At 44.6% G+C, this 72,089-nt stretch overlaps 1 protein-coding gene across 1 annotated transcript; it reads right to left on the bottom strand.

Annotated features, from left to right (window-relative positions):
• Positions 1 to 34,839: 34,839 nt before the first annotated feature.
• On the bottom strand, positions 34,840 to 65,167 carry LOC136628190 (vomeronasal type-2 receptor 26-like). Its single transcript, XM_066604310.1, has 3 exons — positions 64,385 to 65,167; positions 35,956 to 36,079; positions 34,840 to 35,741 (listed from the first exon to the last, which is right to left on the bottom strand). The coding sequence occupies exons 1-3, from the start codon at positions 65,165 to 65,167 to the stop codon at positions 34,840 to 34,842; spliced, it is 1,809 nt and encodes a 602-aa protein (XP_066460407.1).
• Between the last annotated feature and the right edge of the window lie 6,922 nt (positions 65,168 to 72,089).

The raw sequence follows: 72,089 nt of genomic DNA, 5'->3' as shown, positions 1-72,089 counted from the left end.
GTCCATACAACATGTCAAGCCGCCCACTTTTGGAAAGTGACAGATGCCACGCCCCTTCCTATGACCTTTGACCCTCCATCCCTTCGGCGCAGCAGCTGGCCGTCTGTGACTTGTATCAGGGGCCCCCATCCGCATTCCAAGCCTGTAACGCATCACGAGACACACTTTAGAATACAGTGTGTGTCATGATAATCAAGGGGCTTATTATATGTATAGCCTGACTTGATGCTATATACCAATCAAGTCGGCTTATGAGTATAAGGGTTAATATATAGAATGCATTTCAATCCACTAACAGATTTTTTCAGCATTGCTGCCCCTCATCCTAATAAGCCTGAGCAGGATATAGAGAACACAAAAGGCCTTATTATATGTATAGCCTGACTTGATGTTATCTACCATTCAAGTCATCCCCAATCAATGGCCTTATTATGTGTATAGGCTGACTTGATGTTATGTATAGCCTGACTTGATGTTATGTTCCATTCAAGTCATACGCAAATCAATGGTCTTATTATGTGTATAGGCTGACTTGATGTTATATATCAATCAAGTCAGTCTATGAGTATAAGGGAGTTAATATATAGAAAGAGCACAAAGTAGGCAAAAATGCAAAGTTTTATAAACTTTATTGAGTGCCCAGAATATATAAACGATGCGCTGTAAAAAAAAACAAAAAAAAACAGAATATAGAGTTATTACATAAAGGAATGCATAAGAATGATTACATAGATATGTATAACACTGTATAATGTTAACAGAAATATAGTTACATTTTTACAATCCTTCACAAAGTTAACCACGACATGGGAAGCAGTGGTGTCGGTCGCTTTTTAGGCAGCAGGCTCCCCTGTGTTATTCCGTGTGGGGTTGGGGAGAAAGTCAGGATTTTGTTTTTGGGGGTACCAGGTGCAAAGACGGGGTCTGAGCCTGTTTTCAAATCCTGGAGAATTTCTCTACTACTGTGGCTGCCAATGACCGTAGAAGGCATATTAACTTCGGCCAACGCTCGCATAAAAATGTCCCAGCCCAGAGGGTGATTTTTCTTGGTAGCTCTATGGCTCTGCGTAGCATGACGGATCAAGTCCAAAATGTTTGAGCCATTAACGGCTCCCCTTTATAAACAAACTCGTTGCGCAAATTCCACGATGTAATATCACCATCCTGCGACAGTCTGTTTAGCAAAAGCTCAGCATTTTTTTTAACCGTGGATTGACATGGCTTACAATTTCGTGAACAGTATTTCTATTATCAGGAGAGGTATTTGCCACATGCTGATGATCAGCTTCACCCGCGGTTACGAGGTTTAAAGTTGTTAGCTCTTTTGCGTCCTGTTTAGCGTGTACCAAGTATCTTTGTAAAACATCTGTGTATTTTTTAATTTTCACATGATCAGGAATGTCACTACGTTGTAAAATCAAGCTAATTTCATCATCAAGGCAATGAATAGTCATCTGTCGTATGCTCGGTGTCATTGTAGAGGATTGTCTTATCTTGTTAAGTTCGTGTTTAGGCACCAAGTACATTTTCTCTGCATGATCCATTATCGATTGGCAAGCAGGCTCGTAATAATAAACCGCCGGCCTGATTCACTATACGCTTCTTTTTCTTAACGGCCAGTGTTTTATCACCCAGACGCCTTATAGCACTTCGCCATTTTTTTAGTATCTTTTTCTGACGAGGTTTTAGAGGTATCCGGCCTTTTTTAAAATATTTAATACGATCTCAGCTATGGCTGTAATCAGATCGCTGCTCGCGTCGCGTAAAATAGATTTTCTTACGGTTTTGCTTTCACCAGGCTTTTTAAGAGAGCCCAATTACGACGTATTCTCTCAGACATCCTGTCGGACCAATGCGCACAGAATAAAATAAGTCGCGAAAAAGACAAACTCACTTTTTAGAAGCATTTTTCTTGGGGATATACACAGCAGGTAAAGCAGGAGGAAACAAACCCGTTCTCAAGCGGTGCTCCTCAGACGTATTGGCTCTTAAGTCAACTAGCAGATATTCGTAAGGAGTACTCGTGGCATCCTCAAAAGCTTCTAAGAAGAAGCGCGTCTGACCCGGATACATCTGTCTAGCCAACGTTACAATTTGAAGTTTATCACGTGGATTTTTAAACAGCACCATATAATTAGTATTCAGATTTATAGTGCGGCTTTTTTTACCTTGACAAAATATGTTCTGCACAAGGTACAAAATGCTCAGATTTCTGTGGTGTACATACTTGGTAAACGCTTTCTTTATTTCGTTGTTCTCGCTGGCACTCTCCATGAGATTATCAACAACGGTCAAATTTACCTTATCAGGTGGGAATAAGTCATCATCTATAAAAGTCTGAGGTAGTCGGGTGCGTGGCCTGACTGCCGACCGAGCTGGACACATCCCTGTAACCTCAGCTCGTCTAAGCCTTCTAAAAGCTACTACAATGCATTCCAGAAGAGGAAAAACACAACCCGCTGCTCCCCTTGCCGGTGGGAGTACAGTGACAGCTAAAAGAAAGATCTCCAAAGCTCCTACACAGAGAGTATCAAGTTTCTTTACAGCCCAAAGCGCTGATAGAGGAGAGACTGCTGTGCCCCGCAGCTCCCCCCCTCCCTCCTGCTCTCCTGCAGATAAGGAGACAGCAGCTGATTCTTCACACAGCAGAGAGGTTTCTCCGACAGCAGGCATTGCAGAAGACTTTATGGAAACATCCAGAGAGCAGCAGCGATCTCCTGCACTACAAGAAGGGGTAAGTGCATTCTCCATTAAGACCCCTGTGAAAAGTGCAATATGTAAAATGGCGCCCAGCCACAGCTCTCAATCAGAGGCAAGCCCTTCCCCCACTGCTAGCCCAGAGAAGCAGAGGCAGAGAGTGTCTTCTCCCTCTCCCTCAGACAATATGATAGATCTAACTGCAGACCCTATTCTAAGTCTACCTTCTACAAACCAACCAGCTTCAGAGCTATTCATTAAAAATCTAGTGGTAGCACTGAGAAACTCTATGCAAAAAGACCTGCATAAGCTGTCCTCCTCAGTAAATGTCACAATTCAAGAACTAGGCGACCGAACAGATCACGTCGAAAGTAAAATGGCGGAACTGACCTCCTCCCACAATAACTTAATCGACTCGCACTACGCCTTAGAAGAAGAAGTAGTCGCCATAAAAAATAAACTCGCCACATTAGAAGACAGAAATAGACGTAACAACGTCAAATTCCGAGGAATCCCAGAAACTGTCACTCAATCTAATTTGAAAGACTTTCTTTCTCAATTGATTCAAACAATCCTCCCAAACTCCTCAGAGCAAGAACGTCTCATAGATAGGGCACACAGACTGCCCAAACCAAGCTTTATTCATGCAGATATTCCAAGAGACGTAATTGCCAGAATTCACTTTTTTCACATTAAAGAGGCCATGATACAGTCTTCACGGAAAACCAATAATTTACCTAACCCATTTTCTGGCATCCAGCTATTCATAGACCTGTCTAAAACAACAATGCAAGCAAGACGTAATCTGACACCCATTACCACAGCTCTCCGTACTAACAAAATTCTGTACAAATGGGGATTCCCGACAAAGCTATTAATCCACAAAGATGGCTCCCTGCATATGATTACCAACCTTCAAGAAGGAGAGAAACTTCTAAAGACATGGGGAATAACTACTGCAGAAAAAGTGCACCTGACCCCAGCAGCAAAGACCAAGAAAGCATCCAAAAATGGGACCCATCCTACCCATCCGTGAAAGTAATTGACAGCTCCATCATTGGGAGACCGTTCCCTACTCTCCAGCTCTTCTGGAAATGTTTCCTTAATTCTACTTTTAAGGAAGGCTGACAAACGTCAGGCGAACTTTTTCCTCCCCCCCTTTGATAACATGCAGGTATCAAATCCTGCCTTTCTATACATCTTCTGTATATGTTTTGTTTTTCTATCTTATTTTTGCAGGCAACAGAATCGTCCCGCCACAGCTTCAACTCGAGGCGATCCTGCTATGTTCATCTCATTACGTATGTTTAACTGTTTTAATGTTATTATTTATGCAGTCACACTTCACGAACAAAACATCAATGCATCTCACTTAACTAGCCATGACACTTAAAGTCATTTCTCAGAATGCGAGGGGGTTAAACTCACCCTTTAAAAGGGCCTCAGTATGGAGAGACGCTAAACAAACAAAAGCAGACATTGTCTGCCTGCAGGAGACACACTTTTCCTCCATAGCCTGCCCAAAATTCTCTAACAAGAGATTCCCACAAATATTTATGTCTTGCGCCTCCAAGAAGCGAGCAGGGGTCTTTACTGCATTTGGAACTAATGTTAATTTTGTGCTTGAAGAACAACTCGCTGATCCTAAGGGACGATACCTCATCGTTGTAGGTGCCCTAAACGAGTGTCCCATTACAATAGCCAACATATATGCTCCGAATAAAGCCCAGATCTCCTTTCTAAACAAAGTTATAAAAAAAGTAAAAAAGATACAAAAGGGGAAATTAGTAGTCTGTGGAGATTTTAATATAACCCCAGACAGAGAAATGGACTCCACAAACACACAAAGAAAATCTCCCAATCTGTTCCCATGGCTATGTAAGGAGGCACTCTATGACTCTTTTAGGTGTCTTAACTCCACTTCTAGGGAATTCATCTTTTTTTCCCCGAGGCACAAATCCTTCTCGCGCATCGACCTATGTATAGTAGACAGATGGACCCTACCCGCAGTTAAATCATCTGAAATTCATGTAGCAACTTGGTCAGATCATGCCCCAATATCTTTAAAGCTTGATCTAGGACCCCCCAGAGGAACAACAAGAATATGGCAAAATAATATTTCCTTAATTAAATCTCCCAAAAACAAAAAAATAATAGCCGAATCCCTAAAGGAATACTTCAGTCTAAATAACAGCCCTGAAATAAACCCTTTTACCTTATGGAATGCCCACAAGGCAGTGATCAGGGGCACCATGATCAAATTAAATGCGCAATATAAAAAGAACAAACAAAAACAAATCGACGAGCTTCTAATGCAGATTCAAAAATTTGAATTAAACCTACAGAACTCCCCCTCCGGCCCTGATCTATTAGAGCTAGCAAAGACAAGAAGAACGCTCAGATCAGTTCTATTAGAGGAATTCAACAAAAATACTAAATACCTAAAAGCAAATTATTACTCCTCTTACAATAAACCCTCTAAACTAATGTCAAACCTGGCCAGACCTAAACATATTAAAGCAAAAACCCCTTTTCTACTCAAAACAAAAACCCCAAGCATAAAAGTCACCCACCCACAGGACATTGCAAACGATTTTAGCTCCTTTTATGCTAACCTCTATAACTTGAAACTAGACCCAGCAACCCCTCAACCAAATTCAACAATAATTAAGGATTTCCTACAAAAAATAGATCTACCTACAATTGACACTACAATCCATAACTTGGATAACCCTATCTCCACCGAAGAAGTTGAAAGGGCAATTAAACTCCTAAAAAATTTCAAGTCACCGGGACCTGACGGGTTTGCTAACGAATATTATAAAATATATGCCCACATTCTAACCCCTTATCTTACAAACACATTCAACGAAGCAATGTTAAAAGGAACCATGCCCCCGGAAATGCTACAGGCCACCATTATTACCATTCCCAAGCCGGGAAAGCCAACGGAATTTACAACGAGCTACAGACCGATATCGCTCCTTAATACCGATACGAAATTGTACTCCAAAATTCTAGCCATGAGATTAACTCAGATACTCCCGACCATAATCCATAATGATCAGGTTGGATTTACTAAAGGTAGACGAGTGTCTGATGGCACAAGATGAATGGTAAACCTAATGTCGGGCATGGGGTCAAGTCGAACGCCTTCTCTCCTCCTTTCTTTGGACGCGGAGAAGGCGTTCAACAGAATTCATTGGGACTTCGCATTTGAGGTTCTTAAAAAATATAGAATAAGGGGAGGCTTCTTAAGAGCAATCAAAGCCCTGTACACAGCTCCATCGGCCAGGGTTTTGGTAGATGGCGTGCTGTCCAACCCATTCCAGATAACCAATGGAACAAGGCAGGGCTGCCCCCTTTCCCCTCTGCTGTTTGTAATAATAATGGAGCCTATGGCAGAACTAATTAGAAGCTCACCGCATGTCAGAGGCTTCTCGATGGGTGGTAGACAGCACAAAATCGGACTATATGCCGATTATGTGCTCCTGACACTCACTAACCCACTAGACTCCCTAAGAGAGATATATGACATCATTTCATCTTTTAGTAGGGTTTCCTTTTACAAGCTAAACATTAATAAATCCCAAATTCTAGGTATCAACATCCCTCCTTCCCTGAAGGAAGCCATTAAAATGGAATTCAAATTTCAGTGGCACTCATCAATCCCCTACTTGGGTATGAATTTATGTTTTCCGACAGCAGAAATTATATCTGCAAACTTGGATCCACTCTACACCTCAATACAAAAAGAACTAGAAGAGTTAGGTAAAATTGAATATTCTTGGTTTGGCAGAGTCACACTATTTAAAATGCTGATTCTCCCAAAAATTTTATATACCTTCCGCAATATAGCTCTCCCAATACCTTATAATAAAATTAACGAACTTCAAAAACAACTACTACGATTTTTATGGAAAAATAAGAGACCAAGGGTCGCATCTTCTATAATCTATCTCAACCGAAAACAAGGTGGTTTGGGGGTTCCTGACCTGTGGTCATATTGCCAAGCCATAAACCTAGACTTATCTAATCCTTGGCTATCTAACTCTCTAACCACAACATGGGCTTATATAGAGAAAAATCTAAATAATAACAGAAGCCTAAGATCCTTGCTGAAAGCGACTGCAATCAGTGGAATATACCCACTTCCCATGGCCAACCTGGACGTACAGAGGCTTTCCCCCTCTATGCTGGCAACCCTGCAGGCCTGGAATCTCTACACCCAGAGACTGAAATCGAGTCCCGATGGGGGCTCAATTGACCTCCCCCTGGAAATACTAACTTATTATATTCCAGATATATCGATCACGAGGTGGCTTAGACTTGGAATCAAACGAGTGCGAGACTTGTTCGCGGGAGAGAAGATTGCTCCCTTTCAGACCTTGAGAATGTCCTTCGGTGTCTCCTCAGATGACTTTCACCTATATTGCCAAATAAGGTCATATTTAAACATGTCCCACTTGGAGAATTGTTCCCTCCCCAAGGGATTCATTGCCTTCCTTTTCAATAAAGGACCAAAGGATGTTTCACATACGAGATATTGTTATAATATCCTGACCGGGGATTTGGGTACACAAAAAAAAGTTCATCTAAATTGGGAACGCGACTTAAAAAGCACATTTCCTCAGAAACAGTTGATTCTTTCCTTTAACTGGGCAAATAAGTCCAAGCTGTCTGCAAACCTTCTCCAGACACATTACAAAGTGTTAACCAGATGGTATTACATACCTGTTAAATTAGCCAAATGCTTCCCCAACACAGACAAACTCTGCTGGAGAGGGTGCGGACAGGAAGGCACGTTAATCCACATACTTTGGGAATGTCAACTCATCCATAAATTCTGGAAGGCGGTCTTCCAAACCATACGTAAGGTCACCCATAGCGCACTCCCTCAAAGACCAGAATTGGCATTACTGCTACTGAGATGTGACGAGATCCCTCCAACGGTGCGGAAATGGACTTGCCACATGCTTATGGTAGCCAAACTAGCCCTAACCAGGAAATGGAGGTCTAATCTCCCCCCCACAATAAATGAGGTACATGATATTATGGCAGACCACTGCTCATATGAAAAAATCTATGCTCTATCCAACGAAACTATGCCTAATTTCCATCGCACATGGAACCCCTGGACACAATATTATTCTAACATAACCTCACCCCCCCCTTGCTGAGAAAGTAATCACACATAACAAAACTCAGCTATAGATGTTGTAGTGATCAAATGACTGCATTTCAGTTTTCAAGGATTTTTTCCTTAGTTTCCTATTTCTGCTAGTTATCTTTAAACTTAATTCTTAACCCACGCATCGGACTATAAATGAAAATTGTGGGAAATAGTCCGATTCACACGGACAAAGTTTTAATTGCTGGACAAAGCATGTGTACCCTGCTATTTTTCTCATGAATATACAATATGTTACACATTGTGCACATGTATTCTCATGTACTGTTTACCCATGTAATAACCCAATAAAAACTATTTGTTTAAAAAAAAAAAAGTCTGAGGTAGTCCTTCTATAAATCTAATGTTGGAAAAAGAGGTGGAAAGTTCATCATAAAGCGGTTGCCAACACGAATGAAAAAACACGATGTTGGGGATATGAGATATATGCATTGCAGAGTTAAGTAACAATTGCTTAACAAAGTAACTTTACCCAGAGTTAGACGGACCGGCTAAAATACAAGAGAAGGGATGTTGCAATCGTGTGTCCATCATGCACCCGTTAGAACCGTGATGTTATAGTGTGAATTCGTCTAATAGTCGCCTCCTCACACGATCTTGCGGATTGCATGGTGTTAATGCTGAGTCGATCCGGTAGTACGTATTCCTTACAGATCCTAGTTAGGAGAAGAAGCAGTTATCCCCGACATATAATTACGCCAACACGCCACAAAATCAAACAATATTACGGGTTTGCGTGTCTGGAAGTATTTGCATACTTTATGATCTAATAACCGTAAGGGAGAGTGGTAAAATCATCTAGTAGATACCTCTTTGTATAAACACACCTCTGTGTTTTTTGTAGCAGCCTTGTTTCGATGTTCCAATACTTTTTATTTCTCACAAAGCCAGGCTGCTCTACACTGATAGTCTTTTGTGTTTCAGGGTCGCTGTTATGAGGATAATCCAGAACCAGATCTTTCAGACTGTCAAAATTTACGACCTGAGTGGCTTACGTATTTGAAGTTATACCTTTAACTTTTAACACTGTTTTACCAGTGTTCAACTTGTACCTGTAGGTTTTGGGACCAGCAGATACAAACTCTGTTATGTGTGTATCACTAGGGATCTCGCTGGTCAATTCCCCCAGATAGTCGCCTAACGGCGGGTTCCAGTCGCCTTCACGGTGTACAAACATGACAGAGTCTGTGTCGTGATAAAGGCATCATTCCTGCAATCTATCCATAAGCGAGTAGAGCTCTAGGCGGGCGTAGGCTGTTGTAAAGCAAGCTATAAAGATGTTTGTGTTTTTGTTGACCGTGTGGTGCTCTCCGGCGTATTTCCACGTGACATTGGCTGTTTCGTCATCAATAAAATTTAGACCTGAAATTTCGTACTGAGGTAGAAACACGTACTCAAAGAGTTCATCAGGGTCAGTCACGATGTTGGTACACGGAAGGTTTGATTTCTGTGCAAACTTTCCCCACAAGCAGCTTAAGAAAAGCTTGGAGATTTGGCGTTTAGCAGGGTTTACGCCTATTTCCTCCTTACGCAATTGAACACCTTCTTTTTGAAGAAAGGAGTCAATATACTCATTTTTCTTATCATCGTCAGTGCACCAACTAGGATACCCTGAAGCCTCTTGCTTATCCCTAAGATGCAACTTGATGTAAGATGTGAATAGATTATCCGATGTTTCTGGAAAGTGCCATATTTCGTAGGTGTGTGCTATCCTGTAGCCTTTCTCTACAGCCATCTCGAGTTCTATCGTACACCATGTGCCAACAATAGACCGCTCTTCATTGGTATGACTACAACTGTCGCACTGTGAATTTAAAGCGCAAGTGTAACACAGCAGTAACATCAACTTATGATTAATTTTCACCGGTAGCACCGGGAAAAATAAATCGCGTGGCGGGTACACTTTAACTTTTGCGATACCAAAGTAATTTTTGATGTAACTAAAATTTTCTTAAATAATCGTCAGGTGCCCTATAGGGTACGTCTTTGTTTTGTTGACGAAAGGATATAGACTAGTGAAATCATAATAATTTATCGTCTCACCATCGGCCAACCTGTGATATAGCTTTATTGTGTTAGTTCGACCCCCGTAAAGAGCGTCACGCGGCTCTAGCAGTACTGGGAACTGCATTTTAAGAAGAAAAGCCTGAAGGTCTGAATTGGTCTGAACCGTTTCACGCCATTCATGCTCCGATAAGACGCGTAAAGTGTACCCCTGCTGCTGTAAATAGCGCTTTTTAGCTAAAGAAGCCTGGTATAGTTGACTGTACGTCGTTTTTGTGACATTATTTTGCGCGTTTTCGTTAAAACAGACGACACATCCATGATAGAAACATCCATGAAATTCCAAAGCGATATGCCGTCCATCAACATATGCGTAACCATCTAAATAATACTTACCGACCTGTTTTTCGCCACCTCTCAGTGCGTGCTGTATGACTATGTTTTCACTGTGAGACACGTACATCAACCACTGAATAGCTGGAGTTGAGTACCTTTTTTTGGCCTTATGATAATTATCAGAGGGCACAACAGCTATAGTGTCTTTAGGTAAGAAGTTAAACCTGTATATAGCCATGCATACAGACGCGAGAGTGAAAATAAAAAGATAAAAACAATGTATTACCTTTATTCCAATGATGCTTTGTGAAGGCCTGGAGATGATGTGGTTGGTGATGATGGAGTCCAAATTCACTAGATGAACACAGATGTTTTCTGGCTCTGTAAAGGAGATGGGTTGACTGGCGCGGAAGCTGGCTTAACTAACTTAACCCTTTTGTGACGAAGCCAAATTTTGGAAATCTGACATGTGTCACTTAAAGGGGTTGTCCCGCGCCGAAACGGGTTTTTTTTTTTTTCAACCCCCCCCCCATTCGGCGCGAGACAACCCCGATGCAGGGAGGTAAAGAAAGCTCACCGGAGCGCTTACCTGAATCCCCGCGCTCCGGTGACTTCTCTACTCACCGCTGAAGATGGCCTCTTCCTCCGTGGACCGCAGCTCTTCTGTGCGGTCCACTGCCGATTCCAGCCTCCTGATTGGCTGGAATCGGCACGTGACGGGGCGGAGCTACACGGAGCTACACGGAGCCCCATAGAAGACTGCAGAAGACCCGGACTGCGCAAGCGCGGCTAATTTGGCCATCGGAGGGCGAAAATTAGTCGGCACCATGGAGACGAGGACGCCAGCAACGGAACAGGTAAGTATAAAACTTTTTATAACTTCTGCATGGCTCATAATTAATGCACAATGTACATTACAAAGTGCATTATTATGGCCATGCAGAAGTGTACAGACCCACTTGCTGCCTCGGGACAACCCCTTTAACATATCATAACTCCGTGAAGGCTTTACATATCCAAGTGATTCTGACATTGTTTTTTGCCACATGTTGTACTTCATTTAGGTGGTAAAAATAGACCCATAGAATTTGTGTATATTTATTAAAAACCCCAAAAATGGGAAAATTTAGAAAAAATTGTCATTTTTTTCACGTTTTCAACTGTAATATCTCAAATATGTGCAAACATACTGTAGAAATTTTTGCTCAGATATATATTTCCATCTGTTCACTTTATTCTGGACACACGTTTGAAACACTTTTGTTTTTTTTAACCATTTAGGAGACGTACAAATTTAACATTACTTATCAACATTTTGAGGAACACTTTATTTTCCGGCACCAAGCCAAGATTGTAAATTCTCATAGGTGTCAGAATTATAGATAACTCCACAAATGACCCCATTTTAAAAACAACACCCCTTAGTGTATTCACTGAGGGGGGTCAGGAGTATTTTGACCCCACAGTTTCTTTTCAGGAATTAATGCAATTTAGAGTAAAAAAAATAAAATTTCATATTTTTGCAAATACGTAATTTTTAACACAGAATTTTTTTCTATAGTGCACATAAAAATGAGGATTTACACCTCAAAATGCATACCCCCGTTTGTCCCGTGTTCAGAATTATACCCATTGTGGCCTTAATCTGTCCGTATGTACAACGGGGCTAAAACCGAAAGGAGCAGCCAGTGGCTTTCAGATCAGACATTTTGCTTGAAGGCGTTTTAGGCCCCATTGGTCACTTGTAGACCCCTCGAGTGGCCAAAACGATAGAGAACCCCCACAAATGACCTCATTTTGAAAACTAGACCTCTTAGCGCATTAATCTAGGGGGTACTGCAAATTTTTACCCAACAGTTTTTGAATGAAGCAAAGCAGAAGGAAAAAATTACGATTTTTGCTTTTTTTATCGATTATGTGATTTTAAAAACATTTTTTTTGGACAGCAGACATAAATGGAGACTTTCACCCAAAAATGGATACCCCCGTTTGTCCCGTGTTCAGAAACATACCCATTGTGGGCCTAATCTTCTGTCCGTATGCACAACGGGGCCCAAACTGGAAGGAGCAGCGGGTGGTTTTCAGAATAGACATTTTGGTTGAAGGTGTTTCAGGCCCCATAGCCCACTTATAGAACCCGTGAGCGACTAAAACGACAGAGGACCCCCACAAATGACCCCATTTTAAAAACTAGACCCCTTAACGCATTCATCTAGCGGTGTACTGCGTATTTTGACCCCACCAGTTTTAAATGAATTGAAGCAAAGCAGAAGGAAAAAATTACGATTTTAGTTTTTTTGGCAATTATGTAATTTTAAAAATAGGTTTTTTTTGTACAGCATACATAGGAATGAAGACGTTCAGCCCAAAATGTATACCCCCATTTGTCCCGTGTTCAGAAACATATGCATTGTGGCCCTAATCTTCTGTCTGGATGCACAACGGGGCCCAAACTAAACGGAGCATCAAACTTTAACTGTCTTTTGACTTTTACGTGACCGCCATTATCCATTGGATAATGGCGATCACTTGACCGAAGATCGCTCACCGCGGCCCTCGTGACATCTCTAAGCTCTTGGCTACCTTTAGTAGCCAGGAGCAGGGAGATTTTAAATTTTCTCTTGCCCTCCCCAGCTTCTGCACTTGCGTCCACCATTTTGGCGACGGGCGCATGCGCCAAAACTGGGGGAGGGTCCGCGGATAAGGATCCCGTCAGGGAACCTTTCTGGGGGCCTTAATTAAGTAATTTCATCTCCCCTCACGGATCCGATCCGTGATGGGAGGTGAAAATTGAGCTTTTTTTTAACTTTTACGTGATCGCCGTTATCCATTGGATAACGGCGATCACGTGACTGGGAAACGCGTACCGTGGTCGCACATGAAATCTCCAGGCTCTTGGCTACATTTAGTAGCCAGGTGCGGGGAGATTTTAAATTACTGCGCCAATCTGCGGCTTTTCCGCCTGCGTCCGCCATTTTGGCGACGGACGCGTGCGCAAAAGTCAGGCAAGGTCCGCGGATAAATCTGGGGGCTTAAGGTACCTAATTTCATCTCCCCTCATGGATATGATCCATGAGGGGAGATGAAACAAACTTTTTATCTTCTTTTTTTACACTTTTTAAACTTTTGTTTTACTTTTACATGATCGCTGCTATCCATTGGATAGCAGCGATCATGTGACCGGGAGCCGCATACAGCGGCTCCCGGTGACAGCTCCCTGCTCTCGGCTACTCATTCTAGCCGGGAGCAGGGAGTTTTTAAATTTCCCGGGCCTCCCGGCTCTCTGCGCATGCGCGTGACGTAATTCGTCTGGCGCGCATGCGCAGACGCCGGCGGCAGTGCCGGGGAGAAGACCGAAGGATCCGGACACTGCGGAGGACCGGGGGTGAGTACTCTCAGCTCCCCTTACGGATCCAATCCATAAGGGGAGCTGAAACTTTAATTGTTTTTAACTGTGCATTGACTTTAACGCGATCGCCGGTATCCGGTCGATACCAGCGATCGCGTTACCGGGGGTGGGGTCCCGTGGCCCGGGATGACAGCTCCATGCTGTCGGCTACCTCCGGTAACCGGCAACATGGAGCTATCACGTCCTGAGCCTGCAGGGCTGTCATTCCTAGAGGATGCATAAAACTACGTCCTCTAGGAATAAAGCCCAGTCGGCCAGGGCGTAGTTTCCCGATGGGGCCGTCGTTAAGGGGTTAAGGGGCAGTTATATGCGAGGCTCTCGTTCGCCCTTCAGACAAGTCCAGACAAACTCCTCAACACGTGTTTCTAGTTATTTACAAATATCCCATCATCTCAATAGGCTCTTTTTTTCAAAGTGTAATTAAGCAGTTCTGTGACATAGCATCTTGATTTTATTGATCCTATAAGTATCAAGATGTATGAGACATCCGGTCAGAAGGTCTCAAACTTCAGCTACTGTTACGCTAGACCATGCACAGGTCAGAAGGTCTCAAACTTACTTAGCTACTGTCACGCTAAATTAGCCACATGTCTAATGACTTCAATCTGTTATAATGAACTCGTAAACAGGCATTCATTGATCCTACAGATGTTAGATCTTTTTTTGTATCCACTTAATCAGAACTGTGACATTTACAACTAGATTTTATATTATCCTAAATGGTTCATCCGGACACACAATGAACCTTTGTAAATGCTACTAAGCTGAATATAGCATTCTATGTTCTGACACATTTTAAAGCTGGATAGCGAAATCAAAATGTGATAGATACTTTATAAAAAAAAGCAGAAAGTGATTAAAATGTCCTACAGGCTTTCTACGTGCTGTAATCAAGAGATTTAAATCTACGAGTGGTAGAATCAAAGCGGTCTAGATTTATAAAAAGTTAGGAGGTAATTAAACTGCTGCATCCCCATCCTTGCTGCATAATTACCACTATGGCCGCTTCACGGGATGCACGTCAGTTACAGCGCCAATATTTTACACCATCAAGCGCCGGTTCTTATGCCGGAATTCAAAAATTGCATAAGGCACTTAAGGGGATAAACCAGCACAAAATTACAGAATGGTTGCAAAAGATTTATTGTTATAGCCTTCACAAGCCGATCAGAAAGAAATTTGCTAGAAACAAAATAATTGCTGCTGATATAGATTCGCTCTGGGAATCTGACCTCGTGTGTTTAATGCAATACTCTAAAGAAAATAATGGCATAAAATACATTTTAACGGTTATAGATGTTTTATCAAAATATGCTTGGTGCGTCGGATTATCATCTAAATCGGGATCAAGTGTCGCAAGAGCCTTCGAGCTGATATTTGAGAATAGCGATCGTGTACCTCGAAAAATATGCACCGATCGGGGGAAAGAATTCGTGAATCAACACATGAAGCGCCTGTGTAAAAGATACAACATACACCATTACTTTACGAGCAACAATGTAAAGGCTGCGGTGGTCAAACGTTTTAATCGCACTTTAAAATCACGAATGTGGCGTTATCTCACCCATCATAACACATTTCGCTATATCGATATTTTACCAGTGCTGGTATACAGTTATAACCGAACTTACCACCGTATTATCCGATGCCGACCTGTGGATGTCACGAAAAAGAACTCCTTAACAATTTGGCGAAATATCTACAGCGATATTCTGAACTCAAAGCATGAAAAGACTTCTTTAAAAATAGGCGATCATGTGAGGATTTCTCAACATAAAGGAACATTTACGAAAGGCTATGAGCAAACTTACACTGATGAAATTTTCGTCAGAGTCTATTAATACGCGATTTCAAAAACCGCTATATAAATTAAATTAATCGACCTGAGCGGCGAAGCTATAGAGGGGTAGTTTTATAAAGAGGAAATACAGCAGGTACCCGCTGACGAGAACCGCGTCTAGAAGATCGAGAAAATATTAAAGAAAAGGCGCATCCGCAGAACGGAGCATTATTTTGTGAAGTGGCTCGGGTACCCTACAAAATTTAACAGCTGGGTCGCTGAAAATCAACTGTCACCCGCACAGAGCATGGAGTCGGGCTCATTTTATATAACTCTTCCTAATAATGCATCATCCAGAATCTACCCCGAAAACTCAATTTCTACTTACACTACAAAACTAGCGAAGCCGATTCAGCTCTTGGGCGCTTACGATGTGGCGCTAACCGAAATTCAGTATCTGCACACATGGGAAACGATTGCGGCAACCGAGGGAAACTTTTTCATCGCTAAACATGGAAGTATATACCAGGAATATTTTGTCAAGTCTGGATTTTATTCCTCCCTATCAGATTTGACGCGTGCGATAAATAACAGAATTGAGGCTTTAAGGCTAACAAACGAGGTCTTTAAGCTACGCTATGATGAAGTAAAAAGAATTGTTACAGTTACCGATTCGCCAACGCTACACTTTGCTCCGGGTCATAAGTTGTCCGTTCTGCTAGGTCTGCCTGAATATAACGCCGCTTTAGCTGGGAATATCCCGGACAAGAGGTGACATTTTGCGGACATAAAAGGTGGCTTTTATACATTGTACGTGTATACGGATATTATCAATCATCAGTTTGTAGGAGATAGCTATGTGCAGCTATTAGGAACAGTAGAAATCAGCGGTAAAAACAGCGACATTGTCACAATTCAGTACAATCACCCAGATTACGTGCCGGTGTGTAAACAACATTTTGACATGATTACAATCTCGATTTTATCAGACCAGAACATGCCTGTTAAATTCAGGTACGGGAAAAGTATAGTGCGGTTACACTTTAGACCGCGTAACGATTCGCAGCATTAAAACATGTTGTCTCAGCGGGTGTACGGAGATCCTGCGCTCTACGTGAAACATTATTTGGCGCAGAGTGGAAACGGAAAAATAGATGGATTTCATGGAGATGAGTATATGATTGGCGCGGGAATTGGGGGCGTCTTCAGGTCACTCTTCTGAAGGGCCTTGCCTCTTTTCAGAAAAGGTCTAGAATTAGTAAAGCCTCATGTAAAGACGGCTGTCAAAAATATCGCTACAGACGCAGTCACTTCTGTTTCGTCGGCTGTTTTGGACAGACTCAATCAGTCGCGTCAAGAACAGCGCGGCTCCGGCCTTGTTTCTGTTGTAAAAAACCCCCGTAAAAGAAAAAGACGAATCGTAGCACGATTTCACCCGCTCCTCATGGATAAGACTCCTACACGCAAAAGACGACGCCGTCAGAAACCCGCTAGACGCGCAGCAGACGACATCTTTTAATTCTCTAACATGGCGTTCATACACGACGGTTCTGTAGAGTGCACCAAATCTGAGTTGGATATTTTCACCATACCGCCCCCGCAGACAAGTATTGAAAAATCTTTATTTGAGGAAGTCCTGCCTATCGCCGCCCTCAATGACAACACGCCGTTGGAATTCTTCATATCGGGTAGCGGCGAATATTACTACGACTTAAATAACACCCTCCTGCACTTAACCTGTCGTATAGTTAAACAAGATAACACACCCATCCCCGATGGTGCACGTGTGGGTTTTATTAATTACCCCGTAGCCACGCTTTTTAATCAAGTGGACATCACATTGGGGGATCGACTAATCTCACAATCCGATAATCTTTATAGCTATAGAGCGTTCATCGAGACAATTTTAAATTATAGCGGTCAAACGCTCGCATCCCAATTGACAGCCGGCCTGTTTAAAAAGGATTCGGCAGGTCACCACCATGAAAGGACACTCAATGGCCCAAATTTAGGCTTCGCTAAAAGAGCTGCAGCAACACAGTGCTCTAAAACTGTGGAGCTTCTGGAGCCTATTTATGGTGATATATTTAACCAACCGAAGCTTATCTTGAACGGTCTGGATTTAAAGATAAAACTGAAGGAATAAAGACTCGTTCTGCTTGATGTCAGCAGACCCTGACGGATTTAAAGTTCAAATCCTTCATGCTTCAATTTTCATTAAGAGAGTACAAGTATCCCCAGCCATCCGCATAGGCCACAGCCAGGCGCTACTAGCGACCACCGCTAAATATACTTTGGATAGGACGAGTCTCAAAGTCTTCAGCATAGCAATCGGGAGCCGTATAGCAACCCATGAAAATTTGTTCCTGGGCCAGATACCTAAAACTGTGATATTAGCCTTTGTGGACAATGAAGCCTTTAGCGGTAGCTTCCAAAAAAATCCTCTCTGTTTTCACCATTATTCCGTAAACCACGCGGCCTTGTATCTGGATGGTCAACAGATTCCGGCCAGGCCTTTTCAGCCTGATTTTGAGGCCGAATTAGCTATTAGGGAATACATGGCTCTCGTGCATCTCTCGGAAAGCAGCGAGCAGACAACTCGATTTCGATTGACAGAAATGAGTTCGTTAGCGGATACACATTTTTTGCATTCGACCTGTCGCCGGACATGGAGCCCGTCACACACTTCTCGCTCGTTAAAACTGGGAACCTGCGTGCGGAAGTACGCTTCTCAGTCCCTACCCCTCACACGGTTAACATGCTTGTCTATGCGTCAAGTCCCGCTATTCTGGAAATAAATCACAAAAGAGAAGTTCTGTACGATTACAATTAAATTATGAACACACTTCAACTCACGAATCTCCTTAAATCCGATCGTTATACTTCGCGAATTTTTGCTGGCGTATAACCGAGTGACTTCCTACCCCAATTCAATGTGGATAAAAGACCATCGGCTTATATAATTAATACTGATGATTCAACTCAGTGAGGACGACACTGGGTGTTAATTGTACTATGTGACTTGGAGAAAGCGGTCTTTTTTGATCGTTACGGCCTAGCACCGGATAGTCCCATTTTCCCCGCGGCTTTTATAGAGTTTTTAAAAAGAAACTGCGCTAGGTACATATATCAGGATAACCAAATTCAGGATACCGACACTGTATTTTGTGGGCATTACTGTGTGTTTGTATTATATTACATAGCCCGTGGATTATCTTATGAGAGTATTTTACGTTTCTTTACGCCAGATTTAAAAAAAAAATGATAATTTTGTAAATCTATATATATAAAATTGAATGTATGCGCGTCTGTGTCTGTCTGTCTATTTGCGTGTCTGTTTGTCCTTTATGCGCTACTACACCATTCATCCGATCGCCATGAAACTTTGGAAAGTTGTTGAGTACACTCCTGGGAAGATTATAGGCATAGTACAACTATCCTACGATAAATGGCGCGCGGCGAGCGTCGTCGACAGTTACGACCCCCCCACGTAGATCGTTCGATTTCCATCATTGCCACTAATTCTCTCACTTCCCGATGTTGCAGAAACATGAAATTTGGCACAAGCATTGATTATGTCATAAATAGGAAAAGCTAATGGGTCCCAACTCGATTATTCAATTGTATGCGCAAAAGAATTAGCGTCCAAATTTTACGTACGGAATCGAATTTTCTCGCTTCCCAATGTCATAGAAACTTGAAATTTGGCACGAGCATTGAATAAGTCATAAAATAGGAAAAGCTAATCGGTCCCAACTCGATTATTCAATTCTATGCGCAAAAGAATTAGCGTCCAAATTTTACGTACGGAATGTAATTTTCTCACTTTCCGGTGTCATAAAAACGTGAAATTTGGCACGAGCATTGATTATGTCATAAATAGGAAAACTTAATGGATCCCAACTCGATTATTCAATTCTAAGCGCCAAAGAATTAGCGTCCAAATTTGACATACGGAATGTAATTTTCTCACATAGAAACTTGAAATTTGGCACGGGCATTGAATATGTCATAAATAGGAAAAGCTAATGGGTCCCAACTCGATTATTCAATTCTATGCGCAAAAGAATTAGCGTCCAAATTCTACGTACGGAATGTAATTTTCTCACTTTCCGGTGTCATAGAAACGTGAAATTTGGCACGAGCATTGATTATGTCATAAATAGGAAAAGTTAATGGGTCCCAACTCGATTATTCAATTCTCTGCGCAAAAGAATTAGCGTCCAAATTTTGCGTACGGAATGTAATTTTCTCACATAGAAACTTGAAATTTGGCACGGGCATTGAATATGTCATAAATAGGAAAAGCTAATGTGTCCCAACTTGATTATTCGATTCTATGCGCCAAAGAATTAGCGTCCAAATTTTACGTATGGAATCTAATATACTCGCTTCCCAATGTCATAGAAACTTGAAATTTGGCACGAGCATTGAATATGTAATAAATAGGAAAAGCTAATCGGTCCCAACTCGATTATTCAATTCTAAGCGCAAAAGAATTAGCGTCCAAATTTTACGTACGGAATCGAATTCTCTCGCTTCCCAATGTAATAGAAACTTGAAATTTTGCACAAGCATTGATTATGTCATAAATAGGAAAAGTTAATGGGTCCCAACTCGATTATTCAATTCTAAGCGCCAAAGAATTAGCGTCCAAATTTTATGTACGGAATGTAATTTTTTCACTTTCCGGTGTCATAGAAACGTGAAATTTGGCACGAGCATTGATTATGTCATAAGTAGGAAAAGCTAATGGGAAGTTGTTGAGTACACTCCTGGGAAGATTACTGGCATAGTACAACTATCCTACGATAGGTGGGGTGCGTGTGAGCGTCGTCGACAGTTATGCCCCCCCCCAGACAAAGATTGTTTGATTTCCATCTCACGCACAAAAGCAAAAGGCATTACGAGTAACGGGATGCGTGTTCAACTACAAAATAATGCATCCGCCGAACGTTTCGCAAGAAAATTGCTGGATATTGAGAATGCTGAGGTAAAATAAAAGCTGCACTGTGATTCGTTGCTATTTTTTATATTGCTGAGGCAGAATAAAAGTTGCGCTGTGATTGGTTGTTATTTCTCTTACTGCTGACGTAACATGAAAGCTGTGCTGTGATTGGTTGTTATATATATTACCGCTGAGGTAACATGAAAGCTGCACTGTGATTGGTTGTTATATATTATACTGCTGAGGTAACATATAAGCTGCGCTGTGATTGGGTGGTATATATTATAAAGCTGAGGTAACATCAAAGCTGCGCTGTGATTGGTTATATATTATACCACTGAGGTAACCTAAAAAAACTGCGCTGTGATTGGTTGTTATCTAGATATATAAAAACGAATGTATGTCTGTCTGTCTTCGCAGCAACGCGCGACGGGTAAGCTAGTCTATATATATAAAATTGAATGTATGCGTGTCTGTGTGTCTGTCTGTCTGTCTGTGTGCGTGTCTGTTTGTCCTTTATGCGCTACGACACCATTCATCCGATCGCCATGAAACTTTGGGAAGTTGTTGAGTGCACTCCTGGGAAGATTATAGGCATAGTACAACTATCCTACAATAAATGGCGCGCATGCGTGCGTCGTCTGCAGTTACGACCCCCCCACGTAGATCGTTCGATTTCCATCATTGCCACTAATTCTCTCACTTCCCGATATCGTAGAAACATGAAATTTGGCACGAGCATTGATTATGTCATAAATAGGAAAAGCTAATGGGTCCCAACTCGATTATTCAATTCTATGTGCAAAAGAATTAGCGTCCAAATTTTACGTACGGAATGTAATTTTCTCACATAGAAACTTGAAATTTGGCACGGGCATTAAATATGTCATAAATAGGAAAAGCTAATGGGTCCCAACTCGATTATTCAATTCTATGCGCAAAAGAATTAGCGTCCAAATTTTACGTACGGAATGTAATTTTCTCACTTTCCGGTGTCATAGAAATGTGAAATTTGGCACAAGCATTGATTATGTCATAAATAGGAAAAGTGTATAGGTCCCATCTCGATTATTAAATTCTATGCGCCAAAAAGTTAGCGTCCAAATTTTGCGTACGGAATGTAATTTTCTCACATAGACACTTGAAATTTGGCATGGGTATTGAATATGTCATAAATAGGAAAAGCTAATCGGTCCCAACTCGATTATTCCATTCTATGCGCCAAAGAATTAGCGTCCAAATTTTACGTACGGAAAGTAATTTTCTCACGTAGAAACCTGAAATTTGGCACGGGCATTGAATATGTCATAAATAGGAAACACTAATGGGTCCCAACTCGATTATTCAATTCTATGCGCAAAAGAATTAGCGTCCAAATTTTACGTACGGAATCGAATTCTCTCGCTTCCCAATGTAATACAAACTTGAAATTTGACATGAGCATTGATTATGTTATAAATAGGAAAAGATAATGGTCCCAACTCGATTATTCAATTCTAGGCGCAAAAGAATTGGCGTCCAAATTTTACGTATGGAATGTAATTTTCTCACTTTCCGGTGTCATAGAAATGTGAAATTTGGCACGAGCATTGAATATGTCATAAATAGGAAAAGTTAATGGGTCCCAACTCGACTATTCAATTCTATGCGCAAAAGAATTAGCCTCCAAATTTTACGTACAGAATGTAATTTTCTCACTTTCCGGTGTCATAGAAACGTGAAATTTGGCACGAGCATTGATTATGTCATAAATAGAAAAAGCTAATGGGTCTCAACTCGATTATTCAATTCTATGCTCAAAAAAGTTAGCGTTCAAATTTTGCGTACGGAATGTAATTTTCTCACATAGAAACTTGAAATTTGGCACAGGCATTGAATATGTCATAAATAGGAAAAGCTAATGGGTCCCAACTCGATTATTCAATTCTAAGCGCCAAAGAATTAGCGTCCAAATTTTACGCACGGAATGTAAGTTTCTCACTTTCCGGTGTCATAGAAACGTGAAATTTGGCACGAGCATTGATTATGTCATAAATAGGAAAAGCTAATGGGAAGTTGTTGAGTACACTCCTGGGAAGATTACTGCCATAGTACAACTATCCTACGATAGGTGGCGCGCGTGCGAGCGTCGTCGACAGTTATGCCCCCTCCCCCAGACAAAGATCGTTTGATTTCCATCTCACGCACAAAAGCAAAAGGCATTACAAGTAACGGGATGCGTGTTCACCTACAAATTAATGCATCCGCCGAACGTTTCGCAAGAAAATTGCTGGATATTGAGAATGCTGAGGTAAAATAAAATCTGCGCTGTCATTGGTTGCTATATATTATACCGCTGAGGTAAAATCAATGCTGCACTGTGATTCGTTGCTATTTTTTAAATTGAATGTATGCGTGTCTGTGTGTCTGTCTGTCTGTCTGTGTGCGTGTCTGTTTGTCCCTTATGCGCTACTACACCATTCATCCGATCGCCATGAAACTTTGGGAAGTTGTTGAGTACACTCCTTGGAAGATTATAGGCATAGTACATTAATGCTACGCTAAATGAGGGACTGAGAAAGAAGAGAGGTGGGCTACCGTGGTTGTTGGTGAATTTGCACGAAGTCTAGGAGGCCTTACTTGAGCTCCGAAGCTCCTGGGAGTCAGAGTAGGGGCTGACATCCACGTCCCCGTCCGGCAGACCACGCCCAACTGCCCTAGGCCCTGCTGGTCTGGTGAGTTAGGATTTATTTCTCAGTACTCGCCAGGGGGACCAAATTTTTTGATATTTATGGTGGGTTCCATTTGACCAACTAACCAATTCCTCCAGGCTAGCGATAAGGTCAACCTTGTCTCTCCACTGCAGCAGCGAGGCGGAGGTTTGTTGGCGTCAAAGTAATGGGATAAGCGCTTTGGCCGCATCAATGAGGAAGGCCAGGAGTTGATGTTTGAGGGGATGGAAGGCTGAGGAAGGCTTCCACAAGAGAACCAATTCCGGGGATAGTTTCAGGGACGGGGATAGCTTTTTCAGGATTACCTCAACGTCATTCCAAAAAGGGGAGACCAACGGGCAATTCCACCACAAGTGTAGGTAGGAGCCGGTGTCCGCGTCACATCTCCAGCACCTTCCGTGCGGGGCCAGTGCGTGGTCAAACAGCCATTGAGGGGTCCTGTACCACCTCGCCAGGAGCTTATAGTGGCTCTCCTGGGAGGTGACACAGGGGGAGAGGCCAAAGGCCGTCCGCAGAATCAACTTAGTGTCACTCTGGGAGAGGGAGATGTGGAGTTCTCTCTCCCATGAGGTCAGGAAAGCCGGTTTTGAGGATGAGGGGGGGGGGGGGAGATGAAATGCTTACGTAGAAAGGCTATTTTCCTGTTAGGCTCCCTGTTCCCCAGTAAGGCTGATTCAAATTCAGATCTTGGTCTAGTGGACTTGAATTTTGAGATGAAATCCCGGAGTACTTTGGTTATGTGGAAGGACTGTAATGGGTGGGGAGTCCAGCTAGGAAGAAGCTCCCGGACAATTTCGCTAGGAGGTCTATGTGCCCGAACCTGGATATCACTATTTTTCTTATCCTTGAAAATACTCCAGACGTCGGCAGAGCACGGGTCAAGTGGAAGGTCCATGATTCTATATAAAGAACTCAGAGGGGCACAGGGGTATGGAGAAGGAGCCAGGCTCTCTCTCTTGCTGTTCCAGGCCTCGAATGGGCCTCTGAGTAAGGGGTCCCCCCTTGCCCTCCTCGAGCCTCCCCTGTCTGGGTACCACAGGTCCTCTCTGAGAGTCGGGCCGTAGGTCTTTTCAGCTAGAGAGAAAATTATGCCATCTCCGCTAGGGAGAGCTAACTCCATCCAGTATTGGAGCTGAGAGGCTAAATAGAAGTCCCGGACGCATGGCATACCGATACCACCCTCTTCGACCCTCTTAACCAGGAGGCAGTTTGCTAGTCTGGGTCTTTTCCTTTTCCAGACGTAGTCTGAGAAGATTGTACGGATGGCTTTAAAGAATCTGCTAGGGAGATGAATTGGGAGAAGGCGGATCTGGTAAAGGATCACCGGCAACACATAGGATTTTAAAACATTTTTTTCTACCCAGCCAGGAGACTAAGGGCTGGTCGTAAGCACTCAGCGGGTTTTTAACTTTGGTCAGGAGCGGGTCAAAGTTGGCGGAGAACAGGTCCTCAGACCTTTTGGTAATTTTTACGCCTAAAAAGTCAATCAGGGATTCGGACCATGCAAAGGGAGTTGAAGTTCTAATGACTCTGCTCTGGGGTAAGGGGATAGATACGTTAAGGACAATGGATTTTGTGAAGTTTGTTTTGAAGTTTGATAAGGAGCCAAACTCCTCTAGGAGCTTGACCAGGGAGGGAAGGCCCGAGACCGGGTTGGTGATCAAAAACACGATGTCGTCGGCAAAGGCAGCCAGCGACAGCGCTGCTCTATTGATTTTCAGGCCCTGGATCTCTGGGTCTTCTCTGATTTTTTGTAGGAAGGGTTCTAATGTTAGGATGAAGAGGGAGGGGGAGAGGGGACATCCCTGGCGGGTACCGTTTTTGATGTTAAAGGGGGGGGGACAGGGAGTCATTAATTTTCAGTCTGGCGATGGGCATAGCGTATAGGGAGAATATTGCTGAGACGAACCCCGGAGGAATGCCATAGTGCAGCAGGACCAATTCCATGTATCCCCAATCCACCCTATCAAATGCTTTTTCCGCATCCGTACTTACTAAAGCAATGGGGATACTATGGGTCTGGGCACACCTCGAAGCGTGTAGTAGTTTTAGACAATTGTCTTTGCCCTCCCTCCCTTTTATGAAGCCGGTTTGCTCTACGTTTATTAGGATTGGGAGGTAAGGTTCTAGTCTTTTGGCTAAGAGCTTTGCCCAGAGCTTTATGTCCAGATTCCAACGAAATTGGCCTGTAACTACCACACTTCTCAGGGTCCTTATTTTCTTTTAATACTAGGGTTATGTGGGCCTCTTGAGCCTGCTTCGGGAGAGGATTGCCCTGAAGGAGGGAATTAAAAAGCTCTGTAAGCTGGGGGATAAGAGTATGTTTGAATGCTTTGTAGTAGGTAAGAGGGAAGCCGTCAGGGCCAGGGCTCTTCCTGGGAGGGCAGAAGGACAGCAAGTCTTCTGTCTCGCGTATAGTGATTGGGGTTAATAATTCTTCAGCCTCTGCATCTCCAATTTTTGGGAGCTTCAGCTTGTTAAGAAAGGCCTTAATCCTGTCTCTGGAGGAGTCCGCAACCTCAGGGGTATTTGTATCCTTTAGATTGTATAGCTGAGAGTAAAAAGACTGAAATTCTTTTGCAATCTTTAGTGTCGAGGTTGCCTTGGATCCTGAGGGTGTGGTGATAGATTTAATAGAGTTTCTAGAGCGGGCCTTCTTGATCATGGAGGACATAAATTTACTGCCTTTGTTGCCCTGGGCATAGATTGTATGTCTAAAGTGGAGATGTTTCTTGTTAAACTTAGAATCTAGGCATAGTTTGAGGTCTTTTCTAAGGGCGATGAGTTCGTCCAGGTTATTTTTCTTTAGGGAGGACTTGGCGGATTGTTCAAGTTTAGAAATTTGTTGGAGTTTTTCGTCAATCTCCCTCTGTTGCTTTTTCTTGGCTCGTGAGCCATGAGCGATTAGTAAGCCTCTGGCGAAATTTGGCATGAGCATTGATTATCTCATAAATAGGAAAAGCTAATGGGTCCCAACTCGATTATTCAATTCTATGCACAAAAGAATGAGCGTCCAAATTTTTCGTACGGAATGTAATTCTCATTTTCCGGTGTCATAGAAACGTGAAATTTGGCACGAGCATTGATTATGTTATAAATAGGAAAAGTTAATGGGAAGTTGTTGAGTACACTCCTGGGAAGATTACTGGCATAGTACAACTATCCTACGATAGGTGGGGTGCGTGTGAGCGTCGTCGACAGTTATGCCCCCCCCAGACAAAGATCGTTTGATTTCCATCTCACGCACAAAAGCAAAAGGCATTACGAGTAACGGGATGCATGTTCAACTACAAAATAATGCATCCGCCGAACGTTTCGCAAGAAAATTGCTGGATATTGAGAATGCTGAGGTAAAATAAAAGCTGCGCTGTGATTGGTTGCTATATATTATACCGCTGAGGTAAAATCAATGGTGCACTGTGATTCGTTGCTATTTTTTATATTGCTGAGGCAGAATAAAAGTTGCGCTGTGATTGGTTGTTATTTCTCTTACTGCTGACGTAACATGAAAGCTGTGCTGTGATTGGTTGTTATATATTATACCGCTGAGGTAACATGAAAGCTGCACTGTGATTGGTTGTTATATTTTATACTGCTGAGGTAACATATAAGCTGCGCTGTGATTGGGTGTTATATATTATAAAGCTGAGGTAACATCAAAGCTGCGCTGTGATTGGTTATATATTATACCACTGAGGTAACCTAAAAAAACTGCGCTGTGATTGGTTGTTATCTAGATATATAAAAATGAATGTATGTCTGTCTGTCTTTGCAGCAACGCGCGACGGGTAAGCTAGTCAATTTATAAAAGATAAGTTTTGTGACCGTCATTACCGATGTCAGATCCCTTGTGTTTTTAATATCATCTGTGCATCTTTATATAATCGTTAGATACATGAAGTATAATAAAATAGAGAGATGGATACCTGTGTTAACAGTGTAATCTTTGATTCTAACTGTGTAATAATAGACACCATCATTCATCACTATGCTGACACCCTTCCTGAGCTTGAACTAATTAGCTACTGATTGTAAAAAGGCGTAACTAATTCAAGCCGCATCCCATTCATTGCCACACACCGGCATCCTGTGGGGCCTGGACATGAGTGATAGTCAGCTGATCACAGTAACGAGAGCTTCTTGAAGTCACCAGACCGAAATCATTAGTGGCTGCCCCCAGCTAATTCAAAGTGCCTCGTTACACTAAAGCGACCTATTGAACTCTGCGAAAGGAATCATACCAAGACTGCGCTCGTAGCTAAACCGAAGTGATAAAGACTTTAATATGGAGTCAGACTACGCTATTCCATCCGTGCATGCTGCCGAACGATCGCGTTATGAAGCTGAAATAGCTAATGTCATTCGACGCTGGGACCTTCCACGATCGTGCAAGAAAAACACGGAGCGATTGCTGGCCGCTCTACTCAATCACCGGAATATTATCACATGGAATGATAAGCACGAACTGGTATATAAAAACGTCGTAATTCATTTCCCCGCGCTGATCAGACATACGATGCAGAGTCACACCCTTGTGAGAAGAAGTATACCTTTGAAGTGGAACATTTTTATGCATGCAATAGTGGAGGCTAATGTACCTAGCGATGTCGCTGCAGACGCCAGTACTCGTGAGTTGGTGGAATCTTTGAAGATGGATTTTTTAATAAAGTCCATGATGGATCTAAAACTTTAACTCGGAAAGACTTTTGTAATGTTACTCCCCTCAAACATACGGAACTTGCTACATTATGCTAACCACAGAATGTCGCAGAATGGCGATATTACATCGGGGAATTTGCGCGACAAGTTTGTTTATAAAGGGGAGACGGTTAATGGGTCAAACATTTTGGACTTGATCCGTCATGCTACGCAGAGCCATAGCGCTACCAAGAAAAATCACCCTCTGGGCTGGGACATTTTTATGCGAGCGTTGGCCGAAGTTAATATGCCTTCTACGGTCATTGACAGCCACAGTAGTAGAGAAATTCTCCAGGATTTGAAAACAGGCTCAGACCCCGGCTTTGCACCTGGTACCCCCCAAAACAAAATCCTGACTTTCTCCCCAACCCCACACGGAATAACACAGGGGAGCCTGCTGCCTAAAAAGCGACCGACACCACTGCTTCCCATTTCGTGGTTAGCTTTGTGAAGGATTGTAAAAATGTAACTATATTTCTGTTAACATTATACAGTGTTATACATATCTATGTAATCATTCTTATGCATTCCTTTATGTTATAACTCTATATTCTGTATTTTTTTTTTACAGCGCATTGTTTATATATTTAGGGCACTCAATAAAGTTTATAAAACTTTGCATTTTTTCCTACTTTGTGCTCTTTCTATATTTTAACTCCCTTATACTCATAGACTGACTTGATTGATATATAACATCAAGTCAGCCTATACACATAATAAGACAATTGATTGGAGTATGACTTGAATGGAACATAACATCAAGTCAGGCTATACATAACATCAAGTCAGCCTATACACATAATAAGGCCATTGATTGGGGATGACTTGAATGGTAGATAACATCAAGTCAGGCTATACATATAATAAGGCCTTTTGTGTTCTCTATATCCTGCTCAGGCTTATTAGGATGAGGGGCTACAATGCTGAAAAAATCTGTTAGTGGATTGAAATGCATTCTATATATTAACCCTTATACTCATAAGCCGACTTGATTGGTATATAACATCAAGTCAGGCTATACATATAATAAGCCCCTTGATTATCATGACACACACTGTATTCTAAAGTGTGTCTCGTGATGCGTCACAGGCTTGGAATGCGGATGGGGCCCCTGATACAAGTCACAAAAGGCCAGTTGCTGTGCCGAAGGGATGGAGGGTCAAAGGTCATGGGAAGGGGGCGTGGCACCTGTCACTTTCCAAAAGTGTTCGGCTTGACATGTTGTATGGACGCATACTACTACTCTACTACTTTTTCTTGGAGTAGGAGGAGGAGTAGGAGACCTGTGCTTAAGTGTTTGTTCACCTGGTAGTAGACCACATCTGCTGTCTTGTGTAGCGCATTTTTTGGTAGCTCTACAGCTGTTCCTTGCTGCAGGCCCATTCCTGAGTGTTCTGATCCCCTGGTAGAATTTGTCCTTGTAAAATTTCTGACATTGCTATTAAAACTGCTGTCTTCCCTGGCACAATTCTTGATCTAGAGGACCCTATGTGACCCTTATTTTGTTTTCAGTGACACCCCTGTGCTACTATTGATGCCCTCACCAATCTACACTATTTACACTAATTTTGAGTGCAGCAGTGTTCCCCAGATATATGGCTGTATTCCCATGCAATTTGGGTGCCTTTGCTGCATTCTGGACATTTTGGAGGGAAAATTAATTAACTTGATTTTTACTCCTGTGACTTTAATGAGAGTTGCAATCAGTTGTCTTGATTCACAATAATTTTGGTAAACACATGAACAGATTATCAATAACATATACACACCAAAATTTAAATACAAATTGTCTGAAACTTTATTAACTGATAATCCATGCAATTTGACAATGCAGTTATCAAGGGACAAATCTTACTAAACCTATCAAATGCTACCCAAATAGCAGTGTTTCTGTTGGTACTCAGTAAATCCATAATAAAGTCTGTTCAGAAGTGGGGCCATGTTTTCTTTTAGCTGGAATAGATCTGAGGCACTTTGAACGAACATAAATCTTGCAAGCCTTCACATAACTCTGCACATTCCAGCAAATAGATGGACACCAACGCCTTCAAGAAATTAATTTACAGGTATTATTAATCCACGGATGTACAGTCAACACCAAATTATGCATCTCACTAAGCAACTGAAGATTTTCTATTTTTCAGGAGATTATGAGGAACAAAATCTTGAGCTTTCTTTACCAAGTTCAGTGAGTCAGCAAAAGCCCCACCGTCTTAGCCAAAATTGGAGCCGGACGCTCATCGGATGCATGAGCAACATGGTTTCTAGATAGAGCATCCACCAAAGATTCTTACTACCCGGACAATAGGTGATCACAAACTTGAAACATGAGAAAAACAATGACCACTTGTTCTGCCTAGCATTAATCTTTCAGCTGACTCTATATATACTTGGTTTTTGTTATCCATGATAATGTGTCCATTCTTTTAATGCCTCTTTGACTGCCAACAATTCACAATCCTCTATATTATAGTTTTGCTCAATAGACGGAAACTTTCTAGGGAAAAATGCACATGCCTATAAATTTGTAAGGTTGCTGGATCCCTGCTCTACCGTCCCTGCGCCATTCTCAGAGGCATCCACCTCAACTATGAATGACTTGGATAGTTTCAATTGAACCCAGGTGGGTGCTGAAAGAAAGGCCTTTCTCAGTAGACCACATGCTTTCCTTGCAGCAGAAGACCAATTAGAGAGATCAGCTTACTTCTTAGTTGGGTCCATAAGAGCCTTCACTATTTCAGAGAAACCGCAAATAAATTTTCTATAGTAATTTGCAAATCCGAGAAATCTTTCAAGTGTCTTTTATCTTCTCTGGCTGGACCCAGTTAAGAACTGCCTGTATTTTTGCATTTTAAAATCTTGTGGAGAAAAAATGGACTCAAGGAAGGAAATCTCTTACACAGCAAAAAAAAAAGCATTTTTTTTCCTTTTTGGCACACTAGAAGCTTTCTTTCAAAATGTGTAACACTCATCATAAATGTTCTTTGTAAGAGTCGTAATTAGAGATGAGCAAGCATACTCGCTAAGGGCAATTACTCGAGCAAGCCTTGTCTGCCCGCTCGGAAGAAAAGATTCGCCTGCCGGGGCAGGTGAGCGGTGAGTTGCTTTCCTTCCAAGTGGGCAGGTACTCGCTAAGGGCAATGCTCGCTCGAGTAATTGCCCTTAGCGAGTATGCTCGCTCATCTCTAGTCGTAATCCAGGGAATGAATAAAGACATTGTCTATCTAGAGAACAAATCAACCAACAACCTCCCAGGGAATATCATTAAAAACTGTTTGAAAAAGGAACAACAAGTAATACGGACCCTAACAATGGGCTACTCGGTCATGGATGCCCATCTGGATAATAACTCAGCTGCATTATTTCATCATAATCAATACCTTAATGAAGTTATGCCTAAAACAACTATGCCGAAGGATACTTGTTCCTTTTTCCTTTCTTTATTGTTTTCTCTGCTCTCTCCAATAGTATTGTCACGTTAAGCTTTGCTGGACCCCGATCTGCACAAAGATAATTGATGGGACCAACACAATATGTGCAAACTGAGCAAAGGTATACTGTCCCACCCACTTGGACATGTGCAGGTTCAGATTTAAACAAGTTAGCCAGTCAACATCATACCCAGGTCCCATTATATATTGGAATGTGAACCACATGTTGACTCACTTAATTGTCTATACTAAAGGCTATAAATTGTGTATTGTACACCCTATTAGAGATGAGCAAGCATACTCGCTGAGCAAACTACTCAAGCAAGTAGTGCCTTATGCGAGTACCTGTCCGCTCGTGTCTAAAGATTCGGGTGCCGGCGGAGGAGAGAATTGAGTTGCAGGGGAAAGCAGAAGGGAGAGAGTGAGAGAGAGATCCCCCCCATTTCTCCCCACTCTCCCCCGACGCTCCCCGCCCCCTGCTGGCACCCAAATCTTTAGAGACGAGCGGGCAGGTACTCGCATAAGGCACTACTCGCTCGAGTAGTTTGCCTTAGCGAGTATGCTCGCTCATCTCTACACCCTATGCAATGGGTAAATTTTGCAATATATAATTTAGGGTGCCTACCCACTACGTTTTTTTTTTTCGCTGCAAATTCGCAGCAGTTTTTTATTTTTCCGATTGTCAATGGAACTTGCTAATGTTAAAATTACAACCCACAAAATCATAATTTACCGCTAAATTGCGATTTTTGTATGTTGTGATTTTAATATTAGCAAGTCCCATTGACACTTGGAAAAAAAAAACGCAGTGAATTTGCTCTGAAAATTAATGGTAGTGGGCAGGCACCCTTACATGTTCTCTTATTTCATGTTAAAAAATCCAATAAAATATTTGTTGATAAAAACTGTTTGAAAAACTACAGGTGCATTAGTAAACCCAAATGGCATGACCAAATTTTTACAATTCCTCTCTGGGGTATGAAATACCATCTTCCATTAATCCCGATCTCTTATAAAGATAAGGTTGTATACTCCTCTTAAATCCAGTTTCAAAAACCATTCTGCCCCTACCTATTGGTTAAAAAGATCTGGGATGAGCGGATTCGGATTTTTCACAATAATCTTGTTTAGACTCCCAAACAAGGATGTAAATTCCCATCTTTTTGCTTAGCAAAGAAAAAACAGCCTCCACTGGAGAATTTGAGGCCCATATATGTCCTGTCTGTAATATCTTTGTAATATATTTCTTCTGAGCTACTCGTTCTGGCCGCGTAAGATTATACAAATGGCTTTTTGGAGCTTGCTCCCTGGAATTAGCTCATATCCGCAATCATGTGCCCTATGTGGTGGTTACCTTTTGGCATTCACCTTGGAGAACACATCAGCGTAATCTGCATCATAATCGGAAATGGGTTTAGTCTTGATTGGGGTGATGTTACTCGAAATACACCGGCCAAAACAACTGGTTTCCCCAGCGACAGATATCACTGGATTGTGTAAACTTCACCGAGGCATTCCTAACATGAACAGTGCTGGAAGAGACTCAAAAGCATGTACTTCTGTCTCCTCTTAATGGAATAACTTGATTTTATGGAAATTATTTTTATTTGTTTTTCCATAAAATTATTATATAATACTAAAACAGAACTAATTGACAGACATTTCAAAACATACAAACAATCATCCAAAAAATTCCTTAGGGCTCAGACAGATGTGCATTGTTTTTGCGCGCCTATAGACAAGCAAAAAAAGCGCTGCTGAAAAAGCGTGAAATGCCAAAGTTTCATATATGCTCAGTGCATGAAACTTTGCCCTAGTACTGGAGCTGTTGCAGTTTTCCAAATGCAGCATCTCCATGAAGAGAGAGAAGAGCTGCTGCACTTGGAGAAGCACAGCAGCTCCATGAACACTGAAAGCAGCAGCAGGGTGTTCATTGATGATTGCACTCCCCAAAGGCATAAAGGAATCCCCTGCCATAGCTGTCACAGCTGTGGCAGAGGTGTGCAATGCTATCCCATTGCTTTCAAAGGGGTCGATGCAGCAGTTTTCCCATAGAAAACAATGGGATGAAGGCAACCCTCGCAGGGATTTTCGGGGAAGGGCTTGAAATATAAGCCCTACCCCCCAAAAAGCCCTAGCTGCTGTAAAAAAAAAACAAAAAAGAGTTTGTTTCTGAACACAGGACAAACAGAGATATCCATTTGGGGGGACAAGTCTTCATTTATATGGGTGCTGTGTAATTTTTTTTTTTTTAAATACCACAATTACAAAAAAATTTAAATTGTATTTTTTTCCTTCTGCTTTGCTTAGATTAATTCAAAAACTGTGGGTTCAAAATAGGCAACACACCCCTAGATCAACTTGCTAAGGGGTCTTCTTTTCTAAATAGGGTCATTTGTGGAAGCTTTCTATCATTGTGGCAGCTCAAGGGCTCTACAAGTGTACAATAGCGCTTGAAGCACCTTCAAGCAAAATTTTGTTCTAAAAGCCAGTGGCTGCTCCATTTATATTGGGCCCAGTTGTGCAGACAGACAGAAGATTAGGGCCACAATGAGAGAGAGAGAGAGAGAGAGAGACAGATTTTCGAAATTTAAAGTGGTCATTAAGGCGCAAAAAGGTTTGGTCGCTAAGAGGTTAAAGTCTACTAATAAACTAAACAGAAACTAATATTGAGTAACTCTGTGGAATTATATTCAATTCTAGAGCTGCTATCACAATTGTGATTTCCATATAGCTTAAAGGGGTTGTCCCGCGAAAGCAAGTGGGTCTATACACTTCTGTATGGCCATATTAATGCACTTTGTAATGTACATTGCGCATTAATTATGAGCCATACAGAAGTTATTCACTTACCTGTTCCGTTGCTAGCGTCCTCGTTTCCATGGAGCCGTCTAATTTTCAGCGTCTAATCGCCAGATTAGACGCGCTTGCGCAGTCCGGGTCTTCTTTTATGAATGGGGTCGCTCGTGCCGGAGAGCGGCTCCGTGTAGCTCCGCCCCGTCACGTGCTGATTCCAGCCAATCAGGAGGCTGGAATCGGCAATGGACCGCACAGAAGCCCTGCGGTCCACCGAGAGAGAAGATCCCGGCGGCCATCTTCAGCAGGTAAGTAAGAAGTTACCGGAGCGCGGGGATTCAGGTAAGCGCTGTCCGGTGTTCTTGTTTAACCCCTGCATCGGGGTTGTCTCGCGCCGAACGGGGGGGGGGGGGGGGGTTTGAAAAAAAAACAAAACCCGTTTCGGCGCGGGAAAACCCCTTTAAATCTCAAAGTTCTCCTCCTGGTGTGTTTTTGAGTTAGGGTGACTACTACCCACTACAGTTTTTTTTCACTGCAAAATTCGCAGCGTTTTTTGTTCTCCAGGGGTCTATGGGACTTGTAATGTTAAAATCGCGATTTTGCGGTAAATTGCGATTTTGCGCGATCGCCATTTTAACATTGCAAGTCCCATAGACCCCTGCAGAAAAAAAACCGCTGCGAATTTCGCAGTGAAAAAAACTGTAGTGGGTAGTCACCCTTAGACTTGCTTTTCAGAAAGTGAGTTCTTTATATTACTCATGGTCTAAAAATGTGTTTAATAAGAAATCAGCCCCTCCCACTACATTACTGGAGCTAAAAGTCTAGTCCTATTTATCCTTTATCGTTGACCAAAAATTCTATTGAACTTTGTATTCAGCTCTGGTCTCAGTATGATGATGTAACATTTGGGGATGAAGATACAGCCCAGAAATCCAGCACTGGAAGTTGAGATGGCAAAAACTTCTACAGCCACCATGTATTTCCCCTTGGTGCTGAGATAGGCTGGGATGAAGGAAATCCACACACTGCAGAAGACCAGCATGCTGAAGGAGATGTACTGAGCCTCATTGAAGACATCTGGAAGCTTCCTGGCTAGAAATGCTATAATAAAGCTCAACACAGCCAGAAATCCAATGTAGCCGAGGACCATGTAGAAAGCAATGACAGATCCCTCATTACATTGTAAGATTATCTTCCCAACCTCTACCTCAGTGTTATAATCTGGGAATGGTGGAGAGAAAGATAACCAGAAGACACAGATCAGAACCTCTCCTGTTGTACCAGTAATGAGTAGAGATGTGGACAAATGTCTCCCCAACCACCTCTTTAGTGTTCTGCTGGGTTGGATGGCATGAAAAGCCAAGACTACAGTGACAGTTTTAGCTAAAATGGAAGAAACTGCAAGACTACAAATGATCCCAGTTCCCACCTGTCGTAGCAGACACGAGATCCTTGTGGGCCGTCCAATGAATAAGAGAGGACATAGAAATGAGAAGAGTAGAGAGAGGAGCAGGATGTAGCTCAGGTTCTGGTTATTGGCTTTCACTATTGAAGTGTCCTTGTGTTTTATATATATCCCCAACACAACGACAGTCACAAAACTGAAGAAGAGATTGATAATAACAAGAGATAATCCCAATGTGTCTTCATAGGACAGGAAATCAAGTGGTCGCGGGATACAGGTGTCTCTTCTCTCATTAGACCAGCGGTCTTCAGGACACTCCAAACATCTCTCCATATCTGGAGAGTCAAATTAGATTAGAATAATCCTTACTATAAAAAATAAGTAAATATTACAGCAGATGAGACCACAACTACATCTCAGCTAACAGGATTGCATATCATGTAAATTATCTTTATATGATCACACTCGGTACACCTTGTATATTAACATAATCAATATCAGTAGCCTTACAGAGTAACACAAGACAACTGATGAATATCTGTTACTCACTGGTCTGGTTGGAGATCTCTCCTTCTGCACAGGGGACGCAGTAGTAGCAGCATTTTTGTTTTCCTTCCCATGGGACCTTTCTGTATCCTGGGAGGCAACTTTCGCTACAGGCAGAACTCGGGATCTGTGGTAAAAGAAGAATTACCATGGTTGTGTCATGTTGTACTCCTGGACCTGTAGTTCTATGGGTTTCCAAGAGCACCTTTCATCAGGTGTGGGAAGTTTGAGCTGGCTGGGTGTGTATTACTCCAGCCGGCCATTCACCACCAGTCTGCTGCACATGAATGCCAACAGCTCTTGCTGGAGGGTGCTGGCCATTTATATTTCCCTCATTCCCTCCCAGAACCCTGGTGTATGGAGTCATGCATGTTTTGCTTGGTGTCACTGCATGCATGAGCTTCTGAGTGGGATTCCCTTGTCTGTTGGTGTAAACAGTGTCATCTTCTGCTTGTATGCCTTTTACCATCTATGGTGAGCCAGGCCCATAGGTTCTAGTGTAGGGCTGTCTCTATTGAGACGATTGCCCCACTTGCAGACAGCACTCCCTGGGGTTTGAGTTGTCTTGTACTAGGGACTCAGCAGACTACGAGGACACTTATCATGACCTCATGAGCTAAAGTATCTTGGTAAAAATCTGAACTGATACATCACATTTATTAGTTTTTCTATCTGTCGAATTGTGGTAGGTGTTTTGGCATTCGTCAGCCATTGTTGGATGTCTGCTCGCAAATCCCATTTACTGTTCAGTCCGTTTCAGTGTGCATTTGTGTGCATTCCTCTTCTTTTAGTGCTGTCCTGGGTATGGTGTGAATTACGCTCATATCGGACATGACAGGTTGATCCTTATTTAGGGTACTTCAGGACATAGCAATTAATTATTAGAATGAGTGAACAAGCTGTTTCCTTTCAAACGACATCCACTTAAATGTGCAGTTAATCTATCTATATATATAAAATTGAATGTAGGCGTGTCTGTGCGTGTCTGTCTGTCTGTCTGTCTGTTTGTCCTTTATGCGCTACTACACCATTCATCCGATCGCCATGAAACTTTGGGAAGTTGTTGAGTACAGTCCTGGAAAGATTACTGGCATAGTACATCTATCCTACGATAAAGGGCGCGCGTGCAAGCGTCGTCGACAGTTAGGCCCCCCCCCACGTAGATCTTTCGATTTCCAGCATTGCAACTAATTCTCTCACTTCCCGATGTCGTAGAGCATTGATTATGTCATAAATAGGAAAAGTTAATGGGTCCCAACTCAATTATTAAATTCTAAGTGCAAAAGAATTAGCGTCCAACTTTTACGTACGGAATCTAATTCTCTCACTTCCAAATGTTATAAAAACTTGAAATTTGGCACGAGCATTGATTATGTCATAAATAGGAAAAGTTAATGGGTCCCAACTCAATTATTAAATTCTAAGAGCAAAAGAATTAGCGTCCAAATTTTACGTACGGAATCTAATTCTTTCACTTCCCCATGTCATAGAAACTTGAAATTTGGCACGAGCATTGATTATGTCACAAATAGGAAAAGTTATTAGGTCCCAACTCGATTATTCAATTCTAAGAGCAAAAGGATTAGCGTCCAAATTTTGCATACGGAATCTAATTCTCTCACTTCCCAAAGTCATAGAAACTTGAAATTTGGCACGAGCATTGATTATGTCATAAATATGAAAAGTTAATTGGTCCCAACTCGATTATTCGGTTCAAAGCGCAAAAGAATAAGCGTCCAAATTTTACATACGGAATCTAATTCTCTCACTTCCCGATGTCATAAAAACTTGAAATTTGGCACGAGCATTGATTGTCATAAATAGGAAAAGCTAATGGGTCCAAACTTAATTATTCAATTCTAAGCGCAAAAGAATTAGTGTCCAAATTTTATGTACAGAATCTAATTCTCTCACTTCCTGATGTCATCTATACATATAAAAATGTATGTATGTCTGTCGTCTGTCCGTTATGCATTACTACACCATTAATCCGATCGCCATGAAACTTTGGGAAGTTGTTGAGTACACTCCTGGGAAGATTACCGGCATAGTACATCTATCCTACGATAGGTGGCGCACGTGCGAGCATCATCGACAGTTAGGCCCCCCAGACAAAAATCTTTTGATTTCCATCTCAAGCACGAAAGCAAAAGGCATTACGAGCGAGCATGTTCAACTACTAAATGATGCATCCGCCGAACGTTTCGCAAGACAATTTCTGGATATTGAGAATGCTGAGGTAACATGAAAGCTGTGCTATGACTGGTTGCTATTTCTTATACTGCTGAGGTAACATGAAAGCTGTGCTGTGATTGGTTGCTATATATTATACTTCTGAGGCAACATGAAAGTTGTGCTGTGATTGGTTGCTATATATTATACTGCTGAGGCAACGTGAAAGTTGTGCTGTGATTGGTTGATACTTCTTATACTACTCAGGTTACATGAAAGCAGCGCTGTGATTGGTTGCTATTTTTTATATTGCTGAGGCAGAATAAAAGTTGTGCTGTGATTGGTTGTTATTTCTTTTACCGCCGAGGTAAAATGAAAGCTGTGCTGTGATTGGTTGTTATTAGAGATGAGCGAACGTGTTCTTCCGAGCTTGATATTCGTGCGAATATTAGGGTGTTCGGGATGTTCGTTATTCGTAACGAACACCATGCGGTGTTCTGGTTACTTTCACTTCCTTCCCTGAGACGTTAGCGCGCTTTTTTTGGCCAATTGAAAGACAGGGAAGGCATTACAACTTCCCCCTGTGACGTTCAAGCCCTATACCACCCCCCTGCTGTGAGTGGCTGGGAAGATCAGGTGTCACCCGAACATAAAAGTCGGCCCCTCCCGCGGTTCGGCTCAGATGCCGTGTGAGTTAGTGAGGGACAGTGCTGTTTGTACCGGAGCTGCTGTAGGGAAAGAATTGGTAGTTAGTGTAGGCTTCAAGACCCCCCAAAGGTCCTTATTAGGACCACTGATAGCTGTGTGTTGGCTGCTGTTAGCAGTGCCATTTTTTTTTTCTCAAAATCGGCTCTGCAGAGCGTTGCATCCGGCATTAGGGACAGAAGTGCTGCATAGGCAGGGAGAGTGTTAGGAGTGAGTGTAGCCTTCAAGAACCTCAACGGTCCTTTCTAGGGCCATATTTATCCGTGTGCAGTACTGTCCAGGCTGCTGTTAGCTGTGCTGCATTTTTTTTTGCTTCTCAAAATCGCCTCTGCAGAGCATTCCACCCTCCATTGATACTGCAGGGAAAGAATTGTATAGGCAGGGCCACAACACAGTTATTATTCATTGAATATACGCAGTGCTGCCTTTTGCTTGTAAAACAAGTGAAAATAATTCTATTTGTCCTGCCTCTGTCCGTCCTAACGCCGGTGGACACGTGTCGGCTGCGTGTGCAACCTGTAAAAATCAGACGCACCCAGCTACGTTTTACTCCTGGCTTCGCCATTTGCTTTCCTTAATTGGGAAAAAAAATACCTGCTCTGCCACAGTTAATAACTCTGCTACCCTCACGTTCTGTGACACATTAGCAGGAAAACAGCACAGTTATTAAACTTCTCATGTTCATAGAATATACGCAGTGCTGCCTTTTGGTGCAAAAAAACGGAAAATAATTCTATTTGTCCTGCCTCTGTCCGTCCTAACGCCGGTGGACACGTGTCGGCTGCGTGTGCAACCTGTAAAAATCAGACGCACCCAGCTACGTTTTACTCCTGGCTTCGCCATTTGCTTTCCTTAATTGGGAAAAAAAATACCTGCTCTGCCACAGTTAATAACTCTGCTACCCTCACGTTCTGTGACACATTAGCAGGAAAACAGCACAGTTATTAAACTTCTCATGTTCATAGAATATACGCAGTGCTGCCTTTTGGTGCAAAAAAACGGAAAATAATTCTATTTGTCCTGCCTCTGTCCGTACTAACGCCGGTGGACACGTGTCGGCTGCGTGTGCAACCTGTAAAAATCATACGCACCCAGCTACGTTTTACTCCTGGCTTCGCCATTTGCTTTCCTTAATTGGGAAAAAAAATACCTGCTCTGCCACAGTTAATAACTCTGCTACCCTCACGTTCTGTGACACATTAGCAGGAAAACAGCACAGTTATTAAACTTCTCATGTTCATAGAATATACGCAGTGCTGCCTTTTGGTGCAGAAAAACGGAAAATAATTCTATTTGTCCTGCCTCTGTCCGTACTAACGCCGGTGGACACGTGTCGGCTGCGTGTGCAACCTGTAAAAATCATACGCACCCAGCTACGTTTTACTCCTGGCTTCGCCATTTGCTTTCCTTAATTGGGAAAAAAAATACCTGCTCTGCCACAGTTAATAACTCTGCTACCCTCACGTTCTGTGACACATTAGCAGGAAAACAGCACAGTTATTAAACTTCTCATGTTCATAGAATATACGCAGTGCTGCCTTTTGGTGCAAAAAAACGGAAAATAATTCTATTTGTCCTGCCTCTGTCTGTACTAACGCCGGTGGACACGTGTCGGCTGCGTGTGCAACCTGTAAAAATCATACGCACCGAGCTACGTTTTACTCCTGGCTTCGCCATTTGCTTTCCTTAATTGGGAAAAAAAATACCTGCTCTGCCACAGTTAATAACTCTGCTACCCTCACGTTCTGTGACACATTAGCAGGAAAACAGCACAGTTATTAAACTTCTCATGTTCATAGAATATACGCAGTGCTGCCTTTTGGTGCAAAAAAACGGAAAATAATTCTATTTGTCCTGCCTCTGTCCGTACTAACGCCGGTGGACACGTGTCGGCTGCGTGTGCAACCTGTAAAAATCATACGCACCCAGCTACGTTTTACTCCTGGCTTCGCCATTTGCTTTCCTTAATTGGGAAAAAAAATACCTGCTCTGCCACAGTTAATAACTCTGCTACCCTCACGTTCTGTGACACATTAGCAGGAAAACAGCACAGTTATTAAACTTAGATTATTCATTCACTAGAGGCAGTGGGGCCTTTCGTTTTCAAAAAAGGGAAAAAATTATATTTGGCCTGCAGTCTTGCGCCAATTTATTAGCTGCCTGTGAAATCAAATCACTGGTAATACAGCATGCTGAGGGGTAGGGGTAGGCCTAGAGGACGTGGACGCGGCCGAGGACGCGGAGGGCCAAGTCAGGGTGTGGGCACAGGCCAAGCTCCTGATCCAGGTGTGTCGCAGCCGACTGCTGCGCGATTAGGAGAGAGGCACGTTTCTGGTGTCCCCACATTCATCGCCCAATTAATGGGTCCACGCGGGAGACGGTTATTAGAAAATGAGCAGTGTGAGCAGGTCCTGTCCTGGATGGCAGAAAGTGCTTCGAGCAACCTATCGTCTACCCGCAGTTCTGCGCCGTCCACTGCTGCCAATCCGAATCCTCTGTCTGCTGCTCCTCCTTCCTCCCAGCCTCCTCACTCCACTACAATAACACCTGCTCAGGAGCGGGAACACTCCCAGGAACTGTTCTCGGGCCCCTGCTTAGATTGGGCAGCAGCGGTTCCTCTCCCACCAGAGGAGTTTATCGTCACTGATGCCCAACCATTCGAAAGTTCCCGGGGTCCGGGGGAAGAGGCTGGGGACTTCCGCCAACTGTCTCAACAACTTTCTGTGGGTGAGGAGGACGATGACGATCAGACACAGTTGTCTTGCAGTGAGGTAGTAGTAAGGGCAGTAAGTCCGAGGGAGCAGCACACAGAGGATTCGGAGGAAGAGCAGCAGGACGATGAGGTGACTGACCCCACCTGGTGTGCAACGCTTACTCAGGAGGACAGGTCTTCAGAGGGGGAGTCAAGGGCATCAGCAGGGCAGGTTGCAAGAGGCAGTGCGGTGGCCAGGGGTAGAGGCAGGGCCAGACCGAATAATCCACCAAGTGTTTCCCAAAGCGCCCCCTCGCGCCATGCCACCCTGCAGAGGCCGAGGTGCTCTAAGGTCTGGCCGTTTTTCACAGAGATGCCTGACGACCGACGAACAGTGGTGTGCAACCTTTGTCGCGCAAAGCTCAGCCGGGGAGCCAACACCAACAGCCTCACCACCACCACCATGCGCAGACATATGATGGCCAAGCACCCCGCAAGGTGGGACGAAGGCCGTTCAGCGCCTCCGGTTTGCACCCCTGCCTCTCCCCCTGTGCCCCAACCTGCCACTGAGATGCAACCCCCCTCTCAGGACACAGGCACTACCGTCTCCTGGCCTGCACCCACACCCTCACCTCCGCTGTCCTCGGCCCCATCCAGCAGTGTAGTTCAGCGCACCGTCCAGCCGTCGCTTGCGCAACTGTTGGAGCGCAAGCGCAAGTACGCCGCCACGCACCCGCACGCTCAAACGTTAACCGTCCGCATAGCAAAATTCATCAGCCTTGAGATGCTGCCGTATAGGGTTGTGGAAACGGAGTCCTTCAAAAGTATCATGGAGGCGGCGGCCCCGCGCTACTCAGTTCCCAGTCGCCACTACTTTTCCCGATGTGCCGTCCCAGCCCTGCACGACCACGTCTCCCGCAACATTGTACGCGCCCTCACCAACGCGGTTACTGCCACGGTCCACTTAACTACGGACACGTGGACAAGCACAGGCGGGCAGGGCCACTACATCTCCCTGACGGCACATTGGGTGAATTTAGTGGAGGCTGGGACAGAGTCAGAGCCTGGGACCGCTCATGTCCTACCCACCCCCAGAATTGCGGGCCCCAGCTCGGTGGTGGTATCTGCGGAGGTGTATGCTTCCTCCACTAAAGCACCCTCCTCCTCCTCCTCCTCCTCTGTCTCGCAATCAAGATGTGTTAGCAGCAGCATGTCGCCAGCAGTCGGTGTCGCGCGGTGTGGCAGCACAGCGGTGGGCAAGCGTCAGCAGGCCGTGCTGAAACTACTCAGCTTAGGCGATAAGAGGCACACGGCCCACGAACTGCTGCAGGGTCTGACACAGCAGACCGACCGCTGGCTTGCGCCGCTGAGCCTCCAACCGGGCATGGTCGTGTGTGACAACGGCCGTAACCTGGTGGCGGCTCTGCAGCTCGGCAGCCTCACGCACGTGCCATGCCTGGCCCACGTCTTTAATTTGGTGGTTCAGCGGTTTCTGAAAAGCTACCCACGCTTGTCAGACCTGCTCGTAAAGGCGCGCCGGCCCTGCGCACATTTTCGCAAGTCCCACACGGACGCTGCCACCCTGCGCACCCTGCAACATCACTTTAAGCTGCCAGCGCACCGACTGCTGTGCGACGTGCCCACACGGTGGAACTCTACGCTCCACATGTTGGCCAGGCTCTATGAACAACGTAGAGCTATAGTCGAATACCAACTCCAACATGGGCGGCGCAGTGGGAGTCAGCCTCCTCAATTCCTTTCAGAAGAGTGGGCCTGGTTGGCAGACATCTGCCATGTCCTTGGTAATTTTGAGGAGTCTACCCAGGTGGTGAGCGGCGATGCTACAATCATTAGCGTCACCATTCCTCTGCTATGCATCTTGAGAAATTCCCTGCAAACCATAAAGGCAGCTGCTTTGCACTCGGAAACGGGGGCGGGGGAAGACAGTATGCCGCTGGATAGTCAGGGCACCCTCCTGTCTATTTCTCAGCGCGTACAGGAGGAGGAGGAGGAGCATGAGGAGGATGAGGAGGAGGGGGAAGAGACAGCTTGGGCCGCTGCTGACGGTACACCGGCTGATTGCCTGTCATCCTTTCAGCGTGTATGGCCTGAGGAGGAGGAGGAGGATGAGGAGGATCCTGAAAGTGATCTTCCTAGTGCGGACAGCCATGTGTTGCGTACAGGTACCCTGGCACACATGGCTGACTTCATGTTAGGATGCCTTTCTCGTGACCCTCGTGTTGCACGCATTCTGGCCACGACGGATTACTGGGTGTACACACTGCTCGATCCACGGTATAAGGAGAACCTGCCCACTCTGATTCCCGAAGAGGAAAGGGGTTCGAGAGTGTTGCTATACCACAGGACCCTTGCGGACAAGCTGATGGTAAAATTCCTAGCCGACAGCGCTAGTGGCAGAAGGCGCAGTACCGAGGGCAAGGTAGCAGGGGATGTGCGTAGATCGAGCAGCATGTACATCCCAGGCAGTGCAACAGTCTTTAAGGGCCTGGCCAGCTTTATGGCTCCCCACCAAGACTGTGTCACCGCTCCCCAGTCACGGCTGAGTTGGCGGGAGCACTGTAAAAGGATGGTGAGGGAGTACGTAGCGGATCGCACGACCGTCCTCCGTGATGCCTCTGCCCCCTACAACTACTGAGTGTCGAAGCTGGACACGTGGCCTGAACTAGCGCTGTATGCCCTGGAGGTGCTTGCTTGTCCTGCGGCTAGCGTCTTGTCGGAGAGGGTGTTTAGTGCGGCTGGGGGAATCATCACAGATAAGCGTAGCCGCTTGTCAACCGACAGTGCCGACAGGCTAACACTCATCAAGATGAACAAAGGCTGGATTTCGCCAGACTTCTGTTCTCCACCAGCGGACAGCAGCGATACGTAAGCAATACGTAGGCTGCACCCGCGGATGGAAGCTACGTTCTCTCTCACCATCCAAAACGGGGACATTTCTGCTTCATCAATTTGTGTCTAATATTCCTCCTCCTCCTCCTCCTCCTGCTCCTCCTCCTGAAACCTCACGTAATCACGCTGAACGGGCAATTTTTCTTAGGGCCACAAGGCTCACTCAAATAATTTTTCTGAACAATTTTTATAAGTTTCAATGCGCTTAAAAGCGTTGGAACTTTAACTTGAACCAATTTTTCGTTACACTGGGCTGCCTCCAGGCCTAGTTACCACTTAAGCCACATTAACCAAAGCGATTAATGGGTTTCACCTGCCCTCTTGGCTGGCCATGGCCAATTTTTGGGATGTACATTAGTACTGTTGATACAGCAATTTTTGTGGGCCCTCGCCTACAGTGTAATCAAATTAATTTTTAGCCCACCTGCATTACAGCTGACGTTACCTCAGCTGTGTTGGGCAATGCAATGGGATATTTCTATGTACCGCCGGTGGCTTCCTGGCACCCACCCAGGCAGTGGGTCCACAGGGAGTTTAACCTACATGTGTCCACTTCTAAAGAACACCAGTCTGACTGGGGCATGCAGTGTGGGCCGAAGCCCACCTGTATTACGCACGACATTACTACCTCAGCTGTGTTGGGCAATGCAATGGGATATTTCTAAGTACCGCCGGTGGCTTCCTGGCACCCACCCATGCTGTGGGTCCACAGGGAATTATAAATGCATCTGTTTCCACTTATAAAGAACCCCAGTCTGACTGGGGCATGCAGTGTGGGCCGAAACCCACCTGCATTAACCCTTTCCAGTCCACTGTGTGACCTGTGAAGACATTAGGGTTTAAGGCTGTACAGCTCCGTTGTTGGTAGACGTCCGTCGGGGTTCTCTTACTGTATATTGCCAGCCTCTTTGCTGTCGGAGCCTATCCTACGTGTCAGCTCATGCAGTACTGGCTTTAGCCAGCATATAGCGCCGTTGTATAACGGCAGAAAAAGAGTAAGCCCCCTAGGAAAACCATATACAAATTGGATTGGAAAGGGTTAAGCACAACATTACTACCTCAGCTGTGTTGGGCAATGCAATGGGATATTTTTATGTACCGCCGGTGGGTTCCAGGGAGCCACCCATGCTGTAGGTGCACACGGAGTTTTTAATACATCTGTACACTTCTAAAGAACCCCAGTCTGACTGGGGCATGCAGTGTGGGCCGAAGCCCACCTGTATTACGCACGACATTACTACCTCAGCTGTGTTGGGCAATGCAATGGGATATTTCTATGTACCGCCGGTGGCTTCCTGGCACCCACCCAGGCAGTGGGTCCACAGGGAGTTTAACCTACATGTGTCCACTTCTAAAGAACCCCAGTCTGACTGGGGCATGCAGTGTGGGCCGATGCCCACCTGCATTATGCACGACATTACTACCTCAGCTGTGTTGGGCAATGCAATGGGATATTTTTGTGTACCGCCGGTGGGTTCCAGGGAGCCACCCATGCTGTAGGTGCACACAGAGTTTTTAACACATCTGTACACTTGTAAAGAACCCCAGTCTGACAGGGGCATGCAGTGTGGGCCGAAGCCCACCTGTATTACGCACGACATTACTACCTCAGCTGTGTTGGGCAATGCAATGGGATATTTCTATGTACCGCCGGTGGCTTCCTGGCACCCACCCATGCTGTCGGTCCACAGGGACTTCACAATAGGGAGTTGTACCTGCCTGTGTCTATGAATTAAAAAGCCCGGTCTAACTGGGGCATGCAGACACCTTGACAGAATGAATAGTGTGTGGCACATAGGTTCCCCATTGCTATGCCTACGTGTGCAGCTCCTGATGGCGGTGGCACAGGATTCTATTTCTCATTGCTTCTGTACAGCATTGTGGGCTATCGCCCCGCCACTTTTAAAGAGGGTCGCTGCCTAGCCGTGCCAACCCTCTGCAGTGTGTGCCTGCGGTTCCTCCTCATGGCAGACGCACTTCTAAATAGACATGAGGGTGGTGTGGCATGAGGGCAGCTGAAGGCTGCGCAGGGACACTTTGGTGTGCGCTGTGGGGGGGAGGGGGGGCGGTTGGTCAGCATGTAACCCAGGAGAAGTGGCAGCGGAGTGTCATCCAGGCAGTGATTGTGCTTTGTTGTAGCTAGTGTGGTGCTTAGCAAAGGTATGCCATGCTAATGAGGGCTTTTCAGAAGTAAAAGTTGTTGGGGGGGGGGGGGGGGGGGCACTCTTGCCGGTATTGTGGCTTAATAGTGGGACCTGTGAACTTGAGATGCAGCCTAGCATGTAGCCCCTCGCCTGCCCTATCCGTTGCTGTGTCGTTCCCATCACTTTCTTGAATTGCCCAGATTTTCACACATGAAAACCTTAGCGAGCATCGGCGAAATACAAAAATGCTCTGGTCGCCCATTGACTTCAATGGGGTTCGTTGTTCGAAACGAACCCTCGAGCATCGCGGGAAGTTCGTTCCGAATAACGAACACCCGAACATTTTGGTGTTCGCTCATCTCTAGTTGTTATATATTATACCGCTCAGGTAAAATGAATGCTGTGCTGTGATTGGTTGCTATTTTTTATATTGCTGAGGCAGAATAAGAGTTGCGCTGTGATTGGCTGTTATTTCTCTTACTGCTGAGGTAACATGTAAGCTGCGCTGCGATTGGTTGTTATATATTATACCACTGAGGTAACATGAAAGCTGCGCTGTGATTGGTTGTTATCTAGATATATAAAAACGAATGATGTATGTCTGTCTGTCTTCGCAGCAACGCGCGACGGGTAAGCTAGTATATGTATATAAAATTGAATGTATGTGTGTGTCTCTCTGTCTGTCAGTTTGACTGTCTGTTTGTCCTTTATGCGCTACTACACCATTCATCCCATCGCCATAAAACTTTGGGAAGCTGTTGAGTACACTCCTGGGAAGATTATAGGCATAGTAAAACTATCCTACGATAAATGGCGCACGTGCGAGCGTCGTCGACAGTTACGCCCCCCCCCCCACGTAGATCGTTCGATTTCCATCATTGCCATTAATTCTCTCACTTCCCAATGTCGTAGAAACATGAAATTTGGCACGAGCATTGATTATGTCATAAATAGGAAAAGCTAATGGGTTCCAACTCAATTATTCAATTCTAAGCGCAAAATAATTAGCGTCCAAATTTTACATACGGAATCTAATTCTCCAACTTCCCGATGTCATAGAAACTTGAAATTTGGCACGAGCATTGATTATGTCATGAATAGGAAAAGTTAATGTGTCCCAACTCAATTATTCAATTCTAGCGCAAAAGAATTAGCATCCAAATTTTACGTACGGAATCTTATTCTTTCACTTCCCAATGTCATAGAAACTTGAAATTTGGCATGAGCATTGATAATGTCAAAAATAGGAAATGCTAATGGGTCCCAACTCGATTATTCAATTTTAAGCGCCAAAGAATTAGCGTCCAAATGTTATGTACGGATTCTAATTCTCTCACTTCCCGATGTAATTTGGCACGAGCATTGATTATGTCATGAATAGGAAAAGTTAAAGGGTTCCAACTCGATTATTCAATTCTAAGCGCAAAAGAATTAGCGTCGAAATTTTACGTACGGAATCTAACTCTCTCACTTCCCAATGTCATAGAATCTTGAAATTTGGCACGAGCATTGATCATGTCAAAAATCCGAAAGCCTAATGTGTCCCAACTCGATTATTCAATTCTAAGCTCAAAAGAATTAACGTCCAAATTTTACGTACAGAATCTAATTCTCTCACTTTCCAGTGTCATAGAAGCTTGAAATTTGGCCCGAGCATTGATTGTTTTATGAATAGGAAAAGTTAATGGGTCCCAACTTGATTATTCAATTCAAGCGCAAAAGAATTAGCGCCCAAAATTTACGTACAGAATCTAATTCTCTCACTTCCCAATGTCATAGAAACTTGAAATTTGGCACGAGCATTGATTATGTCATGAATAGGAAAAGTTAATGGGTCCCAACTCAATTATTGAATTCTAAGCGCAAAAGAATTAGTGTCCAAATTTTACGTACAGAATCTAATTCTCTCATTTCCCAATGTAATTTGGCACAAGCATTGATTATGTCATAAATAGGAAAAGTTAATGAGTCCCAACTCGATTATTAAATTCTAAGTACAAAAAAATTGGCGTCTAAATTTTACGTACGGAATCTAATTTTCTCACTTCACAATGTCATAGAATCTTGAAATTTGGCACGAGCATTGATTATATCATAAATAGAAAAACTTAATGGGTCCCAGCTCCATTATTCAATTCTAAGCGCCAAAGAATTAGTGTCCAAATTTTACGTGCAGAATCTAATTTTCTCGCTTCACAATGTCATAGAAACTTGAAATTTGGCACGAGCATTGATTATGTCATGAATAGGAAAAGTTAATGGGTCCCAACTCAATTATTGAATTCTAAGCGCAAAAGAATTAGTGTCCAAATTTTACGTACAGAATCTAATTCTCTCATTTCCCGATGTAATTTGGCACAAGCATTGATTATGTCATAAATAGGAAAAGCTAATGGGTCCCAACTCAATTATTCAATTCTATGCGCAAAGGAATTAGCATCCAAATTTTACATACGGAATCTAATTCTCTCACTTCCCAATATCATAGAAACTTGAAATTTGGCACAAGCATTGATTATTAGAGATGAGCGAGCGTACTTGGATAAGCACTACTCGCTCGAGTAATTGGCTTTATCCGAGTACCGCTGTGCTCGGGGCTAAAGATTCGGGTGCCGGCACGGAGCGGGGAGCTGCAGGGGAGAGCGGGGAGGAACGGAGGTAAGATCTTTCTCTCCCTCTCTCCCGCCCGCTTTCCCCTGCTCCCCGCTGCGACTCACCTGTCAGCCGCAGCGGCACCCGAATCTTTAGCACCGAGAACAGCGATACTCGGATAAAGCAAATTACTCGAGCGAGTAGTGCTTATCCGAGTACGCTCGCTCATCTCTATTGATTATGTCATATATAAGAAAACTTAATAGGTCCCAAATAGATTATTCAATTCTAAGCGCAAAAGAATTAGCGTCCAAATTTTACGTACGGAATCTAATTCTCTCACTTCCCGATGTAATTTGGCACGAGCATTGATTATATCATAAATAGGAAAAGTTAATGGGTCCCAACTCGATTATTCAGTTCTAAGCGCAAAAGAATTAGCGTCCAACTTTTACGTACGGAATCTAATTCTCTCACTTCCCAATGTCATAGAAACTTGAAATTTGGCACGAGCATTGATCATTAGAGATGAGCGAGCACCAAAATGCTCGGGTGCTCGTTACTCGAGCTGAACTTTTCGCGATGCTCGAGGGTTCGTTTCAAGTAACGAACCCCATTGAAGTCAATGGGCGACCCGAGCATTTTTGTATACGCCGATGCTCGCTAAGGTTTTCTTTTGTGAAAATCTGGGAAATTCAAGAAAGTGATGGGAATGACACAGAAATGGATAGGGCAGGCGAGGGGCTACATGTTGGGCTGCATCTCAAGTTCCCAGGTCCCACTATTAAGCCACAATAGCGGCAAAAGTGCCCCCTCCCAACAATTTTTACTTCTGAAAAACCCTCATTAGCAAGGCATACCTTAGCTAAGCACCACACTACCTCCAACAAAGCACAATCACTGCCTGCATGACACTCCGCTGCTACTTCTCCTGGGTTACATGCTGCCCAACCCCCCCCCCCCCCCCCCCGCGCACGACCCAGTGTCCACAGCGCACACCAAAGTGTCCCTGCGCAGCCTTCAGCTGCCCTCATGCCACACGCTGGCCTCATAGCCACACCACCCTCATGTCTATTTATAAGTGTGTCTGCCATGAAGAGGAACCGCAGGCAAACACTGCAGAGGGTTGGCACGGCCAGGCAGCGACCCTCTTTAAAAGGGGCGGGGCGATATCCCACAATGCTGTACAGAAGCAATGAGAAATCCAATCCTGTGCCACCTCCATCAGGAGCTGCACACGTGGGCATAGCAATTGGGAACCCATGTGCCACACACTATTCATTCTGTCAAGGTGTCTGCATGCCCCAGTCAGACCGGGGTTTTTTATAAATAGTCACAGGCAGGTACAACTCCACAATGGGAATTCCGTGTGCACCCACAGCATGGGTGGCTCCCTGGAACCCACCGGCTATACATAAATAAATCCCATTGCAGTGCCCAGCACAGCTGAGGTAACGTCAGGTTTAATGCAGGTGGGCTTTGGCCCACACTGCATGCCTTAGTCAGACTGGGGTTCTTTATAAGTAGACACATGCAGTTACAACTCCGTGTGGACCGACAGCATAGGTGGGTCCCAGGAAGCCACCGGCGGTACATAAATATATCCCATTGCATTGCCCAGCACAGCTGAGGTTAATTCCGATTAAATGCAGGTGGGCTTCGGCCCACACTGCATGCCCCAACCTGACCGGGGTTTTTAATACATAGACACTGGCAGGTACAAATCCCTAATGTGAAGTCCCTGTGGACCCACAGCATGGGTGGCTCCCTGGAACCCATCGGCGGTACTCAAATGTATCCCATTGCAGTGCCCTGCTCAGCAGAGCTAACGTCACATACAATACAGGTGTGCTTCGGCCCACAGTGCATGCCCCAGTCAGACAGGTAATATGTACCCTAACAGAAACCGCGTTGGTGGGAATGTGGTGGCGACTGCGGACCTAGTAGCGCGGTTTTATTTAGTTGGTTTTCGGAATGTGGCTAGTATTAAGTGGGCCCGTGGGGGGGGGGGGGCTCTCTTGTTTTGTCGGTAAAGGTGAAATTCTTGGACAGCCACCAGACGGACCAATGCAAAGGTATTTGCCAAGAATGTTTTCATTGTTGGAGGAGGAGGGGGATGTTTTTGAGGCACTACGTGTCCTCTCCACGTGTCCGTGGTTATATGCACCTTAACAGTAACCGCGTTGGTGGGAAATGGCCTCGCCACCATCATGTCTTTGGGAAGCCTCCGTTTCCACACCCCAGTGACATAGCATTAGCAGCGGTATAGGCAGAGCCCAAAATTAGTAACATTTCAGCGGTAGCATTAGGGACAGGCCCCAGTAACATATCACTAGCAGCATTATAGGGGGAGCACAGTATTAGTTCCATTTCAGTAGTAGTAGCAGTCCAGACAGGCCCCAGTAACAATTCCGAAGCAGCAGTATAGGGGTAGCACAGTCTTAGTTCCATTTCAGTAATAGTAGCAGTCAAGACAGGCCCCAGTAAGAATTCCGAAGCATCAGTATAGGGGGAGCACAGTATTAGTTCCATTTCAGTAGTAGTAGCAGTCAAGACAGGCCCCAGTAACAATTTCGAAGCAGCAGTATAGGGGGAGCACAGTATTAGTTCCATTTCAGTAGTAGTAGCAGTCAAAAAAGGCCACAGTAACATTCCCATTGCAACAGTTTAGGGAGATAACAGTTCTTTCACATTTCAGTAGTTGTAGTATAGACAAGGCCCCAGTTACATTTATGTAGCAAAAGTGTAGGCCAACCCCACACACCTTGCTGTACCATGAGTGCAGGCGAAGCCCATAAAAATTACTAGGATTACACTGTAGGCGAGGGCCCAAAAAAATTGGTGTACCAACAGTACTAATGTACCTCAGAAAAGTTGCCCATGCCCAACCAAGAGGGCAGGTGAAACCCATTAATCGCTTTGGTTACTGTGGCTTATTTTGTAACTAGGGCTGGAGGCAGCCCAGTTAAATTAAAAATTGGTTCAGGTGCAAGTTTCAACGCTTTAATGAGAATTGAAACGTATAAACATTGTTTACAAAAGTAATATGACTGAGCCTTGTGGGCCTAAGAAAAATTGCCCGTTCGGCGTGATTACGTGAGGTTTCAGGAGGAGGAGCAGGAGGAGGAGGAATATTATACACAGATTGATGAAGCAAAAAGGTCCCCGTTTGTGATGGTGATAGAGAACGATGCTTCCATCCGCGGGTGCAGCCTACGTATTGTTTAGGTACCGCTGCTGTCCGCTGGTGGAGAAGAGAAGTCTGGGGAAATCCAGGATTTGTTCATCTTTATGAGTGTAAGCCTGTCGGCACTGGCAGTTGACAGGCGGGTACCCCCTGATTCCCCCAGCTGCACTAAACACCCTCTCTGACAAGACGCTAGCCGCAGGGCAAGCCAAAACCTCCAGGGCATACAGCGCGAGTTCAGGCCACGTGTCCAGCTTCGACACCCAGTAGTTGTACGGAGCAGAGGCGTCACGGAGCACAGTTGTGCGATCGGCTACGTACTCCCTCACCATCCTTTTACAGTGCTCCCGCCGACTCAGCCTTGACTGGCGAGCGGTGACACAGTCTTGCTGGGGAGCCACAAAGCTGGCAAAGGCCTTGGAGAGTGTTCCCCTGCCTGCGCTGTAGATGCTGCCTGATCTCCGCGCCTCCCCTGCTACCTGGCCCTCGGAACTGCGCCTTTTGCCACTAGCGTTGTCGGATGTGAATTTTACCATCAGTTTGTCCGCCAAGGTCCTGTGGTATAGCATCACTCTCAAACCCCTTTCCTCTTCGGGTATGAGAGTGGAAAGGTTCTCCTTATACCGTGGGTCGAGCAGTGTGTACACCCAGTAATCCGTAGTGGGCAGAATGCGTGTAACGCAAGGGTCACGAAAAAGGCATCCTAACATGATGTCCGCCATGTGTGCCAGGGTGCCTGTACGCAACACATGGCTGTCCTCACTAGGAAGATCACTTTCCGGATCCTCCTCCTCCTCCTCCTCAGGCCATACACGCTGAAAGGATGACAGGCAAGCAGCATGGGTACCCTCAGCAGTGGGCCAAGCTGTTTCTTCCCCTTCCTCCTCATGCTCCTCCCCCTCCTCCTCCTCCTCCAAAACACGCTGAGATATAGACATGAGGGTGCTCTGACTATCCAGCGACATACTGTCTTCCCCTGCCTCCGTTTCCGAGCGCAAAGCGTCTGCCTTTATGCTTTGCAGGGAACTTCTCAAGAGGCATAGCAGAGGAATGGTGACGCTAATGATTGCCGCATCCCCGCTCACCATCTGGGTAGACTCCTCAAAGTTTCCAAGGACCTGGCAGATGTCTGCCAACTAGGCCCACTCTTCTTTAAAGAATTGAGGAGGCTGACTCCCACTACGCCGCCCATGTTGGAGTTGGTATTCCACTATAGCTCTACGCTGCTCATAGAGCCTGGCCAACATGTGGAGCGTAGAGTTCCACCGTGTGGGCACGTCGCACAGCAGTCGGTGCACTGTCAGATTAAACCGATGTTGCAGGGTCCGCAGGGTGGCAGCGTCCGTCTTTGACTTGCGGAAATGTGCGCTCTGCCGGCGCACCTTTCCGAGCAGGTCTGACAAGCGTAGGTAGCTTTTCAGAAAGCGCTGAACCACCAAATTAAAGACGTGGGCCAGGCATGGCACGTGCGTGAGGCTGCTGAGCTGCAGAGCCGCCACCAGGTTACGGCCGTTGTCACACACGACCATGCCCGGTTGGAGGCTCAACGGCAAAAGCCAGCGGTCGGTCTGCTCTGTCAGACCCTGCAGCAGTTTGTGGGCCGTGTGCCTCTTCTCTCCTAAGCTGAGTAGTTTCAGCGCGGCCTGCTGACGCTTGCCCACCGCTGTGCTGCCACACCGCGCGACACCGACTGCTAGCGACGTGCTGCTGACACATCTTGATTGCGAGACAGAGGTTGCGTAGGAGGAGGAGGAGGAGGAGGAGAATGGTGGTTTAGTGGAGGAAGCATACACCGCCGCAGATACCAGCACCGAGCTGGGGCCTGCAATTCCGGGGGTGGGTAGGATGTGAGCGGTCCCAGGCTCTGACTCGGTCCCAGCCTCCACTAAATTCACCCAATGTGCCGTCAGGGAGATATAGTGGCCCTGCCCGCCTGTGCTTGTCCACGTGTCCGTTGTTAAGTGGACCTTGGCAGTAACCGCGTTGGTAAGGGCGTGTACAATGTTGCGGGAGACGTGGTCGTGCAGGGCTGGGACGGCACATCGGTAAAAGTAGTGGCGACTGGGAACCGAGTAGCGTGGGGCCGCCATCATGTTTTTGAAAGCCTCCGTTTCCACAAGCCTATACGGCAGCATCTCCAGGCTGATCAATTTGGCTATGTGCACGTTTAACGCTTGAGCGTGCGGGTGCGTGGTGGCGTACTTGCGCTAGTGCTCAAACAGTTGCGCTAGCGACGGCTGGGCGCTGCGCTGAGAGACATTGCTGGATGGGGCCGAGGATAACGGAGGTGAGGGTGTGGGTGCAGGCCGGGAGACGGTCGTGCCTGTGTCCTGAGAGGGGGGTTGGATCTCAGTGGCAGGTTGGGGCACAGGGGGGGAGGCAGTGGTGCAAACCGGAGGCTGTGAACGGCCTTCGTCCCATCTTGTGGGGTGCTTGGCCATCATATGTCTGCGCATGCTGGTGGTGGTGGCTCCACGGCTGATCTTGTCGCGCCAAACTTTGCACACCACAGTTCGTCGGTCGTCTGCACTCTCAGTGGTGGATTATTTGGTCTGGCCCTGCCTCTACCCCTGGCCACCGCACTGCTCTTCCAACCTGCCCTGCTGCTGCACTTGCCTCCCCCTCTGAAGACCTGTCCTCAGTAGGCTTAGTAAACCAGGTGGGGTCAGTCACCTCATCGTCCAGCTGCTCTTCCTCTGAATCCTCTGTGCGCTCCTCCCTCGGACTTACTGAAATTACTACTACCTCACTGACAGAAAACTGTGTCTCATCGTCATCGTCCTCCTCACCCACTGAAAGCTCTTGAGACAGTTGCCGGAAGTCCCCAGCCTCATCCACCGGACCCCGGGAACTTTCCAAAGGTTGGGCATCGGTCACGACAAACTCCTCCGGTGGGAGAGGAACCATTGCTGCCCATTCTGGGCAGGGGCCCGAGAACAGTTCCTGGGAGTCTGCCTGCTCCTCAGAATGTGTCATTTTAATGGAGTGAGGAGGCTGGGAGGAAGAAGGAGCAGCAGCCAGAGGATTCAGAGTTGCAGCAGTGGACGGCGTAGAAGTCTGGGTGGTCGATAGATTGCTGGATGCACTTTCTGCCATCCACGACAAGACCTGCTCACACTGCTCAGTTTCTAATAAAGGTCTGCCGCGTGGACCCATTAATTGTGAGATGAATCTGGGGACACCAGAAACTTGTCTCTCTCCTAATCCCGTAGCAGTCGGCTGCGATACACCTGGATCAGGAGCTCGGCCTGTGCCCACACCCTGAATTGGGCCTCCGCGTCCTTGCCCGCGTCCACATCCTCTAGGCCTACCCCTACCCTTCAGCATGGTGTATTACGAGTACAGCAGAAACAGAACGCTGTAGTTAAATGTGCCGCTTATTGGCCTGTGGTTGGAGGCTGACGGAACGCACAGCAGAGCCAGGAAACAATTATGCGCAAGCCTGTAGTGAGATGTAGGTGCGTATGACTGAGCTAGTGGAATTCACAGCGGAGAAGCAGTCAAGTGGCCAAAGGCCAGTGGTAGGCCTTAAGCATTTTGCTTCTATTTTTTTAAATGGTGAGGTGAAACACCAGACAGACCCTGTATGCAGCGTATATTATGTATACTGTTTCCCTCTGGCGGTATGACGGCCGAGATGTAACGGGCACAGCAGAGCCAGGAAACAATTATGCGCAAGCCTGCTGTAACGCTTAGCTGCGTATTAATTATGACTACTACCCCCCGCAGACACGCATTACACTGAAGACGGTCACAGGCAGCCCAAATATAGTATTTTTCCCCAATTTTTTTTAAAAAGCCCACTGCCTATATAGACAGTATATCTCCTTCACCTTTCCCACTGTCCCTGCCTCCCCAGTACTGCCCCTATACCCTATACAATGACTGCAGACTGAGGATGCAATGGTCTGCACGCCCGATAAACAAAAAAACAAAATTGTGCAACACTGCTAAAAGCAGCCTCAACAGTACTGCACACGGTCAGATGTGGCCCTAAGAAGGACCGTTGGGGTTCTTGAAGACTAAAATAACACCTAACACTCTCCCTATAGCAGCTACAGCAGCATCAGCAGCACTTTCCCTGATCTCTGTCAGCATGCATCTGTGGCGAGCCGCGGGCGGGGCAGATTTTAATACTTCGGTGTCACCTGATCTCCCCAACCACTCACTGCAGGGGGGTGGTATAGGGCTGGAACGTCACAGAAGGAAGTTGTAATGCCTTCCCTGTCTTTCTATTGGACAGAAAAGCGCGCAAATTTCTCAGAGAAGAAAGTGAAAGTAACTCGAACATCGCGTGGTGCTCGTCTCGAGTAACGAGCATCTCGAACACCCTAATACTCGAGCATCAAGCTCGGAAAACTACGCTCGCTCATCTCTATGTATCACCTAAAAGATAGTTTTATTCTGTTGTCTTTTTTAATTTAAATATGTTTAAATGTGTATTTAAGCCCTTATTAAGCCACCTAATCAAGACATGGTTCTGGCATCCATCAGATCTAATGCCAAGAGCTGTAACAATATGGAGTTGCGAATTGTTTATTGTAATTGTAACCTTCCTCCATGGTTGGATAAAATGAATATTTAACTCAGATTTTATTGAACCTCTGTCATGCTTCAATAAATAGAAATCTGGCATAAACAAAAGTAAAATTCCTCTTCGTCCCTTGTCGCTGGTACTGGGCTGGATATTTTATGGGACAGCCCATAGTTCCTGGGATTGCCCTGAGATGCTGGCAGTGGGGTCACAGGTCTTCTCTAACAGATGCACGTGCGTTTTATGCCCCGGCTTTTAGCAGCTGCCATACAAAAATATTCCAAATGCATTTAAAAGATGAAAAACACAAATCAAATAAAATAAAGTACACCTTGTGGGACAAAAAGATAAACAAAGCTAAATAAAATTAACAAAAGTTCTTTTGTAGATTATTTGCAAAAAACAAAGCCTGCAGATCCTACACTATATGGGGGTAAGTATGTTGTAAATCTTATATTGTGATCTTCCTAATGTGTTTTAATAAAATAGCTGCTCATGAATATTCATTAGGGGTTATGTCCCAGGCTTCTCTGCTTACAATAGATAACAGCAATTTTCTCTATGTGTTGACTGCTGAAACAGGAAAACCTGTTATCACCTGGAGAAGTTGTGAATTCCAAAGGATTAAACTGTCATTAATGGTGAACTGCCGATGACCATTGTCTTCATGGAAGTGTCCGACTAGATGTTTCTCCACAGTACCGTTAGAATGTACATTATAATTTACCAGATCAAATCTTACAGGACCATTTCCTTTATCATCCAGGTAAATCAATTCTCCCCCAGGAGTCAAAAAATTAATTCTCCTAATATAACGATTCAACTACAAAGAATAAATGAGATGAAGGGTTGGTTCAAACTTTAGAAAGACAGAAAATCTAGAATCTAATTGTGATCAAAATCCACATTTATCATCATGTAAGAGAGTGAAATATACAGACAGAGAAACCTACATATAGGACTTCTTATTAACACTAAATGTTTGGTTCTCAGTTACAGTGAATATCTGATTGTAAACAACTTTCCATAAATCAGTAGTACAGGGAAATATGAAAAACAGCTTTCCAATACACCTTATTACAGAAGGATGCCTTTATCTCCACTTATTAGACACCTCTCCTCTCCCCTTGCCTCCTTAACTGCTTAGGCTCTCCGAATTCACTGACCAAATCCCTAACCAGAGAGGAGCCAGCTGATCAGCTTCACTGAGACCTCAGATTGCATGCTGCAATTGAAGGCTATGGAGAAAAAACAGAGCAGAAAGCAGGAGTGAAGTATGACAGAGAGATATAAAAGAGTTTCTATTTTATCACCTCTGCTCTGGATTCACAGTCATACTGCTCAGTACTGCTGTATAATGTCCTCCATGCTTCTGCTTCTCATGATGTGTTGCAGAGATAGGGAGCCAGGATATATTCCTTTTGCTCACTGAATGAAGTTGGAGCATGCAAGAGATCTTTTCTGGCTAACTGTCTCCATTCAGATGAAACAGGCAGTTGTTCATAGATGAATGGTAGTCTGTTGACATGGCTCAACAGTTGCTCGGACTTTAGGTGAGCTGAAAACCAAGCAACTCAGATGAGTAAGCGATTCTCGCTCACTTGCCCTGTTGGGTCCTGTGTTTGTGGTGGGAAACAAGCATCTATAATAACTATTTGGAGATATTTCTCAGCCAACTGTGGACCTGTGTAAAAGTACACTTAATTTTATCCCCATCTCTTTTTTTATTTTGCTTCTGAATCGATAAGTGACTGGAGTTTATGAAAATAGTTGAGATTAATGTTTTTAAAATTGAATCTGTTACTTACTATTATTCCTGTAAGCTAAGCCAATGAACTGAAAGTTTGTGACTAGAGATGAGCGAGCGTACTCGGAAAAGCACTACTCGCTCGAGTAATTTGCTTTATCCGAGTATCGCTGTGCTCGTCCCTGAAGATTCGGGTGCCGGCACGGAGCGGGGAGCTGCAGGGGAGAGCGGGGAGGAATGGAGGTAAGATCTTTCTCTCCCTCTCTCCCGCCCGCTCTCCACTGCTCCCCACTGCGACTCACCTGTCAGCCGCAGCGGCACCCAAATCTTCAGGGACGAGCACAGCGATACTCGGATAAAGCAAATTACTCAGGCGAGTAGTGCTTTTCTGAGTATGCTCGCTCATCTTTATTTGTGACTAGAGATGAGCGAGCACCAAAATGCTCGAGTGCTCGTTACTCGAGCTGAGCTTTTTGTAATGCTCGAGAGCTTGTTTCGAGTAACAAACCCCATTGAAGTCAATGGAAGCCTCGAGCATTTTTGAATGGACCCACAGCTGCCGCTGGCGGCTCCTTTAAAAACAATGGTCTGCCAGCACCCCTAAATTGTTTTTAATGGAAGGGCATTACATATAAGCCCTTCTCTGAAAAACAATAATTTTAGGATAAAAAAATAGAAAAATAAAAAAAAACTTACATCTCCGCCGCTGCCGTGTCCCCCACGGGGATGCAGAACACATCTGCCGCATGCAGCAAATGTTTCCTTCATTCCCGCTAGTAAAAAGAATTCCCTGCTGCTGCACCTGCCACATCTGTGACAGATGCAGCAGAGGAATTCTTCAATTCCCTACCGCAGCTGTCCCACATGACAGCTGCGGTAGAGGATTCTGCTGCCGTCTCCCTGTCATTGGATTTCAGGGAAGGCCTTTAAATATAAGCCCTTCCCTGAAAAAACAGTAAAAGAAGTGTAAAAAACAAAAAAAAAATACATACTCACCTCCCTTCAGCTGCCGGGGCTCAGCCTTGTCTTTTCTCCGCTGTCCCCGGCTCTGTAGTGCTGATCTATCAGCAGGTGGGGATTTAAAATCACAGACAGCTCTGTCCTCAGCCAATCACAGGCAACTCTCCTCTGTCATTCATTCCTAATGAATGAATGATGTGGCAGATGCATCAGCAGAGAATTCTTTTTACTAACGGGAATGAAGGAAACATCTGCTGCATGCGGCAGATGTGTTCTGTTTCCCCGCGGGGGACACGGCAGCGGTGAAGAGGTAAGGATTTTTTTATTTATTTATTAATTTTTTTACACTAAAATTATTGTTTTTCAGGGAAGGGTTTATATGTAAAGCCCTTAAATGAAAAACAATTCAGGGGTGGCAGCAGACCATTGTCTTCAATGGAGCCGCTGGCAGCAGCCACAGCTCCTTTGAAAACAATTTAGTGTGTGTCCTGTCCATCCGCACTATATAACAAGACTGTACTCACTTTACACTGTCTATTTTTTGCTAAATTGTATGCAAAATACTATTTTGCATACATTTTAGCAAAAAATAAACCTGTGGGGAGGAGAGTGTGAAATTTTCTCGGGCACCCGAGCACCACAATTTTCTCGGGCACTTGGTGCTCGCTCAAGTAACGAGTACTTTCGAGTATGCTAATGCTCGAACGAGCATCAAGCTTGGACGAGCATGCTCGCTCATCTCTATTTGTGACCCTAATGTAAGCAATGAAAACCTCCACTCTGCCCCTTTTAATTTAATAATGGGCGGACTACAAAGCAGCGCAGCTCAATGCACTGCAGATTTCATCGCTCCCATCGGGGGAACGATGGGGGAGGTAAGTATATTTTCATCCTTCGACTCCACCGGTCACCCATTTTAAGCCCATAAGCTTTGCTCATGGGGCTAAAAGTAGTTGACAGAGTCTCTTCAAGAAGTTTGCTAAGTGAAGCTACAGTAGATTCTAAACATGCCAAATGCCTTCCACTGCAATATCCTTCCACTACATTCTGTGCAATGGCCTCATTTACTGACTTCTTACTACCAGCAATTTATTTACTTTTTTCTTCCAAATTAACCCTTTAAAGGGGTTTTGTTAGGAACACAAAATACCGTCCCCCCTGCCTAAAATAACAAACAGGATCTATTCACCTCTCCTGGGGCCCTGGGACACAGCTGGCATGATCGGTGACTCCCGGGTAGATGGACTGGGTGGAAACATGTGATCGCTGTGGCCAATCAGAGGCTGCAGGTTCACAGTCAAAGCTTCTGGAATCAGCACTGATATCCTGGTCTCCATAATGTTAGTAGTTTGGGAACATGACACTGCAACCTCTTTTTAGCTACAGCAGTCATGTGCTACCATCCAGCCTGTCTACCCCAAAGAAACCTTCAATGCTGGCTGTCAACTGTGTCCTGGGTCCCTAAGAGGTGAGTATGCTTTAGTCTGTTATTTTAAACAGGGGGTTTTTTTACAGACAAAGCTTCTTTAAATGGGTTGTCCAGTTGTAAAATATTTATAGTCTTTACTCGGGACAAATCATCAACAGTAGATTGGCGAGTTCGCCAGGTCAATTCCCTCATGCACTGAATTGGTTTCTGCAGGAAGGAGACAGCTCTGTTCTTACTGCAGTGGTCAGGCTTTTTATTGCAAACCTAATTTCTATTAAAATGAAAGGTAACTTTGCCCGCAATACCAAACCAGATCACTTCTATAAGAACGGAGCTGTCTATTTCCTGCAGAAATCATCTCAGTGTATGAGTGGACAACCCCTTTAGGGCCACGCCTATTCCAGTATTATCAATCTCAGGAATCTATTGTTTCTTTCTCATCCCATTCTGAGGGCTGTGCTTGTATTTTTTTTCCTATATCAGCTGTGCGAGAGCTTGTTCTTAGCATGGTAACATATGCTTTTAAAAGGCAAAGATTTGGAATGTTTATGACGTGGTGTTTATGTTTATAACTTTTTTGGAAGGGAATACAAAAGTAAAAAAAAAACTTACTTGGTTTTTAGGTGAGCTGAAACCAAGCAACTCAGATGAATAAGTGATTCTCACTCACTTGCCCTCATAGAATCATAGTTGGAAGTAACCTCCAGGGTCATCTTGTCCAACCCCCTGCTCAGTGCAGGATCACTAAATCATCCCAGACAGATATTTTTCTAGCCTTTGTTTGAACACTTCCATTGAAGGAAAACTCCCTACCTCCCAGGTATCCCACCTCATTGTCTAATATCTAATCTGTGTCTCCTTTTCAGTTTCATCCCATTGCTTCTAGTCTTTCCTTGTGCAGATGAGAATAGGGCTGATCCTTCTGCACTGTGACAGCCCTTCAGATATTTGTAGACAGCTATTAAGTCTCCTCTCAGCCTTCTCTTCTGCAAGCTAAACATTCCCAGATCCTTTAACCGTTCCTCATAGGACATGATTTGCAGATCTCTCACCATCTTGGTAACTCTTCTCTGAACTTGCTTCAGTTTGTCTATGTATTTTTTAAAGTAGGGTGTCCAGAACTAGAACCAGTATTCCATATGAGGCCTGACTAAGGAAGAGTAGAGGGGGATAATGACCTAACGTGATCTAGACTCTATGCTTCTCTAAATAAATCCAAGAATTGTGTTTGCCTTTTTGGCTGCTGCATCACATTGTTGGCTCATGTTCAGTCTATGACCTATTAGTATACCCAAGTCTTTTTCACATGTGCTGCTGCTTAGCCCAATTCCTCCCATTCTGTATGTGTTTTTTTTCTTTCATTTTTCTTGCCTAGATGTAGGACTTTGCATTTCTCCTTGTTAAATACTATTCTGTTTGTCACTGTTCAAGCCTTTCTAGATCTTTTTGAATACTCTCTCTTCTCCAGTGTTAGCTATCCCTCCTAGCTTTGTGTCTTCTGCAAATTGATCAGTTTCCCAACAATGCCCTCCTCCAGATCATTTATAAAAATGTAGACCAACACTGGGTCTAGGACAAAGTCTTGTGGTTCCCCACGTGATACATTCTTCCACTTGGATGTGCAGCCATTTATGACCACACTTTGAGTACGATCACTCAGCCTGTTGGGTCCTGTGTTTATGCTGGACAACAGTCATCCATAATTACTTTTGTGAGATATTTCTCAGCCGACTGTTAACCTATGTAAAAGTACATACCCTTAATTTTATTCTAATCTCTTTTTTTTTGCTGCTGGATGGGTAATGGACTAGGCTTTTCTACCCCTGCTGTTTTTGTTTATTTTATTTTTCTGTAGTTCTTTTATTTATGATCACAAGGTGTACTGTTGCTTTAAGAGGCAGGTGTGGGGTGGAGGAGTACAGCAGTCCTCTGCTGAAAGAAAATGAATAAGGTTTCCTGCCTATCCCATAAAGGCCTAAAGCCAGAAGTGAAGTGATTGTAGGAGGAGAGAAGAGCTCGCTCTTATGTCTGGTGTCTCAGTCCAAGCAGATAAAAATTAATGGGAAAGCGCCAAAGGGGGTACTTTTTGTTGTGAAGACTTTACTTACGTCTTCCCGTGCGGGTGATCTGGGCGTGTGTGCTGGTGTGCGGACAGCAGAGGCACGTTCGGATAATTTGATAGTATATTTTATATAAAAAACCCATATGTGTGTGTATATATATATATATATATATATATATATATATATATATATATATATATATATATATATATATATATATATATATATATATATATATATATATAATGTTTGTAATGCTTGATAAAGGCGCCATATGTGTGCAGAAACGCGTTGCATTGTCCTAGTCAGGAGCTTGGCTTGAATCACTCAGCCTTTTTTTCGGTTTACTGGTAAAGCTTGTAAAGCTATTTTGTGATTTTATTTCCCCCAGTATGGGGTAATAAATAATTTCTTTGACATAAGAGTTGGAGAGCGCAGAGGTTTTTTCTGCTCTAGCAGCAATTCTCTTCTACCTTCTCCATCACTCCAAGCAGATAGTCTGCTACCACATGGCCCGACACCCCAGCTCTGCATTCATATGGGAGACATGAACACCTCTACAAGGGGACTGTTTATTTAACTGGAATAGTGCTGAACAAAAGAACGCTGTCTGGATCGCTGAACACTTCATCTCTGCTGCTTTACTAAATGCTGCTGAGCCTCAGGTGAAGTTACCTGAAGTATTGTTTGTTGTTTTGTTAACATTACAACTTGAATGGAGCACAACTCGCATTCAGGGTTGAGTTACTATTTGGCTTCATTATCTTCATTAAAAGTTTCTTCAGCATTGTAGTGTGTGGTGTCTGCCTGTATGTCCTTTGACCTCTGGCCTGCATGTCCCATACTTGGGAGGCTCCTGGGAACAAGAACCAGCAAACAGTCCAATAACTCTGGTTTCCTGTCCTGTGGCCTGTTGCTCACACTACCACCCCCAGCTGGTTGGCCATACCCTCCTACACATGAGTAGCACTTTGTGATCTCATTGCTTGTGGTACCTATTATATAATAAATTGAGCTACTTTTTCTCTATCAAATTTTTGTGGTGCCATTTTCATCAAGATTTGTGATTTATAAGGTGCCAGGAGTGATATTGGTTCCTTATGGTTGCAGCGGAAGCAAACCAGGGGATCTCGGTTGCCCTCCTGTCAGGATCTTACAGGTACACTGGGCATTGAGAGATATACCTGTTACTGTGCAGGATCAGCATCTGCCTCCAACTGATATCACCATCACTTGTCACAAAGGGGTTAAATATAAATAATTAACTTTGATATAGTCTCCAAACTGGAACTCTCACCTTCCAGGAAACCTTTTCCCTTTGGATATTAAATAATTTGGGATGTTCCTGTCTTTTATCTGGGTATATCAGATGATGTAAGGCATGAGCCACAATATACACTGCAGAGTACACACTGAATGTGTATCGGAAATTGTCCACATCATACAGAGAGCGATCTGCATTACCGAGAACATCACTTTCATTACATGGCCTCCATAAGTCATCAGTTCCAATACAACAAGAAAGATGCTGTTTCCATATATCAAACATTAACTCAGCCTCCGGATATTTTAGAGGACCGGCTGTCAGTAAATGTTCCTTTAATCCTGGGATTCTTCCTTCATGAACAGCGAGCTGGAAAGATCTACGTAATGTAGTGAATTCAGTTAATGTTTTTCGAACAATAGATGAGAGTACGATTACAACTTTCCTGGCATTGAAGAAGTGAGACAATATAAAGTTTAATATACGTAAGCCATGTGAGGAACCAACCAACAGAATAATGTCACAATGAATCTTCGTGATCTGATGCATCAACTTCCTGTAGGCCACGGAGGAGACAAAATAATGATCATTACTGACAGGTTCTGTATAAGCTATGCAGATCCCGCTCTGTGTTATCACGTTGTACAGCTCCATGCCGGCTCGTCGGCTGCTCTCATCGTCTACCGTCACGATCCCCACCCAGCTCCAGCCAAAATGCTTCAGTAGCAGAACAACAGCTTCATACTGAGCCGACTCTTCAGGGACTGTGCGATAGAAATAAGGGAACCGGAGCTTGTTGGTAAATGCAGGATCCATCGCTCCATAGCTGATCTGTGGGGAGAACATCAAACCAGCAGGAAATCTCAACTTTAATTTGCATAATAAAATAAAAATCCTGCTTATTTAGAAAACATAATTCCCTTATCAACAGCCCTTCATGTACATTAGATTATTCCTCACTGTGGTCATGCAGTTTGGTAATGGAGCACTAGGGACCCCATTCTATTGATTGCTGAGGATCCCATATTTCAGAACTAACGTGTTTCATGTACCTGATGACTAGGTGATAGATATTTCTGTTTTGGGAAAATTCTATAAATACCATCATCTCATACTAGCTCATATACTCTGCTTCACCCAAGTTAATTTATTACTGGTGTTTATCTGGTGTTCACACGGAAAATCTTATGAAGTCGTGGTTACTTTAGAGATACCGAGGAAAAACATATGTTCACCATTTTGCATGGTTCTTTGCGTTACCCAGGAAACACCACGTGGAGGTAACCATGCGACGTTTCCTTCATATAAAATTACATTCTCTCGGGAAGTGAGAGAATTAGATGACGTACGTAAAATTTGGACGCTAATTCTTTTGTGCTAGAATAATCAAGTTGGGATCCATTAACTTTTCCCACAATCAATGCTCGTTCCAAATTTCTATAACACCGGGAAGTTGAAAAATTAGATTCCATGCATACAATTTGGATGCTAATTCTTTTGCGCTAAAATTGAATAATCGAGTTGGGACCCATTAGCTTTTCCTATTTATAACATAATCAATGCTCGTGCCAAATTTCAAGTTTCTATGACACCAGAAAGTGAGAGAATTAGATTCCGTACGTAAAATTTCGACGCTAATTCTTTTGCGCTAGAATTGAATAATCGAGTTGGGACCTATTAACTTTTCCTATTTTGGACATAATCTATGCTTGTGGCAAATTTCATGTTTCTACGACATCGGGAAGTGGGAGAATTAGTGGCGAGTCAGTCAATGAGTGAGTCAGTGAGGGTTTTCGTCTATATGGGTTCCAAAAGGGCCAAATAATACCTTGTGAAACTTCAACCTCCAAGGTCCTAAGCTCAACTGTATTTTGGAGACTTTAGTTTTCCAAGCTCACATACTAGATAAATAAGAAAGTAGACCTAAAATGTAAAGAAAGTGTGATATCAATTATCTAATTATTTATATTTTTAGTCTTTAATGGTTTATGTGATGAATCAGAGGAGGGTTTTTTGAATGCTCATTGTTTTTTACATTTTAATAATTTGAATAAATCTTTTTCTTTTTTTTACTCTAGAGACTTGAGCATGTGGTTGCCTGATTGTATAATATGCTGCAATACTTCCATTTTGCGTTGTCAGAAATATGTTGTTACACCCAGCAAGAGGGGGGTGGGGGAGGGTAATGGTTGACCTAGGGAGTGCCCCATTGTCTGTCTGAAGTAAAAAAGGAGGTGGAACAACCCCACAGTGCTGTATATAGACTAGATATTGTCACGGGAGTCCCAAGCAGAGTCTTAATGAAGACTTATATCCAGAGATTCATGTGGAGGTGCCGCCAGCTAGAGTTGTTCCTGTATATAAATGAATAAATTACAAACACAAAACACAACACTATAAAGCACACATAAGTAAATGTGTACGGAGAGGGAGAAGGAGATAATAGAAAGAGAGGAATAAACTAGAAAAGGTAATGGGGCTAAAAAGAAAAGCAGACAAATACAATCCAAAGAGACATTGAGCCAAGCAATAAAGATTTTCAATCTGTTTAGACACATTTCCACAAGACCCAACCAAGACCTTTTAAATAAACACCTTTCATTCTGCCCCAATGCCAAGTTTAATGAATTTCACTGATTTGTCTTTATTTAAAAAGTCACATTAACTAGGCACTGTGCTCTAACGGAAAACACAGAACCCAATTCCATGTTCTACACCAAAAAGGCAATTGGATTGAAACTATCAGGTTGTGCTGCTGGACTCTGTGTTGTATTTCAGGGTTCCAGGGGTACACCTTCACAGGTAGGGGTTAATTGAGCTGGCTGGGTGTGGTTGTTCTGGTCAGCCAATCCCCCGGGTTTGGGTGTAGATATATACTCCAGCCCCTCTGCAAGAGGAAGCTGTATCTCCTCAGTCATGTCTGCCTTTGTTTGTGGCATGTCAGCTTGCAGCTTGCTGTGTATGCAGTGTCTGGTCAGCTTGATAGGTGTTTTGTGTGTTGTGCTGCCTGATTTTGTGTCTTGCTAGAGTAGGCACCGCAAGACACGAGAACCCTTGTTCGTTGGGCTTGTGGTTTAAGTTCATTAGCCAATGTATGAACTAATCCCTCCTTTTTATTTTCAGCTTGACCATCCGCTTTAGGTGCAAGGTGGAGTGGTACGTGTGTTTATCATCTGTCAGTTACCTGTTTGTGCATTTGGTGCGTCTGTACTTGTCCTGGTTCCGTGAGCCACCTATTCTGGGAGAGCCAGGACCGAGGTTCAAGCGTTGGGCCGCCTTCATTGAGACCATCACCTTGCTTGTAAGTAGGGTCTCGCTATCTTCCCTGCACCATAGGGTCAGTTTCCCCTTCCTTGTTTTGTTTGCCAGCTCTGTCATTTTCCCCACAGTTGTCTTAATCCATTTTGTTGGTCGTGTGGGCCCAGTGCTTACTTGCCCACAAGAACATAACAGTTTAGCATCTTTTGAGTTCAGGGAAATAAACAAAACATGCAACTTTACCCAAAATCTCAATAAGTCTGAATTTACAGCCATATATTTACTGACCAGTAACTCTAATCATGTAATCACAAATGCTGAGAAAGGAGGATACATTTTGTCATGACAGATCAATCTATACTAGCAAAGCAAGCATATTCTAATTTCTACAGACTATTACATTGTACTTTCCTAAGACCTAACTCTGTCTACCCAAAAAATATTTTTTTATTTGATCTGCAGAGCCTATACTAACAATATACTTACCAAATAAGAGAAAGACTGTTATTATGGAAAATCCACATCTGCCTATATTTTATCATCTTCTAAAAATTCATAAAGATTAGAGATGAGCGAGCACCAAAATGCTCGGGTGCTCGTTGCTCGAGTCGAACTTTCCGCGATACTCAAGGGTTCGTTTCGAGTAACGAACCCCATTGAAGTCAATGGGCGACTCAAGCATTTTTGTATATCACCCATGCTCCGCTAAGGTTATCACTGGTGAAAATCTGCAAAACCCAAGAAAGTGATGGAAACGACACAGAAACGGATAGGGCAGGCGAGGGGCAACATGCTGGGCTGCATTTCAGGTTCCCAGGTCCCACTATTAAGCCACAATAGCGGCAAGAGTGCCCCACCCCCCCTAACAATTTTTACTTCAGACAAACCCTCATTAGCAAGGCACACCTTAGCTAAGCACCACACTACCTCCAACTAAGCACAAGCACTGCCTGCGGGACACACCGCTGCCTCTTCTCCTGGGTTACATGCTGCCCAACCCCCCCCCCCCTCGCACAACCCAGCGTCCACAGCACACACCAAAGTGTCCCTGCGCAGCCTTCAGCTGCCCTCATGCCACACGCTGGCTGCATAGCCACACCACCCTCATGTCTATTTATAAGTGTGTCTGCGATCAGGAGGAACCGAAGACACACACTGCGGAGGGTTGGCAGGGCCAGGCAGCGACCCTCTTTAAAAGGGGCGGGGCGATAGCCCACAATGCTGTACAGAAGCAATGAGAAATCCAATCCTGTGCCACCTCCATCAGGAGCTGCAAACGTGGGCATAGCAATGGGGAATCCATGTGCCCACACAGTATTCATTCTGTCAAGGTGTCGCATTGCTCAATCAACACCGCAAGTTGAAACCCATCTGCATTCTGCCCCATACCCAAGTCAGTCAGTGTCTTTGTGCCAGACAGGTCAAACACCGCAATGGGAACTAAGTGGCCACCAACAGCATAGGTGGGTCCTTGGAAACCCAAGACATGAACAAAAAATAGATCTGAGCGTCCAAACATGGCAGACTTGCACCACGCCCACGACATAGGCCTCGGCCCACAGCTTCAGCAATCCTAGGCAGGAAGCGGACTTTCACTGCACCCAGGAAATAGGCCTCTGCACAAACCCTCAGCAATCGCGGGCCTACAGCGGACTCCAATGCTAGCGTAGCTGTGCACGTCTCATTAGCGCTGTATTGCTCCTGTAGTTTGTCCCAATGCAGTGCCCCGGATAGTAGAGCTAACGTCAGATGAAATACAGGTGGGCTTCGGCCCATACTGCATGCCCCAGTCAGACTGGGTTTTTTTATAAATAGTCACAGGCAGGTACAACTCCGCAATGGGAATTCTGTGTGCATCCACAGCAGGGGTGGCTCCCTGGAACCCACCGGCGGTACATAAATATATCCCATTGCAGTGCCCTGGACAGCAGAGCTAACGTCAGATTAAATACAGGTGGGCTTCGGCCCACACTGCATGCCCCAGTCAGACCGGGGTTTTTATAAGTAGACACAGGCAGGTACAACTCCCTAATGTGAAGTCCGTGTGGACCGACAGTATGGGTGGCTCCCGGGAACCCACCGGCGGTACATAACTATATCCCATTGCAGTGCCCCCGGACAGCAGAGCTAACGTCAGATAAAATACAGGTGGGCTTTGGCCCCACACTGCATGCTCCAGTCTGACTGAGGGTTTTTATAAGTCGACTCAGGCAGGTACAACTCCCTAATGTGAAGTCCGTGTGGACCGACAGCATGGTTGGGTCCCTGAAACCCACCGGCGGTACGTAACTATATCCCATTGCAGTGCACCGGACAGCAGAGCTAACGTCAGATTAAATACAGGTGGGCTTCAGCCCACACTGCATGCCCCAGTCAGACTGGGGTTCTTTATAAGTCGACACAGGTAGGTACAACTCCCTAATGTGAAGTCCGTGTGGACCGACAACATGGGTGGGTCCCAGGAAGCCACCGGCGGTACATAAATAAATCCCATTGCATTGCCCTGCACAGCTGAGGTAACGTCAGATAAAATACAGGTGGGCTTTGGCCCACACTGCATGCCCCAGTCATGCTTGCCGCCATCATGTTTTTGAAAGTCTCAGTTTCTACAAGCCTGTAGGGGAGCATCTCCAGGCTGATCAATTTGGCTATTTGGACATTTAAAGCTTGAGCGTGCAGGTGCGTGGCGGCGTATTTGCGCTTTCGCTCCAACAATTCTCTTAGCGACAGCTGGACGGTGCGCTGAGAGACATTGCTGGATGGGGCCGAGGAGAGCGGAGGTGAGGGTGTGGGTCCAGGCCAGGGGACGCTCATGTCTGTGTCGTGAGAGGTGGGTTGGATCTCAGTGGCAGCTTGGGGCCTAGGGGGAGAGGCAGTTGCGCAAGCCGGAGGCGGTGAACGGCCTTCGTCCCACCTTGTGGGGTGCTTGGCCATCATATGCCTGCGCATGCTGGTGGTGGTGAGGCTGGTGGTGGTGGCTCCCTGGCTGATCTTGGCACGACAAAGGTTGCACACCACTGTTCACCGGTCATCCGCGGTCTCAGTGAAAAACTGCCACACCTTAGAGCACCTTGGCCTCTGCATGGTGGCTTGGCGCGAGGGGGTGCTTTGGGAAACAGCTGGTGGATTATTCGCTCGGGCCCTGCCTCTACCCCTGGCCACCCCACTGCCTCTTCCAACCTGTCCTGCGGCTGTAATTGCCTCCCCCTCTGAAGACCTGTCCTCAGTTGGCTTATCACATCAGGTGGGGTCAGTCACCTCATCGTCCAGCGGCTCTTCCTCCAAATCCTCTGTGTGCTCTTCCCTCCGACTTACTGCCCTTACTACTACCTCCCTGATAGACAACTGTGTCTCATCGTCATCGTCCTCCTCACCCACTGAAAGCTCTTGAGACAGTTGCCGGAAGTCCCCAGCCTCATCCCCCGGACCCCGGGAACTTTCCAAAGGTTGGGCATCGGTCACGACAAACTCCTCTGGTGGGAGAGGAACCATTGTTGCCCAATCTGGGCAGGGGCCCGAGAACAGTTCCTGGGAGTCTGCCTGCTCCTCAGAATGTGTCATTTTCATGGAGTGAGGAGGCTGGGAGGAAGGAGGAGCAGCAGCGAGAGGATTCAGAGTTGCAGCAGTGGACGGCGTAGAAGTCTGGGTGGTCGATTGCTGGATGCACTTTCTGCCATCCATGAGAGGACCTGCTCACACTGCTCTGTTTGTAATAAAGGTCTACGACGTGGACCCAAAAATTGTGATATGAAGCTGGGGACCCCAGAAACTGTCTTCTCTCCTACTCCCGCAGCAGCCGGCTGTGATTCGCCTGGACCAGGAACTCGGCATATACCTACACCCTCACTTGGAACTCCGCGTCCTCGCCCGCGTCCACGTCCTCTACCCCTACCCTTCAGCATGGTGGATTAAGGATCGAGCAGACACTGAGCGGTGTAAAAAATTTTTCGAATTATTGCCGCGCAGTTGGTGCCTTCCAACGGTTATACAACGCAAAAAGAAGCCTAAGCTAAATTATAAGGAAGGGTGCAAGCAGGACTAGCTGTGCACTATGCAGTTGAGAATCACCTCAAGTCCCATAGGCCACGCAGTAATGTGCACTGGGTTACAAGCAGACGTAAAAAAGGATTCCTTTTTTTAAATTAGTTTTTTTCCAATGCAATGCAGGCAATGGAGCATTTATTGGACTCTCCCTCTATGGCTGTCTGGCACCGTACACTGCGCCGGCAGCTGTGTGGTAACACAGAGTGGGGAAAAATGTTAGTGCTTCTTAAACGTGCACTTGGAGGCAGAGAGCGCTTACGTTACACTAACTGCCCCTAGCAAAAAATGACACTGAAGGCTGAACTTAGGCCTTGCAGTGCACTATGCAGTTGAGATTCACCTCAAGTCCCATAGGCCACGCAGTAATGTGCACTGGGTTACAAGCAGACGTAAAAAAGGATTCCTTTTTTAAAATTAGTTTTTTTCCAATGCAATG

The sequence above is a fragment of the Eleutherodactylus coqui genome, chromosome 1 (assembly GCF_035609145.1).
Source record: "Eleutherodactylus coqui strain aEleCoq1 chromosome 1, aEleCoq1.hap1, whole genome shotgun sequence".
In the NCBI taxonomy this organism is placed as follows: domain Eukaryota; kingdom Metazoa; phylum Chordata; class Amphibia; order Anura; family Eleutherodactylidae; genus Eleutherodactylus; species Eleutherodactylus coqui.
This window is presented reverse-complemented; position numbering and strand designations above follow the sequence as displayed.

Bases quoted from the DNA above. Each gene is read 5' to 3' on its own strand.
- LOC136628190 (XM_066604310.1), bottom strand. From the start codon at position 65,167: ATGGATCCTGCATTTACCAACAAGCTCCGGTTCCCTTATTTCTATCGC. The intron at 36,080-64,384 runs GTGAGAGTTCCA...CTTTTACCACAG, and splicing joins GGGAAAAGGTTTCCTGGAAG to ATCCCGAGTTCTGCCTGTAG. The intron at 35,742-35,955 runs GTGAGTAACAGA...TTGACTCTCCAG, and splicing joins AGAGATCTCCAACCAGACCA to ATATGGAGAGATGTTTGGAG.